Source organism: Benincasa hispida, chromosome 5, assembly GCF_027475165.1.
Source record: "Benincasa hispida cultivar pf3 chromosome 5, pf3_genome.v1.1, whole genome shotgun sequence".
In the NCBI taxonomy this organism is placed as follows: Eukaryota; Viridiplantae; Streptophyta; class Magnoliopsida; order Cucurbitales; family Cucurbitaceae; genus Benincasa; species Benincasa hispida.
The window spans coordinates 25,578,277-25,650,365 of record NC_143482.1 but is presented as its reverse complement, the minus strand read 5'-3'; the positions used below and the strand labels follow the sequence as shown (position 1 = coordinate 25,650,365).

The 72,089-nt window shown below is 34.5% G+C and overlaps 3 protein-coding genes and 1 non-coding gene across 9 annotated transcripts in view; 3 read left to right on the top strand and 1 right to left on the bottom strand.

Annotated features, from left to right (window-relative positions):
* The window catches only part of COP9 (COP9 signalosome, subunit CSN8), a 12,019-nt gene extending 5,515 nt beyond the window's left edge, over positions 1-6,504 (top strand). For 2 of the 5 annotated variants that reach the window (XM_039032646.2, XM_090314070.1), the window contains exon 5: positions 6,137-6,504. In XM_039032646.2, coding sequence (XP_038888574.2) covers positions 6,137-6,276 — 140 coding nt within the window. In that variant the 3' untranslated portion in view covers positions 6,277-6,504. Of the gene's footprint in view, positions 1-4,659; positions 5,573-6,136 lie in introns of those variants that run through there. The other 3 variants (XR_005481998.2, XR_005482000.2, XM_090314071.1) reach the window with 3 other exon arrangements.
* A 12,975-nt stretch (positions 6,505-19,479) lies between these two features.
* On the top strand, positions 19,480-19,586 carry LOC150035998 (small nucleolar RNA R71). Its single transcript, XR_016529935.1, has one exon. It is a non-coding gene; the product is annotated as a small nucleolar RNA R71 (small nucleolar RNA).
* Positions 19,587-32,956: 13,370 nt separating this feature from the next.
* On the top strand, positions 32,957-39,718 carry LOC120077742 (bZIP transcription factor 12-like). Of its 2 annotated transcripts, none has more exons than XM_039031724.2 (4): positions 32,957-34,028; positions 34,275-34,346; positions 36,618-36,647; positions 39,048-39,718. In XM_039031724.2, the coding sequence occupies exons 1-4, from the start codon at positions 33,396-33,398 to the stop codon at positions 39,120-39,122; spliced, it is 810 nt and encodes a 269-aa protein (XP_038887652.1). In that variant the 5' UTR covers positions 32,957-33,395; the 3' UTR covers positions 39,123-39,718. The 2 variants fall into 2 exon arrangements, 1 of the variants encoding a protein (XP_038887652.1); XR_005481833.2 differs by having other exon boundaries at positions 33,005-34,028; positions 36,547-36,647.
* A 5,008-nt stretch (positions 39,719-44,726) lies between these two features.
* Positions 44,727-51,463, bottom strand: LOC120077828 (ankyrin repeat-containing protein At5g02620-like). Its single transcript, XM_039031890.2, has 4 exons — positions 51,001-51,463; positions 50,112-50,877; positions 48,811-49,220; positions 44,727-46,176 (listed from the first exon to the last, which is right to left on the bottom strand). Exons 2-4 carry the CDS (start codon positions 50,560-50,562, stop codon positions 45,313-45,315), a joined length of 1,725 nt encoding a protein of 574 aa, XP_038887818.1. The 5' UTR covers positions 50,563-50,877; positions 51,001-51,463; the 3' UTR covers positions 44,727-45,312.
* Positions 51,464-72,089: the final 20,626 nt, after the last annotated feature.

Here is a 72,089-nt window from a genome sequence, read left to right as displayed (position 1 = left end):
CTTGCGCTTACAATTGATTCTTCATCGGAATCTTGCTGCCTCAACCTTGATTTGGGTGGAGAATGACTTGGAATACCTCGCACGGAAGATACATTGAAGAGATTGCGGCGCTCCTTTTCCGAGCCTAGTTCCCTTTGGCGTAAGATTATTGTTAGCAAATACGGTCCCATCCTTTTGAGTGGTTGTCTAAGGGGACTAAAGGTACTCCCCAAAATTTATGGAAGGATATCTTGAAAGAGCTCTCGTCTTTTGTGGATTTTAGTGCATTTTGTGGTGGGGGAGGGGAGGGATACTTACTTTTGGGAGGATCATTGGGTGGGTGAGAGACCTCTTTGTGCTTTATATCCTAGACTCTTGCATTTGTCGTGTTGCATATTTTCTTGTGTGGTTAGAGAGCTCTCGTTCTCTCTCTTGTGGGTTTTGTCGCCCCCTTTCCAATAGGTAGGCGATGGATGTGACGTCTCTTCTTCTTTTGCTTGAGAATTACTCTTTTAGGCGTAGGAGAAGGGATGTGAGGGTTTGGAGACCCAATCCTTTGGTGGGGTTCTCATGTAAGTCTAATGTAGTCTAAGTAGCCTCAAGGAGTAATCCTCCAAGAATCAAGATTGTGAATCTTTTATTAGAATGATGATATGTTTCATACAAGAGGGGAACGTTCTTATTTATAGAGTTTTATTACCGGTGGGGGCAAAAGGGGAGTTAAACCTAGAATGTTGCCTAGTTACCCAATTAACCCTATTCGTCTTACATCATTCTACCCCTCCAAAAAGAAAACTCGTCATTGAGTTTTAAAAAGAAAAAATGAAACAATCAAGAAGTAAAATAAACTCATTCAATGGCATGGCCAAACCAATATCCTATATTTTGAACAAAATTATTCCAATTAAAGAAGTAAATCCGAGACAAAAAATCCAATATTGCCACCAAAAGATGAACTTCTCCCTCAGCCATAAACCCGAAAAAGAAGTTTCCATCAAGCTCATTCAAACTGTAATCATAGGACTAATCACAAAAGAATTAGCTTCCGAAGAGAACCCTTCAAGAATCACATTTTCTTCATCTTTTGCTTCAAGTTTGACGTTGTGGTAAACGATTTCGAACGCAATCGGTGTGTCGTTCTTAGTTGATTTTTTAATTTCTGCTAAGACATTTAGAGTTTCGATGTCCTCTTTTCCATGTTCTTCGTTGGATTTTTCTTCTTCACTCAAGACTACTTCCAAATCAACATTTTCAAATTCTTCTTTTTTATCTTCTAAGTTCGTGTGATTTTTGCCCCAATCACCTTCGTCAACTACATGGATCTCAACAAGACTTCTCTCAAATTTATCTTCAAAATTTTCTAGTCGTGATTCTTTTGTTTTTTCTTCCGTATATGAAATAAATCCATTCTTGAACTCTTGCAAATGACTTGATAATTGATCAATATGTTGAGTTATTTTTCCCAATGAACGTTGGATTTTTTTTGTTGTTTTCTTTATTTTCTCCAATGCTACGAGATCAAAGAAGTCATTTTGTTGGATTCTTGGATGTTTCAATGTCATAGTGGGTTTAGGACTCATCCATTGGTTTTCTTGAATCAACCTTTCTTGATCTTATTTCATAACCAAAAAAGTAATTTCGAGTCTTGAATGTTCTTATTGGGCTTTAAACATCCCTTCTTGATGATTCTTTAATTCATTTAACTCCTAGTCTTTACATTAATTTCTTGAAAAATGGGTTTGATTGGATTGTTGAGCCCTTTTTCGATATTGTTGCCTTCTTATCCCATCCTAGACTACTTTAGAAACATCATCGAAATCACTAGAATCACTAAATTCAAATTTCCAATGTGGATAATGATAGGTTCTTTGAGAAAATCGAGCATGGACAAAAGTAGTATGTTGGAATTCTTCCTCTAAATCACTTGAGTCAGAATTCCAGCATTGTTTTTTGAAGTAAATTTGATTTTCTTGTTCATACCAACTACTGTATTTTTTTAGACATCTTTGATCGGCAATAGTCCATTCTTACAAAATCTTTGGGTTCTTCTTTCTTTCTTGGAATTTCAAGGGTTTCCCCTAATTAAATATGGGTTGTTCAGCAATGAGCACAACTCACAAGCTCCCTCTCGTGATCGACGACGTCATTAAGAGTTTTTCGATCTTCCACTAGCGGCAATCAACATTGGCTTAGACGGTTGCTCTAGTACCAAATTGATGTTGACTACAAATTTTGGAGAATTCTTGAAGGAAAATCTTATTCATTCATTGTCCATACAATGGGGGCTCCTATTTATACAGATCTATTGCAAGTGGGGGTAAAAAGGCAGTTAGCCTAGAATATTGCCTAATTACCCAAGTAACCCCCTATTCTTAGTACATCAAAGTCCTTCATAGTCTCGTGGACCATTCTCCCTTGGGTGATTCGATTTTTTCGGCCCTTTGGAGGATTAAGATTCCTAGAAAAGTGAGATTCTTCACTTGGCATGTTTTACATGGTTGTTTGAACATGATGGCGTCTCACCAAGAAGTTTCCCTGGCTCGTTGGGCCGTTGTGTTGTATCCTTTGTCGGAAGGAAAAGGAAGATCTAGATCATATTCTTTGGCACTGCGAGTTTTCTAGCTCGGTTTGGGAGTGTTTTTCTTTCCCCTAGATGTTTGGCTTTTCGTTTGCTCGTCAAAGGGGTGCTAGTGCTATGATTGAGGAGTTCCTCCTCAATCCTCCTCATGGGGAGAAGGGTCACTTTTTGTGGCATTGTGGGGGTGTTTGCGATTTTGTGGGTTTTGTGGGGTGAGCAGAATGGTAGGATTTGTGGGCTTCGGTTTCAAAGACCTTGTGTAATTATTCTATAGGTGTTATCATGCATGTATGCATAGTTGAAGTCCCTTCCTGCAGGGGGAGGTGTTTTTATGGACGAGATTTTTTTGTATGCCTATGTATTCTTTCATTTTTTCTCAATGAAAGCAGTTATTCTTATGAAGAAAAGGTCATTGAACCATGGATTGGTGTTTCAAATGAATCTAATCTGCATGGTCATCAACAACCTGTATTAAATTAGCAAGATTTTGAGAAGTCTTTTGAGTAGCCTGCCATTGTTGAAGACCATCCTTCTCATGTAGTGTCTCTTGAGATTTCTAAGGCTTCTTGACACATCCATTAAAGCTCTCAAGTTCTCAAAGTCATGAGTGTTAAAGAGGCCAAACTTTGTTTCATTGCATTCCTTATATTATTCTCGGAAAAGCGAGACTATTATTTCTTCTCGCTCACCCACCAAAATTAATACTATGGATCTTGATTTAATTGAAGAAAATTGTTCATGTCTCTTGGTCTCCTCTGTAAGGCAAGTGGGTTGTTGGAGCTTAATAGCAATAGCTCACCGAGACACCCTTGCTTTGGGGGAAGATGCTATATTTTAACTTATAGGCGTAGAAAAGGTAGATATAATGTTAGACAGAGTCTTTGGCCAATTTTACAACCATTTTTCAAACCATTGGTCCCCCTCTACACTTATCCCCCCGAACTATCCATCAAGTATCCAAGGTTTGGTTCGCAAAAAGGTGGCCTCTTTCGGCCATAATTTGGAAAATGATTTTTTCTTTAATAGCTGAGCCAAATTAGTGACCTATGTAGCACAGACACAAATACGGCTATACGATATGGATAGATCGGATACGGCGATTCGTCAATTTCTAAAAAACTAAGATACGGATATCTCTTAGAATGTATAATTTTTTTATATATATTTTTTAATATATATATTTCTAAAAAATGAGGACCCTGATTTGTTGAAGATACATTTTCTTTTTCTTTAACAAAAATCTAAGATATAGATAAATTTAGTATACAAGTTAATAACAATAGTATAAAATAGAATACAAACACTGAAATACAAAACAAAAAAGCAACATCTAAGATGTTGAAGTACAAAAGTTAATAAAATGCAATAGAAAGGTGACTCATATTGCAAAGAAGAAGAAGAAGAAGAAGATTAGAGGGAGAAGTATGAAGATAAACGAAGAACTTCTTCATTGAATTGTTGAAGATATCCAAATGATTTATATTTTGGTGAACTTTGTGGGGACTCAAATATAAAGATGGAGATTAGATGATTCTAGTCTAGGGTTTGGTTCGTTATTTATTTATTTTTTTTCTTTTAGTTTTGGACTCGAATAGTGAGCTTTAAATAAGTTGCCTAGTTTTAGATTGGGAAAAATTAGATGAGTTACTTGTCTTCTTTCTTTTAAAAAAAATACGCACAAAAATAGATACGTCAAATCGCGTGTCAGATACGTATTTGAGAAGTATCGGTATCCGATATGTATCTGATACTGATTCTTTGCCTCACATGAAGTATCTGTGCTTCATAGTTAGTGACTGCATTTAAACAAGTTGAAATTCTAGAATCCTACATGTCTCATTCAAGAAATTAAGTGAAGTAGCCTGATTTGTCATACTTCAAGAAATTAAGTGAAGTAGAAGCAGAGAGGGAATTTGAATCCATTTCTGCTCAAAACACTCCGTGCTTCCTGCTGCGAAAGGGGTGGGGTGAAGGAGATGTTTATATTTATAAAATGATGATAACTTTTGCTGTCAATGAGGTGATTTGAAGTGCATTCTCCATCACTATTCATATTATTTTGGTCGAAGAATCATTGTTTTGGCTTTTAAGAGGGTGTACAGTTCTTCCTTGGCAGATAGCAATTCGGGAAAGAGCTCGAGGACCATGGTGGTGATTTGTGGACTGGACCTTGGTGGTGATTTTATTGTTTGTAGACTGATTCATAAAAGATTGTTGGGTAGAACCAATACAAGAAGTTGAAGAAATTAAATGAAAAGTCATCTACAATCTGGCCATGGTGGGGACCTTTAATGAGAAACAACCTTTTACTTGGTCCAACATAAGATGTAATGCCGATTGATCCTTATTGATTTTTTAGTGTCAGAAAATTGGATGAACAAGTTTTCTGATGCCATTGAAAGAAGTTTTAGAAAATTTCATTGGTATGGAAATAGAGGCTGCAACACTTCACACCTCCTTCGATGACATATCCTTAGATGTCCTTCGGATGAGAGAGGTCTTGGCATCATTGACATCAGGCTTCATAACAAAGCTCTCTTGGCGAAGTGGATTTGGCATTTTAGACGAGAAAAAGGGGCACTTTGAAGAAAATTAATCAAGGATAAATCACCGGAGTTTTGCTAGAAGCCTAGCTATTGGTTGGAAAAAGATTTCATCAAGAAGACTAGCTGTTTCTCATTGAAAGGGCATCAGAGACATCCATCCACCTATTCAGTAATTGTTGCTCCTATGCTAGTCTTTTGGAACTTCGCCACTGCTGCTGCTTTTGGTTGGTTTGTGGTGCCGCCGAGAGACACCCTCTCACTCCTATCACTTACTTTCACTTGCCACCCTTTCAACAAGGAGAAAAGGATTATAGGCTCAATATAAATTGGGCTTTATTTTTGTTCTTTGTGGCTAGTGATAACCTCTCGTATCTTCTCTGGAAATGAGGCAAGGAGCAGAGCACCGCATCTCTTATTGGCTTTATGAATTTTTTACCTCTTCAATGGTGTAAATTGTCTCTACCTTTTTGTAAGTCTATTCTCACTTCTCTCATAGCACATTGGAAAAGGCTTCTGTAATATTCCCATGGATGGGATGTTCATTCTTTGTAATTTCATTTTACCAAATTCTTCTTTTTTTTTTTTTTTTAGTTCAACAATTGTGGGGTGGGGTCCAAATTATCCGCCTTTGGGATAGTAATTTGGTAATTCTAATTGTAAAGCATTACCTATTATTGTTTTTGTTGGCTTGTTTAAAAATTCTTGGAACATTCTATTAAATGACTTTGTGCATAGTTCATGAATTTTTTTATGAAGGGTTTCATGAATGTGTTTAAAAATGCTATATTAATTGGATGAAAAAAGTGTTTGGAAATCTTATATTTCGGAACAGTAGTCTCGTTTCATTATATCAATGAAACTTTTGTTTCCGTATATTTTATATATATATATATATATATTATTTGGATGACAAAAGTATTTCTTAGAGTGAGCTGGTTTTCAAATATCTATGTTATTTGGACCTACGTTAGGCGTTTTCCTCGACCCTTCTAGCTAGTTTACAAACAATAAGGGCATGTTTTATATTTTGCAGATGTAACACAGCAAGGATGGATTGTTGATGTTGCTTCTCAAATGTTTACCGTGAAGAAACAAGAAATCATGACGGAGCAGAAGTTAGATTCGAGTAAATTGCAGCGCTTGACCGAATACGTTTTCCATCTTGAACATTGACCATCAATGCTTTACTTCTTACTTTGTTCTGTCCTTTACAACTAGCCAATGCTTTGTGGATATTTTAATTATTTTCTTTGGAATTCTTAGGTTGTTTGGCTCCATTTGCCCTCAACCGTTAACTGCTATACTTAAGACTTTTTGGAGGTTAAACAATTGTTTCAGACCAGTTTTTTTGGGGCTTGATTTTACGTGTTTGAATGATATTTTTGAGGTTGTTTGGTTTAAGGTTTTGTAAATACTCTGGAATTAAAAATATTTAGAAATATGTCTAGAAATAATATTGCTAAAAATTAAATACTACTGGATTTGGTTGTTTTTCTAAAATAGGTAATGTATTATTAAAATTAATCAATTATATATTTTATGAAATTGATTTGTGGAATTTTGTATAATCATAATCATGGCGCATTAATTAGTAAAACAATTATAATTAATTTTGAAATATATATAATTTTCCTAAAAAAATATAATTAAAAATTATTTGATTATAATGAGTAATTAATTATAATTATTAAACATAATTTCATAATAATGATGGTGAATTAATTAGTTAATTATTTTATTAATTACTGAGATGGTTATTATTACAGTCCCGTTTAATCAACCTCAAGATAATGAAGAAAATTGAAAAACGGGAAAATAACGTTTCTGAAAACAACTTTTCTTCTAAAGCCTTTTTCAGGGTTTTTTTCCCTTAGAAATTTTAAATTTAATTTTCACACTTTAGTTTTTATACCGCTTCCTTTAAATGTTATTTTAATCAATGTTGGCAATTCATATTTTTTTTCTTTTCTCTATCTTGTTATGAACATTTTTTTTTTTTTTTTGATATTCGTAGTGTCCAAACTTGCTCATGCACATCTCAACCAATCTCACACAATAATATTAATAGTTAGTATTGTCATTATATATATATATAATTCATAGTTATTTATCTTAGTTTATATTTTATATTGGTTAAATTATAGATTTAGTATTATAAAGTTAGTAGTTTTCTAAAATTTATTGATCTATTAAAATACTAAAATTCATTTAAAATTTAGGTTTTCTTAGACATAAAATTTAAATTTATATTGAGCTTATAATCCTTTGAAACACCGGAAATATTGAGCATGAGGTCTTTTGAAATGTAATAAAAAAGTTCAAATTATTTACAATTAATAGCAAAATTGAAAAAGAAACCAAAACAGATGGAAGAAAGCCTAGTCCAACATGTGAAATACCGAAAATATCCCAACCTACAAAAAAAATCACGACTCACCTAACGACTAATCGGATTATCCAAAACCCACGCTCACACCCGATACCTGCGTCTTCCCACATCGTCTTCTTCCAACGACAACGAATCCTTAGATACTACACGATAACCATCTATCGCCTTCTATCTCGCCAGCTTCGCCTTCTTCTACTACTTCATTTTCTTCTCTCGCCGCTAGTGTTTCATTTTTGGCCTCTCCTTCTTCTTCCTCTGTCCTACTACTTCATCTTCTTCTCCCATTGCTGCTTTTGATTCTTCATGGTTACAATCTATCATCAAATTCTTCAAGGTTATAATCATTCTCTTTTCATTTCATTTCATTAATATTTCTATTTAATCAAACTTATTAAATCTTATCAAACCTAATTTTGTTTAACTAGATGGTAAGCAAAAAAGTGGTCAAAGTTGAATCATCAACCAACAAAGGAAGCAAAGGAAAAGGAAAGAAAATAATGAAGGTTGAATCAACAAGAAGCAAAGCAAAAGGAAATAGATTTAAAGAGAAAAAGAAGGTAAAACTAAAGTAGTTGATAACTTTAAATTCTCCATGTATTAATAGAACTTTAACATCAATACATACTTGTTGTGCATCATGCTTATCTAATAATGCTTATTTAATAATGTACTTGTATGTCAACTTATGAACTTTAGCAAATACTTTAACATCAATCCATCTATTATCGGTAAATTTAAATTAAGATAGACGAGATAGAGCACTATCTTTGTCTATCAAAGATAGATAGTGATAGAGTCTATCATTGTCTATCTGAGATAGACAGAGATAGAATACTATCTCTGTTTATCTAAGATTGATATTGATAGACTTTAATGATGAACACTAATATTTGTTTCTATAGTTCCTATATCGTTTGCACTCTATATTTCTATATTTGTTTAGTTGGGTGGATCTATTATTGATAACTTTCAATTGAGTTAGACAGAGATAGAGCACTAACTCTGTCTATCTGAGATAGATAGTGATAGAGTTCTATCACTGTCCATCTAATATAGATAGTGATAGACTTCAATGGTTTACACTAATATTTATTTTTGTAGTTTCTATATGGTTTGCACTCTATATTTGTTTAGTTGAGTAGATCTATTATTGATAACTTTGAATTTGAGATAGAGATAGACAGTGGAAGAGCTCTATCACTATCTATCTAAGATAGACAAAATATAGAATACTATCTCTATCTTTGATAGACAGTGATAAACTTCAATGGTAAACACTAATATCTGTTTCTATAGTTTCTATATGGCTTGTACTCTATATTTGTTTAGTTGAGTGGATCTATTATTGATAACTTTGAATTGAGATAGACAGTGGTAGTAATCTATCACTGTCTATCTCAGATAGACAGTGATAGACTTCAATGATAAACATTAATATATATTTCTGTTGTTTCTACATCGTTTACATTCTATATTTGTTTAGTTGAGTAGATATATTATTGATAACTTTAAATTGAAATAGACAGAGATATAACACTATCTCTGTCTATCTGAGATAGATAGTGATAGAATTCTATCACTGTCTATATCATTGTCTATCTGATATAGACATAGATAGAATACTATCTCTGTCTATCTCATTGGTAAACACTAATATATGTTTCTATAGTTTCTATATCGTTGACACTCTATATTTTTTTTTAGTTGAGTGGATCTATTATTGATAACTTTGAATTGAGATAGATAGAGATAGAGCACTATCTCTGTCCGTCTCAGATAGACAGTGATAGACTTCAGTGGTAAATACTAATATCTATTTCTATAGTTTCTATATGGTTTGCACTATATATTTGTCTTGTTGAGTGTTATTATTAATAACTTTGAATTGAGATAGACAGAGATAGAATACTATCTCGTAGGTGAAATGTAAGTCTTAAGTATCAACAACGTTATATAAAGAGACTAATCATCTCGTGGTCCGGTCTTATACAAACTCACTGAATAGTCCAGATCAGACCATTTGTAGTAGTTCATAACACTTGCAAACCTCTACAAAGCAGGCCGTATCCTTAGTGTTACCAGGATAAGGTACCCCTCCTTTATCCTTATACTACAGACCTTTTTAGGTTATCACTTAAGGCATGATCCACTTGTATATCTCATAAACATGCTTAAGTTTACATACAATAACCACGAATCTTTGTTTATTGGATATGAGTAAATTCAAAATAAAAATAACTCTTATTTTATTCATAACAATGTGTACAATGTTTACAAACTACGAGACTCTGGGAGAATTAGGACACCAATCCCAACAATCTCCCACTTGTCCTAACGCCTTAGGAGACTAATGTACAATATATGAAAATAACAAGTGCAATATACAATAAACTAGGGCATACTTTATACCCCAGTATCATCTCCCACTTGCTCTAGACAAGATGTCGCATGTCCCGTAGACCCAGACTCTCCAGATGATCCTCAAACACTTTAGCCGTGAGAGCCTTTGTAAACGGATCAGCAACATTGTGTTCTAATGCGATCTTCGTGACTATCACATCATCGCGATGCACAATCTCCCTAATCAAATGATATTTCCATTCGATATGATTGCCTCGATGATGACTATGAGGTTCCTTTCAATTTGCCACAGCCCCGCTATTATCACAATAGAGAGTGATCGGTAAAGACACATTTGGAACAACTTCTAAACTTGTAAGGAATTTCCTCAGCCAAATAGCCTCCTAAGCAGCTTCACAAGTGGTTACGTATTTAGTTTCCATAATGGAGTCCGCGATGCATCCTTGCTTGATGCTTCGCCACACTACAACCCCTCAATTATAAGGATTAAATCCTTATCTCCATACACGAGCATGTAGTCCCTCGTTCTCCGAAGATACTTAAGGATTGTCTTGACCGCCGACCAGTGATCTAATCCTGAATTTAACTGATAACGATTGACAATCTCTGCTGCATAGCAAATGTCAGGTCTGGTACATAACATTGCATACATTAAGCTTCCAATAGTTGAAGCATAGGGAATCCATCTCATCTCCTCAATTGCTTGAGGTGTCTTAGGACATTGATCCTTAGACAAAACGATTCCATGCTTGAAGGGTAACAAACCCATCTTGGAGTCCTGCATCTTGTACCTGATCAACATTTGATCTATGTACGATGCCTGAGACAAGGCTAACCTCTTCTTCTTATGATCCTAAATGATCTAGATCCCTAGAACATACTGTGCCTCTCCCAAATCTTTGATTTGGAGTTGGGTGGCTAGCCACTTTTAATGTCAGTTAGAAAACATACATCATTCCAATGAGTAGGATATCATCCACATAGAGTACCAGGAAAGCTACTAAATTGGTGATGATTTTCTTATGAACACAAGGCTCATCAACATTTTTATCAAAGCCAAACGATTTGACTGCACTATTAAATCTAATGTTCCATGATCTAAACGCTTGTTTCAGCCCATAAATGGACCTATTAAGCTTCCAAACTCTTTGCTCTTAATCTGGAACTATGAACCCCTCTGGTTGAGCCATGTAGATGGTCTCCTCAAGATTACCATTAAGAAAGGCAGTCTTGACGTCCATTTGCCATATCTTATAATCATAAAATGCTATAGACAGGAGTATCCTAATAGACTTCAACATGACAACAGGTGAGAAAGTTTCCTCATAGTCCACTCTCTCAACCTGGGTATAACCCTTTGCCATGAGTCTAGCCTTAAAGGTTTGCACCTTTCCATCTACACCTCATTTTCACTTGTAGATCCACGTACACCTTATAGGTTTTACCCCATCAGGCTGATCCACAAGTTCTCAGACATTATTGAAGTACATAGACTCTATTTCTTAGTTCATGGCATTAATCCACTCATCTTTGTCAACATCCTCCATTACTTGCTTAAAAGATAATGGATCCTCGAACCCATCATTAGAAATGATGTTCCGGGCTTCAGTCAAATCCATGTAGCATTTTGATGGATTCATAACCCTCGCACTACGCCGAGGCAGACTCAACTCTTGAGCTGGTTGACTAGATGTACCGACCTCAACAACTCTTGTTGATTTGTCAGTTTGCTCAACAACTCTTGTTGAACCCTCAGTAGTCTCACTAGAAGTCTCACGTAAAACAAGCTTACTTCGTGGTTTATGATCCTTAATGTGGTCTTCTTCCAAGAAGATAGCATTTGTCAACACAAACACTTTGTTCTCACTCAGATCATAGAAGTATCCACCCCTCATTTTCCTGGGGTAGCCTACAAAAAGGAAAACTTTTGAACGCAGTTCGAACTTCTTCGGGTTAGTCATAAGCACGTGGGCTGGACATCCCCAAATCCTGAAGTGGGGTAAACTACCTTTACAGCCTCTCCATAGCTCAAAAGGTGTTTCAGAAACACTTTTTGAGGGAATGTTATTCAGAATGTAACATGCAGTCTCCACTGCAAAACCCCAAAACGAATCTGGAAGATGAGCATAACTCATCATAGATCGAACCATGTCCAACAAGATTCTGTTTCTCCTTTCTGATGCACTATTCTACTAAGGTGTACCTGGGATTAAGAGTTGGGACGTCATTCCATGTTCTATCATATAGTTCTAGAATTTGAGGTGCATATACTCTCCACCACAATCAGATTGTAGTTTTTTTATCTTCTTACTAACAAGTTTTCAACTTTAGTCTTATACTCCTTAAAGTTGTCAAGGGCTTCAGACTTACGTTGCATTAGGTAGAGATACCCGTACCTTGAATAATCATCTATGAAAGAGATGAAATATTCATACCCAGAACCCTAACATTCATCGGACCACAGAGGTTAGAATGTATAAGCTTCAAGGTTTTCTTGGCTTTGTAACTTTTTCCAGTAAAAGATCGTTTGGTCATCTTGTCTTAAAGGCATGATTCACACACTGGCAAGGAGTTTTCTTCTAAACTCCTTAGAAGTCCACATTTCACCAACTGCTCAATCCTATTGAGGTTGATGTGACCTAACCTTATATGCCAAAGATGGGCATTTTCCTTAGGATAAACCTTTGGTCTTTTAGCTGTTGTCGCCGTACTGAACATTTCAGTATTTAGCAAGACTTTTATGACTAACAGCCTTAATACATACAAGTTATTTTCCATTGAACCAAAACTAATCTCCATACCATTCTTGAAAATAAACACTTTAATCTTAGAAAAGGAGATGATATAGCCTTGTTCAATGAGACAAGAAACTGAAATTAAGTTCCTCTTGATATGAGGAACTACGAAAATATTATCCAGTAAAAAATAACGTTTCTTGTCCAAAATTAACTTTAGCCTGCCTACAGCAATAGCTAAAATAACCTCATCAGTACCGACTCGAAGAGTCATCTCTCCCTGTGGCAACATTTTCTAGGAACTAAATCCTTGTAAGAGGAACTGACGTGATTAGTAGCACCCGAATCAAGGATCCAGGTAGAATCATCATTCTCTACCAAACACGTCTCCAAGACTAATAAATCATAGTTTCTGTCTTTAGACTTCCTCCTCTTTTGGAGAGTAGTGGAATTAGTATCAAAACCTAAATAAACTCCAAGTTCCATTGTAGAGAACACTTCTCGTCGATGAACTTTAACAGAGTCAGCAACACTTTCTTTCTCTTCCTAGAGGTTATCTTGGGAACTGACACTACTGGTTTTGTCATCTATCTCTTTGTCCTCCTTTTTTGGCCGCCTTTTTAAGAAACTTCTCACGATTGCATAATTTGCGATCACAATCTTCAAGCGCACTGACGCATTGTGCCTTTGAATCGAAATTCCACACATGCCATCGCATTGTACCTATACAAAATAAGTGAATAAACTGCTTTTTATGCGATGAGCATTTGCGATCGCAATTCCTTTCAGTTTAGCGCTTTTGGACATGATATTGCTTATTCTACCATCGCATTCTCTCATTGTTTTACTTACTTGAGCTGAAATAACTTGTATTTCTACCAGTTATCACACCTCCAAATTTAAAACAATGCTTATCCTCAAACATAAACTAAATATTTTCTTTTTTTAAAAAAAGTCGACCGCCTTTATCCTACCTTGACTTCTCAAGGTGCCTTATTCAAATTTCATGAACCAATGCCTTATTAATTTCTATTCTAATCTCTTCCTAAAACATTTCTAATCTTTAGGGACCGCAAGTTTACCCTTCAAAAAAACTTTACTTGTTTCCAGGACATCGCATGATTTATTTCAAACTTTCTCCAATCGAGTTATTCTTACGTGATTCAGATATTCTTTTTGTAATCTTGAGCTGATCCAAGTGCCTAGCCTTCGTTTTGGCTTGCCCCCACGGGTGTCATGTGGACATCCAACTATGGGCAAGGCGCTATTTCTCAGTCAAAACTCATGCCCATATTTTTTTTATTTGGCAACGGAGTTGCGATCACTTGGTTTATATGCTATCACGATTCCTACCTTCGTTTTGGCTTGCCCATACGGGTGTCATGCGGATATCCAACTACGAGTAGGATCCAATCTCAATGTTATATAATTTTTTTTTTATTCAAATGAATTTCTAAAGGTAACAAGGCTAACAATACTAGCACCCCCAAATTTACACACAACAATGTCCTTATTACTGAGAGACGAAATAACTCATGCGATGAACTTAGAAAATTTCGTAAAAATCGTTTTGAAGGAAAGTTGGTGGACCGCTAAATTTTAGAAATGTTTCATGAATTGATTGTTCTGAAATTAATTCGACTCTAGTACATGTGGTAAGAAATAAAGGCATGAATTTCATCATTGAAGTCATAATTGGTACGGGGCGAATGCAGTGACTAAATAAAGTAATAAAAAATTCAAGATTGAGTCAGACTAAAGAGGATGTGATAGTATAATTTAGCAATATTAAAATGAAACGCGAGAAGTGCAAAATTGAAATAAAATGAGTCAAGGAAAGACATAACCCCCAAAATTTGCTCTGCCGTCCGCATCATCTTTAATCGCATCCTTTCTTGCAGTGGGCTGATTCCTTGATTGTGATGGGCTGATCGAACCGGTCACATGTTTGAGATTATCGCTTTGCTCCATCGCAATCATTCACTACGATCAGTGCTAAGTATCAAGAGGAAAAAAAGTATGAAAGAAAGAGTTAGTAATTCTCAAGAGTAGAAGTTATGCAAAAAGTAAGATAAATTCATGAAAGAAAAATATCAAAAGGATACTCAAAAAAAAGGATTTGTCCCTGATGAGTTTGTGTTGCTTATCAACGTAGGGACTACAATTTTCTTCTTCATTCTAGATTCCTTAGGTCCACAGAGTTTTCTCGCATTGAAAATCTCCTCCATGATACATTTTGACTCTTTGTCCATTTACCTTAAATGCACTGGTCCCTTCTTTATTTGTTAATTTGATTGCACTATGCGAGAATACTTATTTAATCATGAATGGTCCGGACCAACGTGATTTCAATTTTTCCGGAAAGAGTTGTAGCCGAGAATTAAATAGTAAGACCTTCTGACCTACCTGGAGATTCTTTTCATACAGTCGCTTGTCATGCCAATGCTTTGTACGTTCTTTGTAGATCTTGGCATTTTCATACGCCTAAAGTCTCCATTCATCTAGCTCGAGTAACTGAAGTTTTCTCTTGTCCCCTGCGGCCTTTAGATCAAAGTTAAGCTTCTTCACTGCCCACAACGTCTTATGCTTTAATTCCAGCGACAGATGACATGCCTTCCCAAACACCAACGCATACGGGGACATGCCTATGGGTGTTTTATAGGCGGTCCTATATGCCCACAAGGCATCATCAAGTTTCATGGCCTAGTCCTTTCATGAGGGATTCACCACCTTTTCTAGAATCAGCTTGATTTCTCTATTACAAACCTCGTCTTGTCCGTTTGTCTGGGGGTGATATGCGGTGGCGATCTTATGATGGACATTGTATTTGAGCAGCAGTTTGTTAATGATGCGATTGAAAAAGTGGGATCCTTCATCATTTATTATGGCATGTGGGGTGCCAAAACGAGTGAAGATGTTTCTCTGTAAGAATTTGGAAACTGTTGCAGCATCGTTTGCGACGCATGATACCGCTTCAATCCACTTTGAAACATAATCGATAGCCAACAGAATGTATTTATGCCCCTTTGATGGTGGGAATGGTCCCATGAAATCTATGCCCCAGATGTCGAAAAGTTCCAATTCCAATATGATGTTCATCGGCATCGCATTTTTCTCTTAAATGTTTCCAGTGTGTTGGCACTTATCGCATTTCATAGAATAGTCTCATGCGTCCTTAAACAGAGTCGACCAGTAATACCTGCTTTGTAAAACTTTTGTTGTTGTACGTTGTCCCCGAAATGTCCGCCATAGGGTGAGTCATGACATTGAAAAAGTATGCGCTGAAAAGTAGTCTGTAGCACATAGAGTCTCAAGATCTGGTTTGGTTCCCTTCGGTAGAGATTCGGCTCGTCCCAATAATAGGATTTACATTCATGAATGAGCCGCTTCTTTTAGTGGAATGTGTAATTTTCCGAAAATTGTTCGCAGACCAAGAAATTGACAATATCTGCATACCAGGGTAGTTTCAATTTTAAGCAACTATTCGTCCGGGAAGGATGCGTTCACCTCCAACTGAATGCGGTTCACTTTAGGATTCTCTCATCTCGATAAGTGGTCAGCGACCTGGTTCTCTGTTCCCTTACGGTCGATTATCTCCATGTTAAATTCTTGAAGTAGGAGAACCCATCTGATTAGTCTCGACTTCGCATCTTTCTTGGTCATTAAATATCTTATTGCCGAGTGGTCGGTGTGAATTATAACTTTGGATCCCAATAAGTAAGGTCTGAATTTTTCAATCGCAAAGATTACTGCTAGAAGCTCCTTCTCTGTGATAGTGCAGTTTTCCTGTGCGGAGTTCAATGTTCTACTCGCATATGCGATGAGATGTAATATTGTCTTTTCCTTCTGTGCTAACACTGCCCCCATCGCATAACTACTGGCATCACACATCAGCTCGAATGGCTTTGTCCAGTCAGGTGCGATCAAAATAGGCATTGTAATCAATGCATCCTTCAGTGCTTTGAATGCATTGAGGCATTGTGAATCAAACTCAAAAGTTTTGTCAGCTTCTAGCAACGCATTCAACAGTCGAGCTATTTTAGAGAAGTCCTTCACAAATCGTCTGTAGAACCCTGCATGTCCTAAGAAACTCCTTAAAACCTATTCACATCTGCTGGAGGTGGAAGTTTTTCAATGGCCTCAATTTTTGCTTTATCCACCTCTAGCCCCTCCTTTGAAACCTTATGCCCAAGCACAATTCCTTCTTCAACCATGAAGTGGTATTTCTCCCAATTCAAAACCAGATTGGTTTCTTCGCATATTTTTAGTATCCTCTCCAAGTTTTTCAGATAGACTTCATACATTTGCCCATAAATTGAGAAATCGTCCATAAAGATTTCCACTGAGTCCTCAAGATACTCAGAGAAGATTGCAATCATGCACCTCTGAAACGTGCTCGGCGCATTGCATAATCCAAACGACATGCGGAGAAAATCGAACATTCCATATAGACAGGTGAATGTGGTCTTTTCTTGGTCTTTTGGTGCGATCATAATTTGGTTGTAGCCCGCATACCTATCAAGAAAACAGAAGTAGTCATTTCCTGCTAGTCGGTTTAGCATTTGATCAATGAAAGGTAAAGGGAAATGATCTTTCTTTGTCACCGCATTGAGCTTCTAGTAGTCCATACAAATCCGCCAGCTAGTGTGGTCCTCATGGGGATTAACTTGTTGTTTGCATTCGGGACTATCATCATTCTGCCCTTCTTGGGAACGCATTGCATGAGGCTGACCCACGTGCTATCGGCGATATCGTATATGATGCCGATGTCTAACCATTTAATGATCTCTTTTTTAACAACCTTCTTCATTGCAGGGTTCAGTCTACGTTAAGGTTCTATAGAGCCTTTCTGATTTTCTTCAAGCCGAATTCTGTGTATGCAATACGTCAGGCTAATACCTCTTATATCTGCTAGCGTCCATCTGATTGCTTTAATATACTTCTTCAGAATACTGAGCAGCGCGTTTTCTTTTTCTTCTAGTAGCGCCTAGGATATTATCACTGGCAAGGTTTCATTTTGGCGAAGGAAAACGTACTTCAAATGATTTGGCAGAGTTTTTCAGCTCTAGGGTAGGTAGTTGCTCTAAGGAAGGTTTCTGTATTTTTCTCTCTTCATTCAAATTCAACTTTTCTTCATTGTTCACTGTCTTTTTTATCACATGGAAGGTATCTAAGGATGCTGTCGCATCCTCTCTTTCTTCATCTTCTTCTTCAGACTCCAACTCTTCATCGCAACTGTGTTCATCGTCAGACTCTTATAGGCCTTCATCTTCTGGAAACTTCATCGCCTTGATGTTGTTAAACCTGAGCTTCTTTCCATTGATGCTCATCGTGATCTCTCCTTTATGCACATCTATTTGAGCACGACTAGTAGACAAGAATGGTCGTCCCAATATGATTGGCACATCTTTGTTCGCCTCATAATCTAGAATGATGAAGTCTGCAGATAGAATGAATTTATCGATTGTGACAAAGACATCCTTCAACTTTCCTTTAGGGTGTACTAAGGACCTGTCTGCAAGCTGGAGAGTCACTGTCGTGGGTGTCAGCTGTCCTACATTCAATTGTTTGAAGATTGAAAAGGGCATTAAATTTATGCTTGCCTCAAGATTGCATAATGCTTGACCGATATAGACCCTCCTATTGAGCAGGGTATCGTAAAGCTGCCTGAGTCGCGCATCTTCGGTGGCATTATAGTATTTGATTTTTGTGTTAATGCCACCATAGCGAATTTTCCTGTGCTTCTTTTCTTCGACACCATATCCTTAAAAAACTTGGCATATTTCGGCATCTGCTCTATCATTTCTGTAAACGGAATATTGATGTGTAGTTGTTTTAATATTTCCATGAAGTGATGATACTGACCTTCATCATTTTGCTTCTTTTTCAGTCTTTGTGGGAATGGTGGTGGCTGTACTTTCATTGTTCCATGGTCTAGAGGCTTAGAGGTGGTCGCAACTTCAGGTTCCATCATTTTGGGCTCTTCTGAATCATTTTGCGTCAACAGTTTCTTTAATTCCATCGCATTTGAATTGGTTCTGTTAGGCTCCTTCCTAACTTCTGTCGTTGTCTTTCCACTTCGCAGGGTGACTGCTTGGTAGTGTTCTTTCCCTGTGTTCCCCGGGTTGCATGGGAGCTTAGTTGAGCTTGGTAGTGTCCCCTGTGGTCTATTCTTCAGCTCTCCTACAATCTATCATATTTAGATTTCTAGATTGTGGATGGAAGTCGCCTGGTTCTGGAGAATCGTCTCATTCTTTTCAATGTATTGTTTGAACAGGTTCTCCAGAGAGGATGATGGCAGTGCTTGAGAGCTGCTGACTTGTTGTTGTTGTTGACCTTTAGTTCATTGGAAAATTCCTGGTGGACCTTTTTTTTTGCACCATAGGTTGGTAGCCTTGTTGTTGGTTATTTTTTCAAGCAAAATTAGAGTGGTTTCTCTACCCGGGGTTGTACATATTTGAAAAAGGGTTGTTCTTGACAAAGTAAATTGACTGCGGGTTCCATGGACACTCTTCAACTGAATGCGATTCTCCACATGTAGTACAATCAGTGCTTGTCTGTTCTATTGCGTTGACTTGTCCTCTTTTCATTCCAGGATTGTTGATTGCGATACGTTGTAACAAATTTATTTGTGTTTCAGGATTGTTGAGGCAAAGAACATTCATTTGATTTTGCAAAGATGCGATGGCACCATTATTTGTGTTACCTTCTCTGGGTTTTACTCGTTGATCGCTTTCTTACCAATCTTCATGGTTTTTAGATATGCGATCAAGAATATTCATTGCCTCATCATAAGTCTTGTCTGGCAGACCGTCTGCTTCTGCCGCATGGCAGCTGTTTGTGATGCAGGATTTAATCCATGATAAAATCTCCATCTGGAGGCAGTCTGGTAATCCATTGTGCGGGCAGTCGCGCACTAATCTCTTGAACCTCGCCCACGCGTCACTGAGCGATTCATCTTCTTCTTGTTCAAAATTTGTGATTAACTTCCTTCTTCTAGCATTCTCTGCAGGAGGGAAATACTTCTTCATAAACTTCTCCACAACCTATTCCCATGAAGTTATCTCTCATAGTTCGAAGGAATATGTACATTTTCTTGCTTTATCGTATAACGAAAATGGAAATAGCATGTGTCAAACTTCTTCAGCGGAGATATTAGGGAACACAAAAGTGGTACAAATTTCAATGAAGCTCTGGAGATGGGCATGCGGACCTTCGCCACGTCGTTCACCAAACTGTCCTACTGTCTGGATCATTTGTAACATCACTGGCTTCATTTTGAACCTCAATCCATCCAATGTTGGCCTCATGATTCCTGGGGAAAAATCATACAAGTTTGGTGACGCATAGTCCTAAATGGGTTTATTTCGATCATTTGCTAGTAGGATAGGATTTGCTATTATGTTGTTTGCATTCGCAGCTCGTTCTTTCGGTTGTTCAGCCATTCTATGAGTTTTTCCTTGTTGTTGTCGGCGGTTGTTTCTCTGTCTTCTTCGAAATGTTCTTTCGATCTCTAGGTCGTAATTGGGCTCATGAGCGTGTCCTTTGCTCATACGACGCTTGCTTCTTCCTTTACCAAAGAAATGGCACTGCACAGAGGTTGAAAGCTGTAAAGAAAATCAAAGAGGTTTGTTGTTAGCACAATATATACCGTAGTCCCCGACAACAACGCCAAAAACTTGATATGTGGAATTTATGATGTGTTATGGTGTGAATTTTCGGTGATCATGCAAGTTTTCCTAACAAGGCCCAAGTATAAACCTTCTTAGGTTTCCTGGTAAGTCCAGGGTCGAACACAGGGATTACTAAGTAGATATGCGACAAAAACTTTGATTCTATTACGGTGGTAAAAAAAAATGAAGTGGATAGTGTTTTGAATTAGATGTTTCCTATGCGACAGAGTTGATGAAAGCATAGAGTTACAATAAGTATGTGATTAAGGGGTTGAGAAGGGTTTTAGCTAACATTTCCTAAGATCGTGCACAAGTTATGCGATCATGCTATACACAAATATTAGTAGTACATTTCTCAATGCAAAATGCCATAATTCCTATTTCTAGGACATGTGATGTGTATACGAAACAATCGATAGGACTTATTCCTTAGCCTCTGCTCTTGCCTATGCGATGATGAATGATGTACACATAAAATAAGGTGACCACATACAATCATTCCTATTTCTAGGGCGCATACGATGTGTAAATAGCAATATAACTTATGTCTAAGTTTCTATTTCTTGCTTATGTGATTCTAATCCGACTCTCTTAAGCCTAGATTCTAATCTGACTCTCTCAAGTCTAGATTCTATCTTTAGACTACTCTCTCAAGTATGTCCAAAAGGTGAATGACGCATGCATAAGACAAGATGATCGCATAAAATGTAAATCTTAAGTCATGCTAGCTAAGTACTTCTCAACCCATTCAGAAATTTAGCTACTCATGAGTGGTATGGAGAGATTAAACATAGATTGAAATAAGGTTTCCATTTTATGCAAATAAAGTACTAAAAACAAAATAACAAATGGATTTGAGAAATGAGAAGCCCGATAAGTAATATCTTGCTTCCCGTGCCCTTTTACACTGCTCTTTGTCACTTCAACTCTATTCTCGTGTGTATTCTTGCTTTCGCAAGTGTTGGCCCTCTCTCCTTTGTGTTGCTTTCCAGCATTCTCTCGATCTGTCCGAGAGCGATTCTCTTGGCTTTTCCTCCTCTTCTTGCTCCCTCCGTTCTCTATGGATATATATAAGTATGTGCGTGAACATACTAACTAACTGACTAACTCTCTAACTCTCTTTTTCACTGGTGGCCTTCGGTATTTATAGATTTCAAGGTGAAGCAACTTTTCTTGCTAATGATTGCAATGATGGACGACATTCATTCCTCTACTCTGTTGCGCCGATTAATGGTCACCGAAAGTTGAGTGTACTTGCTACAGTGTGGCTTTCAATGGCTTGTCAACTAAATTCAAAATCGACCGTTATCAGCTTTTCGTCCCATCATGATTTATTATGTTGTCACCTTGATGCGAGGTCTTTATGCGGCCGCCTTTTTAAGAAACTTCTCACGATCGCATAACTTACAATCACAATCTTCAAGCGCATTGACGCATTGTGCCTTTGGATCGCAATTTCATACACACCATCACATTGTACGTGCACAAAATAAGTGAATAAACTGCTTTTATGCGATGAGCGTTTGCGATCGCAATTCCTTTCAGTTTAGCGCTTTCGAACATGATATTGCCTATTTTACCATCGCATTCTCTCATTGTTTTACTTACTTGAGCTGAAATAACTTGTGTTTCTACCAGTTATTAATAAGACCGAATGAATAGCTAGGGACATAGCCTTGCAAGATAGAATTCACTCGTACCCGATTTAGGGTTAGCAGATAAGTTGTTCTCTTAAGTACTAATTCCAGGTCTTGAACAATTGGGGCCCTACCTTCTCATGGTGTTATGAATCAGAATTGTTCATTAGAGGGTCAATGGGAACTTAAGGAGCAAGATGTATTCACAAGGGTCAAACGGTTATATTGACCCAGCTGTGATTACGAACAACCTCTGAAGGATACTTACTGATTATGGTTATATAAAGTAGATATAATATATCTACAGTGATGGGAGTTCAACTATGAGCTATAGTGGAGTGTCCCATTAGTTAACAAATGGGGGTTAGATTGGTCTAATGAGTTTAGCCGATTAATCTCGAATCGTTAGAGCCCATGATCTGTAGGTTCGCAAGGTCCCCCTACTAACTCGTAAATGGTTAAGCTTTAGAATAGCTTGAGAAATTAATTTGAAACGTTCAAATTAAAATTAAACAGAATAGGATAATATATATTTAAATATGATTTAAATATATGCAGATGGATTTGTACAAAAATTAATTTAATATTTGATACTAAATTAATTAATATTATTTAAAAATTAATTTATGAAATTAATTTTATAAAATTAAAATTTTCAATTTTAAAATCAAAATGGATTTTAAAATCAAAATTTGATTTTGAGATAAATTGGAATTTTGAAATACATGCATAAAAAGAAATTTCAAAGTTTTCCATTATCATCTTCTTCATGCTCGCACAAAACCCATTTTCTCTTCTTCATTAACTCCAAGCATGAGCTGAAAACCACGCAGAATTCTTCTTTGCATGTTCACCTGCAATAAATAAAGAAGAATGGAGTGCTTTTGAAGCATGCATTCTATAGAAATTTGAGAGAAAATTTCAGCTGAAGAAGTGTTCTTCGAGTGAGTGTTGTTGTGAGCTTCTCCTTGCGTTTACATTGCTTCAAGTTGTTCTTGAGTCCCATAACTCGGTCTAAAGTTCTAAGAGGATAGTGAGGAAGATGTTAAGATGGTTCATGGTGATCTTTGGAGAAGATTGTGTAGGAATGTATCAGCAACAACGAAAGCAACAAGGATCATTTAAGCAATCTAATTCATTAATTTTGAAAAAATATAAAGCATGCTCTTGCAGAAAACAAGTGAGTTTCATGACACACCTTTGTAAAACCTCTTCAAAGCACGATCTCCAGCTGCAATCTTCTCCGAATCATGTTGCAGACCACCTTAAGATCTTCCTCACTATTCACTTGATGCTCTAGATTTAGCTGTGGGACTCAAAACAAGCTTGAATCAAGGGATGATGGAGAATTGCTCACAGCAGCAATCTTGTTGAAGGACACTTTCTTCAGCACGAATTTTCCCTAAAATTCTCTCTTGTTTGCATGCCTCAAAATCACTCTAAACTCTTCAATATATTGCAAATCATCATGCAAGGAAGAGAGTTGCATGAGTTGCAGCTCATACTTGCATTTAATGAAGAGAAAATGGAAAAATGTGTGAGCATGAAGAAGATGGATAATGGAAAAACTTGTTTTTCCATTTGTGTATTATTTTTTCCAATTTTCCAATTTTATCTCAATATCAAAACTTGATTTTTTAAAATTCATTTTGATTTTAAAACGAAAAATTTTAATTTTATAAAACTAATTTCATAAATTGTTTTTTAAATAAAACTTAATTAATTTAATATCAAATATTTAATTAATTTTTACACACATCTATCTTTATATATTTAAATCATATTTAAATATAAATTCTCCTGTTCCATTTAATTCTCAAATTAAACATGTAATTATATCTCATATAATTACTAATTCCCTTAATTCTAATTTGAACGTTTCAAATTACGAGCTAGTAGGGGGACCTCGCGGACCTATAGATCATGGGCTCCAACGATCTGAGATTAATTAGCTAAACTCATTAGACCAAATTAATCCCCATTCGTTAACTAATGGGTCACTCCACTAAAGCTCATAGTTGCACTCCCCTCACTGTAGATATATTATGTCCACATAATTTAACCATAATCAGCAAGTCGACCCTTCACAGGTTGTTCATAATAATAGTTGGGTCAAATATCTGTTTTACCTTCGAGATTACGTCTTATTCCTCAAGTTCCTACTAATCCTCTAATGAATAACTGGTTTGTGATCCAATCACTAAACCAAACTCTCTCAGCCTAGTGAGAGAGTGGGGCCCCTTGTTCAAGACCTGGATTCAATACTTGAGAGAACAACCTTTCTTCTATCCCTAAATTGGATAGGCATGAACTCCGTCTTGCACCCTATGTCCCCAGCTATCTATTAGGTCTTACCCCTGAAATGGGAGGCTTATTGAGCCAGCACTGTTGAGCCAACCCTCACCTATGCAAATCTAAGGATAATCTCGAATAAACAGGAGTTCATACTTACCTCAAGATTAAGATCGAGTTACCTAGGTCATCTAGATGAAATAGTCAGTCTTATATAGTAAACAACGTTATAAAGAAAGAGTGACTTATTTCTTGGTCCGATCTTATGCAAACTCATTGCATAGAACGCCACCACTCCTCATGTCATAACATGTACGAATAGGATCACTTCGTATGTAGCACTTTAAAACTCTTTGTAACAACTACAGACTAGGCCACATCCAATAGTGTTATCAGAATAAGGTACCCAACCTTATTCATGTACTATAGATCATTTTGACTATTTACTCGAACCTGATCCACTCTTATGTCTCCACATAAAGTTCAAGTACTCATGTAATAGTCATGGGTCTTAGTTTATTGGATTTAGATTTTCATACAATTTATAAAATTAATAATAAGTTTATTGATTATAGAAAATGTTTATCATTTTACAAACTGCGAGTTTTAGGACATAAAATTCAATAGACTGCTGCTGATTGATCGAGATCTTGAAGAGTTCTACAAAGGTATGATCTAAAACCCACTTATTTAGATGAGCATGCTTTAGTTTCTGCCAAAATTAGTGAATTTGAATGTTTATTGATCCTTGTTACTTCCGCTGCATGTTAATACACTCTTACACTTAAATATCAATTTGGTTTTCTACACAACAAACTTTTCCATACTAGTTCCACTTATTGTGTTCACGCCAATATGCTTTTTAAAAATAGGGTGTAACCACTGACGTTAACATGGGGTCCACAAATATTTATGAAGATAAATTTATAATGTGAACAAAATAATGAAGGAAGCTTGTTAGGGTTCTTAAGCAAAAGTAGATCGTCCCAATTTTTCCCAAATTTCACAGAATGAAAAATTTACAGTAAAACAACAAAAGATATGCATTTAACAAAAATACAGCATGCTTTAACAAATAACAGAAGAATTAAAATATGTTCGAAACCCTTACCTTTGAAGAACGATTCTTCAACTGAATCCCTCCAACTGAAGAACACCACCACGAAAGACTACCTCGGTGTTTTCTAGATGAGAATCTAGGAAGAGTGGGGCTCTGGTTATTTTGAATTTTAAGAGGGATAGGATTAATTGAGAGAGAGGAGAGGAGAGGAAGAGGAAGAGTTTTAAGATCACATAAATCTCTCTGTGTTTTTTCTTTCAAGAAGAAGAAGAGTGAAGTCATTCTCCCACTCCTGCACGTTGTGGAGAGAAAAAGGGGAAGGGTGTTACAACTCCCTCCCTAAAATTGTTTTTTCAAAAATTAAAATTAATTTTAATAATAAATCTTTTTATATATATATATATAGTTATCATATTATATATATTAAACTATATGTTATATCAAATATAACATATAACCTATAGTTTAATATTGTATCCAATACAATATAACCTATTCTCTCAACAACGATATTTAATATAAATCTCATCTATATTAAATTTAATTATATGAATCCAATTCACATAATTAATATTTGAATCATATTCCAATATTTAATTTCTTTCAAATAAATACTTAATATTATAATGTATCAAATACATTATAGTAATTATATCATATATATAATTAAAATTTAATTAATTATATTGATATAATTAAAATTTAATTAATTATATCATATATAATTAATTCTCTCAATTAATATGAACAATTCAAATTAATCCAAAAATTGATTCTCATAAAATCTCGTTGAGCTACCGAGGGGACCTCATGAACCTATAGCTTGATCGACGGTACGTGAATAATTAATTAAACTCTTTAATTAAATTATTCATCATTTGTTAATTGTCGGGCATTCCACTAAAGACCGATAGCTGCACTCTTCATACTACACATATATTTTTGTGTCCATTGAATATAACCAATTAACAGTACAATGACTCTTCACTAATTGCTAGTAAGTACAGTTAGGCCAAAATTACTGTTTTGTCCCTATAGTTACATATAACTCCTTAAATACCACAGATCCCTCTAATGAACAATAAGTCATAGTCCAACTATGACCAAACTCCCCTCGAACCAAGAGAAGGTGTGATGCCACATTGTCCAAGCCTGGAATCATCTCTTAAGAGAGCAATTTATCTACTTGGCCCGACGTTAAGGAAGGAGTGAATTCCTTCTTTTGTAGTTGTGTTCCCAATTTCCCAATTAGATGAATCCCCAAATTGGTAGGTTTGTTGAGTCAGTGATTTGGTTACTTTCACCCATACAAATCAAATGACCGCCTTTATAGGCAGGAGTTCACAACTCACTCAGGATTCAAGTCATGTTACCTATGATCATCCTGGTGAAATGTAAGTCTCTATTATGAATGATGTTATATAATGAAACTAAAAATTTCATGGCCCGGTCTTATACAAACTCCTTTGTATAGAATATCCCACTCACATGCCTTCACATGAATGATCAGGATCAGATCATTTGTAGCACTTTACAACAATTGTAACATCTACAAAATGGACTATACTCGTAGTGTCACAAGGATAAGGTATCCAACTTTATTCATCTACTACAGACCATTTAGGTTATCACTTAAACATGATCCATCCATATGTCTTTACATACATGTTTAAGCTATAAGATAACCTTGGATGTTAGTTTATTGGTTTGTGGTTAAAACAACTAATTTTGAAATAAAACATCATATATTTTATTACATAAATAAAATGTTTGTACAATACAATTACAGACTATAGAACCCCACGAGATTTAGGACATCAACCCCAACAAATAAGTATGGTACTCCCGTAATACTAAAAAAAACTGTCCATTTAAATCATAAATATGAAATAACATTTGCGATCCAAACAATTAACTATATTAAAAAATTAAGATGATAAATTTTAACTAATTTAAAAGAATTGTAGGATTGGCAAAATAGATTAGGGCTGATAAGAGAAATAGCAAATTTTAAAGTTTCATTTGGAAAAATGGCAAAAAGGTTTCAAAATTATAAAAATAGCAAAACGAATTTATATAATAGAAAATACTAATTAGTAAATGACAAAACTACCCTAAAACAATAAAATTAAGTACAAAAGAGAATGCAAACACTAAGAAGAAATTAAAAATTAACTCAAATACCACAAATACACTGTACCTAAACATGCTAGAACCACAAATACGCAGTATCTAAACATTCCAGAAGCAAAAATTAAAAATCACCCAAAATGGTCCTTAACGCTTCCAACTGCCTATAGAACGCGTGTATGTGAAGGAAGATAATGATCAAGCGGTGGGGATCATTAAAAAATTATAGATGTGTACATCGATGGACTTCCCAGGTAAGAAAGAGCAAAGTTGATTGTACCAGTGAAGTTGTTGTTGGCACGTGACTATTTGAAGGAATTGCAACTTCAGAACAATGTAACTATTGAAAATATAATTGTGTTTGACATCGAACTAGTTGTAGGGAGTTTCATCTCTTTCATTCCATGTGACCATTTTGTTCATACGATCTTGAAAGACAACTTTAAACACTATCAATCCTGGAATGTCAATATTGAAAAAGATGTTCAAAATAGAAAAAAAAAAAAAAAAAAAGCAGGAAACATGTGTGTGAGTGAAAAAGATCGACGACCTGGCGAGGGTGGTCGTCAAAAGCTAGCCAAGACGATGAAATTCAAGAAACGGTTGTTGAACCTGAAGGAACTATGAAAGTCCTTGAGTCAAAGCGTGGAGATCGGTCCAAGTTTTATTTTCACATAATCAAAATTACGGAATACAAACATTATACAAAGTCACAAATTTACAGCATGCAAACATAAATAGAAAGAAGTGAATTAGGGTGAGAAAAGACTTACCCTTGAAGAACCTTTCTTCTCAAAAACCAATCCACTTGTCCGATTTTGTCACGAACAATCACGAATGGAAAAGTGATCCAAATGAACCACAATAAGAACCTCCTATATTCTCTTTTGGGATGAGAATCACTAAGGAGTTGTGGGCTCTTAGATTTTTGGAAGATAGGAAGAGATTTAGAGGAAAATTGTGTTTTTCCAAAGAAAAACTTTTGTCTTTTTGGAATAACTTTTGTCTTTTTGGAATTGGAAGAGCACACATTCCACACCACCACACACACGCGTTAATAGAGAGAAATAGGGGGAGGGAGTTCCCTCCCAAAAGACATTTTCAAAATAAATTAAAATAATTTATTTTAATAAACCATTTAATATATATTTATATAATAACCACCTTATCATATAGTATATATTAAACTATATGTTATATCAAATATAACATATAACCTATAGTTTAATATTCTATCAAAAACAATATAACCTATAGTTTTCATTCTCTCATTAAGACATGGTATTTAACATAAATCTCATTTATACTAACTTTATTTATATTAATCCAGTTCACATAATTAATATTTGAATCATATTCAAACATTTATTTCTCTCAAATAATGTATTATATACATTATAATAATTATATTATATATATAATTAAGTAAAATTAATTATATCACATATAATTAATTCTGTCAATTAATTTGAACAATTCAAATTAATCCAAAATTGTCATTTAATCCCTGTTGAGCTACAGATTGGACCTCATAGATCTGTAGATTGAAGCTTCAATGGTACATGAATAATTAATTAAACTCCGTTAATTAGATTATTCAACCTTCATTCATTGTCGGGCATTCCACTAAAGACCGACAGCTGCACTCTTCGCACTATAGATATATTTCTGTGTCCATTGGATATAACCAGTCAACAATACGATGACCCTTCACAAATTGCTCATAAGTACAGTTGGGGCAAAATTATCGTTTTACCCCTATAGTTACATCTAACTCCTTAAGTACTACTTATTCCTCTAATGAACAATAAGTCATAGTCCAACTATGACCAAACCCCTCTCAAACCAAGAGAGGGTGTGGAGTCATATTGTTCAAGCCTCAAAATTAGCCCTTAAGAGAGCAATTTATCTACTTATCCTGACGTGGGGAAGAAGTGAACTCCATCTTGGTAGTTGTGTTCTTAACTCTCCAATCAGATGAATCCCCAAAATGGTAAGCTTATTGAGTCGGTGATTTGGCCACTCTCACTCATACAAATCAAAGGATCGCCTTCATAGGCAGGAGTTCATAACTCACTCAAGATTTAGGTCATGTCATCTTTGATCATCCTGGTGAAATGTAAGTCTCTATTATGAATGGCGTTATATAATGAGACTAGTCATTTCGTGGTCCGATCTTATACAAACTCCTTTGTATAGAATACTCTTGCTTACATGTCTCCACATGAATGATCAGGATCAGATCATTTGAACTTTACAATAATTGTAACATCTACAAGTGGGTCGTATTCGTAGTGTCACCAGAATAAAGTATCTAACCTTATGCATCTACTATAGACCATTTAAGTTATTATTTAAACATGATTCACCCATATGTCTCTACATGTTTAAATTACATAAAATAACATAGGATCTTAGTTTATTGGATTGAGTATATGATCATAAAATAACAATTATTTTATTAATAACAATTTGTTTATACAATGTTTACAAACTACAAGAATACAAGAGAGATTTAAGACACCAATCCCAACAGAACTAACGATCAGAAGGAGAAAAAGAGATTTTGGGGCGTAGCTAAGTGAAAAAGATGATGAAGGTGAGATTTAGGGTTTTTTGTTATCTTATTTTAATAATAATGATGATGATGATGATGATGATATTAATATTAATATTAATAACAAACTGAACAATATATATATATATATACACACGCACATGTTTCAAACATTTAAAGTTTAATTCTCATTAATATACACACACATGTTTCAAACATTTAAAGATTATAACAATTAGCCCATGGCCCAAAAGTTTAACCTTTGCAAAAAAATGTTGCTTTCAGCTAGCCCAAATTAAAATTGTATTACCTTGTGCCTTTTAGAATGCACACTACCATGCTTGATGAAATAAGGAATTCTCTTGCCTTTCATACTACCGCACTAAAATGAAAGAATGTGAATTTTTCTATGAATTTTTCTCTCGGATCCCTTTCACTTGTCTAGGGTTGGCAACGGGGCAGGGCGGGGTCGGGGAAGCACTCCCCGTTCCCATGGGGATTTATAATCCTTGTCCCTCCCTATTCCCCGTTTTGGGGAGTCGGGGTCGGGAATCCCCTCGGGGAAAAAATCCTCGTTTATATTTTTATTTTTAATTATTTATTCATTTAAAATCAATTAATTTTTTGTATTTATATTCAAATTTTAAATATTTAATATAACAAAGTATTATTATTATTATTTTAATTATTTAGATTAATAATTAAAAACATTTTAGATTTAATAAAAAGTTTAATATAATTATATTATGAAATAAATTAAAAAAAATAAAAAATGGATAAAATAAAACTAGCTACTGTTATATATATATATATATATATATATACGTTATTATTATTAAAAATATTATAAAAATATTCGGGGCGGGGTCGAGGATGGGGACAGGATACCGTCCCCGGTCGGGGACCCATTTTTTATCCCCGATCAAACTGGGGATTCGGGGCATGGACCTGACTCGCAGGGATTTTTGCCAACCCTACACTTGTCAATGAGAAATGCAAGAAATTAAAAAATAAATAAAGTTATTATTATAAACAAAAGAACATAGCACTATGTTAACACCGGACTTGAAAGTTGATAGATTTAATATAATGCTGATACATTCATTAATATGTGATATATTTGTGAAATACTATTCATACAAGTAAAGTTGATTGATATGTGATATACAACTGATACACTACTAATAGTCTTGAAAATTGTTTGATATGTGATATATTGTTGATATACTTTTGATAGACTTGAAAGTTGTTTGATATCTGATATACGATCGATATTCTTGAAAGTATAATTATATTAGTTGATATACATAGATGATATACTATCGATATACTTCATTTTAATTATATTAGTTAATCAAGCATTTACTGATTGGTGTCTAATACTCCCATGTATTATATTTGATATGCTACTTATATGCATGAAATATCATGCTTATAAAATGAAACACACATGTTTTATTTCAAAATAAGTTACTTATTGAATGTTGAATATTAGATGTATAATTAATACATTCAAGTCTTTAATTATTTACTGACTGATGTCTGATACACTCATATCTTATATATGATATACTTTTGATACAATAGAAATATCATATTATAAGTCATTAAAAGTTGATTGACATCTGATATATTGTCAACATATTATTGATAGACTTGAAAGTTGTTTGCTTGTTTGATATCGAAAATTGATCAATTATGATATATACTTAATACACTATTCATATTCTCGAATGTTGTTTGATATGTACTAATATATTGTTGAATATACACTTAATATCTTATATGTTAGTAAACTTGATATACTTGCCTTATAAATTTGATAATGATCCACTCTTTTATAATGTTGACACTTAATTGATATACTGCTAATAAACTTGATTGTTATCTAATTGAGGTACACTATTTGACATCGATTGTCAATGATATTGATTATGTCTGATTACTATTTGATGTTGATTCTTAATTACACTAATTACTATTTTCAAAAAGTTAACATCTCACTCAAGGAGCAAATTAAAAACAAATTCTAACAATTTTTTTTTTTAAAAAAAACAAACAAATAATAAGACATATATTTAGAGGAAAAAATCAAGAGACGAGATAATTTCAGAAATCAGTTGATGAAGATATGAATAGAGAATGGTGAAGACACCCAAAAAGAGGATGGTATGGACCATTAACCTTGTCGTTAGTGGTAAAGCTTCTGAATTTAACTATGCCAAAAATTTTTAGTAGAAAAATAAACAAAATAGCAAAATTTAAAAGAAAATTGTCATATTTGCAAAATCACAAATATGAAAGATACACATACAAAATATTATTTTAAAATCGACATCCATTGCAATTTTTCAATTTAAAATCTAATCACTTTCTACTCCAAATACAAATTTCTTAAATCCAGACTTTCAGAACTTGTTGCATACAGTTCTCTTAAATTTAGACTACTCACTAGGGGTGTTCAAATAACCCGAGAACCCCAATAACCCGGACTACCCAACCCAAAATGTAAGGGTTGGGTTGGATTGGATTGAATTTTTCTATTTTTATTGGGTTGGGTTCGGTTGTGGGTTGGCTAAAAAAATTTTGGGTTGACCCAACCCAACCCATGTATGCATTTCTTTTTGTTAAAGTTTGATTATTTTGTAATGATTAATTTGTGAATTTTTAATATTTTTCTCTTAAAATTATTATCATATTTTTGTCTTTGTTTAAAGTTTGTAATAAATATCATAGATATTCTGTATTTAGCATTTGAATTTTATGAGATTTTAATTAATAGTCATATGTTGTATAGTAAATTTACATATTTTTCATTTAAAATAAAAAAAAAATTATAACCCGACAACCCAAACCAACCCAAATTTTAAGGGTTGGGTTGGAAACTTTATTTGGATCATTTGGTCGTCAATCCAACCAATCCGAATTTTCGAATTTGCCCAAAAAAAAATACCTTCAACCCAACTCAACTAATATACTCACGCTAAATATTTCCAAATTAAAGATTCAAGACAGGCCCACAAAGGAGATGGAAATTGAATATAATATAGTAGTAAAAATGAAAAGTGGATTCATAGAAGTGGAGGAAAAGATCTGCAACCAGTTGCAAGCGGTTGATATATAATTATGTGTGTATGTATTAATTGTATAGTCTTTACTCTTTAGTCTCTCATCTTCATCTCTCCTTGCTCACTTTTTTCAAACCCACAACCAATTTTCCTCTGTTTCCCTTCAATTTCAACACTCCTTTTCAAAATTCACAATTCCAAATTACCATTTCGATCACTTTAGCCTTCAAAAGCCTTTGTTAGCTGCAGAGATTCATACCTCTTTCTTCTTCCTCCTCCTTCAACAACCTTCCACAATTTTCACCTCCAATTTCCTCAATTTGACTTACTGGGTTGATCAAGAACAAGGGGAAACCCTAGAATTTCGGCACGGCTTCCTCCAATGTGGAGATGGCATCCACGTCCAAGACCAATCCGGATCTCCCGCGTGAGTCCTCTGTTTGTTCTATCTCCACAATTATCGCTGATCTACACCATACTGATCCCTCCAGGAATTTGGCTTCCATGAGCATGGATGACCTGCTTAAGAACATCTATTCCGATGCTCAAACTCACAATCAAGTGCAGGATGAAAACCCCATTATTGGGTCGTCGATCTCGCCTCAAGAGAACTTTCCGCTACCTAAGGAATTGAGCACCAGGACTGTGGAGGAGGTTTGGAAGGAGATCGTTGCTGGGGGTGATCAGAGGCGGGAGCCTACTACGGATCAGGAAATAACTCTTGAAGATTTTCTGTCTAAGGCTGGGGCTGTTTGTGATGAGGACGTGAGGGTTCCTGTCATCTCTGAACCTGGGGGTTATGGTGTGGACTCCACGCTTAATAATCAGATTCAGATTCCGTCGCAGCAGTTGGAAGGTCCCATCGTGGGAGGATATGCGAGTGGAATCGATGGGAGAATCGTTGGAGTTGGAAGAGGAAAAAGAAGGGCTATTGAGGAGCCGGTTGACAAAGCCACTCAGCAAAAACAGAGACGGATGATCAAGAATAGGGAATCCGCTGCTCGTTCTCGGGAACGCAAGCAGGTTACTGATTTCATCTTATATCGAAAATCCTCCTTTAATCTTATTGTTTTCCCGTCTTTCTGAGAGGAATAGAGTAACTGGGTTTCGCAATCCGAGCTGCTTCAAAATCCTCTTTTATTTGTTTCAATGCATCACTCATTCTGCAAAAGAGTGTCGTTATTTTGGTTGTCTTGGAAAGTGAGATGGATTTTCTATTTTTTATTTGAACATTCCGACGAGATTTAATTTAATGCGTTTATGTTTTAGGCATATACGCTAGAGCTAGAGTCTCTCGTGACCCAACTGGAGCAGGAAAATGCAAGGCTATTGAGAGAAGAGGTACCTCTGAATGAAATTTGTGTTATTCTTTCTTTCAGTGGATATTTGGTAGTTGTTTTCCACATTTAATCAACTATACTATCACTACATTTGTCACCCCTTCCTTTCATGCTCTGCCACCATAATACCTATCGATTGGTTAACCAGTTGGACTGTGTGCTCTAATGCCCGTTTGTGCCACACAAGGAGATGACTCTCAAGTGATACTTGCGATTTTTCTTTTCTTAAATCAGTAATATTCAGTTGGTTCTATTGTATTTTCTTTCTGAAACTGATGCTGAAGGAAAAACCACACTGACCCTGTTGACTCTAAAGGTGGAGAGGATCTTGATCTTGACCATCCTTTTCCTGAAAGGTTTTGGAAGTCTCAGAACATAAGCAGTCGGAGGGAGAGTATCCAGGGTTTCCTCTTAAAAGGGGTTATTACCCGTTTTAATCATTATCAGGGGGGGCAACTAGAGGCTTACCCAGTCATTTCTTCAGGGTTCTGTAAGTTAATTCAGATGCCTGAATTGGCTAAAACATGGTAAATATAAGAAAATTTCTCCATGTATTGTGGATATAAGAAAGTTGCATGTAAGTAGCATGAGCTGGACTTGAACATCAATCATAGCCTCCAGCCCTACTGTGACTGAGTTTTTTTTTTTTTTTTTGGGGGGGGATAAAGAAACCGTGTCATTGAAGAGTGAAATAAAGGAGTAAAAATTCCAAATACCTGCAGGTGGATTACAAAAGAAAAACTCTCCAATTGGAGATTAAATAAGAAAAGCTATAATAGTTGCTTGTTCTTGTACCAAAAGAAAAAACCAGATGAGAGTACAAGGTCTAGAAAATGATCAAAGGAGTAGGAAACCTCTCAGAAGAGACTGAATATTCCTAGCACTCCAAAGAATCCAGAGGAAAGCACGACTGGAAACAAGTCAAAGATCCTTTGTAATACCATGAAAAGGATGGCCAACCAAATACTTGCCAGGAGGTGCAAAATGCTGTTCGGAAAAGGTAAAGACATCCAAGAGCCTCCAAAATAATGGCCTAAAATCGAGAAGCAAAAGGATAGTGCATAGAGAGATGGCATGGAGTCTCTGCATTAGATACTGAACTTAGAAGGAGATAAAGCAATATAAGGCATGCGACTTTGTAAATGGTCAACCAAATTAATAGCCCTAAGCTCCCAATTTTTTTTTTATTTTTTAATTTTCTTAGGATAAGTGCCCTTCCAGATCACAGTATAAAGGCCGTGTTGTAATAGGGGATTGACAGTACCCACTTAATTCTCCATAAGAGATCATAGAACATTCAAAAGACCAAGTCCATGTGTCAGGAGAACTGTGAAGTCTAAAAGTAGACAAGATTCAAGAGGCCAAATCCATGTGGAGAGCTGTGAAATCTAAAAGTAGACAAAAGGTGTGATTGATTGGCCCATTCAGTTGTTTGCATTCCAATAAGATTTTGACGAAGGCTCAAGTCCCATTCTTCAGTTGCCACAACCCACCCATCTGCCACCGTAACAGTTGAATTAGAAATAAGACTAAACAAGCAGGGGCACACAATCTCAAAAACACCACTACTTTACCAAGAATCCTTCCAGAATAAAGTAGAACGACCATCTCCAAGTTTACGTTGTGCACGACTAGCAATCAAGCCCACGTGTGACAAATATATCTTCAGGGATGTTGATGGTATCACCAGTTTCATCGTTGGAGTTGCTGGCTCTTTGGAGTCCAGCAATGCCCTTATTTTCTTTTTCAAGAGGAAGAGAAAGCCATGGCTGAAAATTGGTTCTATTTCCATCCAAGTTCCAGAAGCATACCAAAGGCTCTAACTCTCCTGAACTTTTGTGTCTATTCATTCTCCGTGAGAACAAACACAGACATTCTTCTACTCAAAAGAAATATGCGGAAGTCCCCAGTAAATGTGATCTGTAACAGTAATTTTGGGACATTATGGTCAGCTGTTAATTCAGTAAAGTTAATCACAATTCACAAATTATTGTTTTCCTTTATTCTGCTAACCCCAACTTCAATATATATTTCTCTGTAGCTAGTTACATTATTTGCACTATTAATCCATAAAAAATGTCATTCCATGGCCATAACTTTTGGAACTAGGTCACGATATGCCAATGAGTTCTGCTCATTTTACTAGATTGTTCTTGACTTGTTTGATGACTTTGGTCCGCTGCATGCTGGATTCATCTTAGGATTTCTGTATGTGTCGAGTCTAAATCATCATCCATTCAGAAGTTCTGAGGAATCAAATTCTAAAATGCAGGCTGAGCACATCAAGGAACGGTCTAAGCAGGTATGTATTTATTGTTTGACATTTGTTTTCTTTTTTCTGTCCAGTAGTTGATGATGCATGATTGAGAGTGTTAAAGGAGAGCATTATTTGGGATTTAATATTTGTAGATTTATACCCTTTTAATATTCTTGTCTATGTTCTTAATTCAGGAGCTGTATTATTTTTTATTTATTTATTCCTTCATGTTTCTTTTTTTTTTTTTTTTTTTTTTTTTTTTTTTTTTTTTTTTTTTTTTTTTTTTTTTTTTTGAGGTGGACTTCTTGGGAAGTGTATAGTATATATGATGAGTTCTCGACATATTAACACTTCACATTCAAGAGTTGAACCAAAAGCTTATCTTAAACAGTACTTAAATGCCAAATCACATGATACATAACCATGTTTATATGGTATCTATGAACTAGTCTCATGCTAGTTTAATTGCGTTTATAACTCAGATGTTTGGTAGCAGTACTATCATATACAATGATTCAGGTCCCAGTTTTTGGTTTAGAATTTGTAGGATTGAACTGTTTGTTCAATGGCAATAATCAAGGCATGTACAAGACAGCTTAGACTATTGATGGTTATTAAATAAATGCATCTAAGAAATTAAATATGATGGATAAGTATATCGAGCTTTTTTCTCCTTTTTCCTGCCAAAGAAATCTTAATCAAGACGAAAACTAATCTAGAAATGTGATCATATTTTGTATCAATAAATTTCAAACTTCTTTAAGTAATCACATGAATATTTAATCTTATCTCAACAAGCAATATGATTGTTGGAGAATAAATAAGCACAAGCACGAAGATAAAACTTGATATTTAAGAAAATAAGATTGAGCATTCATGTAGCTTCATGGGTTTTTATCCCTTTTTATGTTGTGTCCAAGTCTTGTTCTTGTTTATCCTCATTGCTTTCTCTTTTTCGAAGTCTACTCTTTGTAGGCTTCTATTCTCTTTTCTTTTTTGCCTTGTCTATTATTAATGGAAAAAAGAAAAAAAGAAAAGAAAAATGTTAAAGCAACTTGTCTTCTTAATTTATATGTTCTGTAAATTCTTCATTTGAAACCCTGTTGTCAACGGGATGTTGAGAAAATTGGGAATGAAAGAGACATTTTTCAAAAAGTAGCTATAATCGTTTTGTGGATTGCAATAAGTTATTAATGTCCAGCTCATCTTTGAACTACTCTAGTATAAGAAACGGTTTCTATGTACTAGGATTTTTTTATTTTAGTTATGCTGGGTTATTTAGTCTTGTGACAACCATATGAAAAGACAACTCTCTTTCTTCGAGCATTGTCCTCTAATTGCATTCTTTATGAAATAGAACCAAATTCTAGAGCTTTAAACTAATTTATATGGAAACAACCACTAAGAAATTTCTTGTTAAGAAGTCTGAAAAAACAATTTAATGCTCATACAGGTGCTTTGGTGATATTTGCATTAGTTTCTTTTTCTATGTATACTGTTTTTATAAAACCCAGAATAATATATTAATCAGTAAAACCCGGAGTAATGGATTCATTAGCATGTGATCCCAGAAGAAGAATTCTCATTGGAAAATCAAACTGCAAAATAGTTTGATATTTATTCATCATCTTGACTTGAATAACTCTTTGTCCCTATCAGCTATTAGGTGCTCTAAGATTCTTTAGATATCCTAAACTGCCTATTAGTTACCAACCCTCTCGAATTCTTTCTTCTCTTCAAACAGAATTTCACTTGGTAGTTGGTACATAAAAATTTGTCATGTGTTTACATCATACTTGTCAGTTTAAATTTGTAACATGATAAGACTTTTTTGTATGCTGAGTTTTCTTTTTTATACATGTCATTTATTGTTGATACTATATTTTTTTATCACAAAAGACATGACTATTTCGTACATCACAGTTTTCATTGAAGTTACTGATTTTCTTAATTTATTATCGATCTTTTCTTCAAAATGAGGAATGAAAAACTTCATGCCTGGTTTATTTTTCTTTAACCATTCTGAAATTTGTTCATTGAGCCCCGGATTGACCCAAATGCAGCATACAAGTTATAATCCAAATAGGACCTGCCTGAAATTACATTCACTTACATGTATTGGCTGCAGTCTTTTCACAAGAATAGAATAATCAAGAATTCCAAGCTTATTGCTTGATTTCTTCGATGGCCTTTTGTTTTTCCCACAAGTTCTTGAGCTTCGTGGTAATTGAGATTTGAATTGACTGTTAACGTTTCCTCAGCATAAGATGCACTTAGGTAGAATTTGCTTGATCAAAACTCCACTAGCATCCTATGGTTGTTTTGTTTGCTTTCATCCAAATGCAATATATGGCAAGCCACTCTACCTATTACTCTTTGCTCCTGGATTGATTTGATTCTCTTTACGGCTAGTCTTACTGACGAACTGATCTATTTTTATTGAAGCTCAAGAAGAAACTCATTCCAATCATCGAGAAGCGACGACCACAGCGCATTCTTAGAAGAGTGAATTCTTTATAGTGGTGGTAGTGTATTATTCTCTGGAGGGGGGGTAAGGGATGAGCGTTTTTACTTACAGTTGTTAATAATATAAAACTGGGTTGCCTGCCTGCTAATAAAGGTATATAACCAAGTTAGTCATGTCATAGAGAGATATTTGGGGAATAAAGACACAAAAACTGCCCACCAAGTAAATACAGAAAGTAGTTGACAACGTGCCAAGTATGAACTCGTCATTTACAGTTACTGAAACTTTTGAACCTGATGTCGAAAATAGGTGGTCGATGATGCTGAAGATTTGAGCGTCACTGCATTGCACTCCACTTGTGGCTCTACTAACTGTTCGTGTTGCGTCTGGTTTTATCATCGTGTGTTGAAGAAAAGGAAAAAAAAGGATAAGTATAGATAGAAGAAGTTATCTCATAATATATGGCTTTGGTTTTCCTTTCTGGTGACAAGAGGGGTTGGGGTGGTGGTGATTAATCTGAATTTCTTTTACTAATATAATTTGTTTTTATGTATGTTACTGCATCCAAGAGCTTTCCATATTTGCTCTATTTGTGAATGCCTTACAAATTCCTTTCCTTATAAATAATGAGGATCAAATTTTATTTTTACTTTTTGGTTAAATTTATTTAGTTCTTCAAGTATTTTCTCTAATTTTCATATTTTCAATGTTTCTTCAATTGAGTGGATTTTTTCTTTTAAACGGATGAAAGGGGAAGTGTTTTATGATAATAATTCAAGTTGGGTAGTGTTTGGTGGATTCAGTTTTTGAAAATCAAATAGCAATGTTTGGATATAAGTTTACAAAAAAAAAATGTCACTTAGGGATAACCTTTATAAATACTAATGACAATCAATTTTAAGGTCTCTAAAGTCGGCTTAGTTCAATGCTAATTGATATGTTTTTATTTTTTGAGATTAGAGGTTCATCCTTTATCCGTACGATAACTTTTATGAAAGTAGTAATATCTTGATTAGTCGTATTTCACTCATTTTGATGACATAATTTATGCTAAATATTAAAAAATAAAAAGTAGTATAATATGTAAAATCATGGTTGGATTTACAAATATTTATTTGTATGAGAACTATGATTACTACAAATCCAAATTACCTTATTATTATATAGTGACGATAGATGTCTAGCTATAATACGTGAAAAACATGTGAGACTAGTAGAAGTTTTTGATCAACTACTATCAGTTGAACCTCACGAACAACTTAGTGGAAAAATAAAGATGAAATAATGAGTTAAGAGAAAATCTAATAAGTGGTAAACTTAATTCAAAAGAAAAAGTAATTTTGAGGAGAATTCTTTTCAGTCTAATAAAAACTCAAGTTTTGTAACACAATATAAATCATCCAGGATGATTTAAACGATCAAGAGATCTGTAAAATAATTCTTAAAATGAAACATGTAATCATAGGCTAGTAAAATTCCTTGCCAAATTTGTATTCGAGTCTTGGCCATATACTCATATTACATATGTGGTTTCAATAGGCACAACAAAGCAATCTCTGGTTATTGTATGTATCAAGTAATTTTAAAAGACATAATAAAGCAAATCTGGTCATACTACATATCGAGTAGTCTCAAGACATATATCTAAGCAATATAATCTTACACGCATGTAGAGCAATCTCTATCATTTGTAATATTTCATATCTATGACTTGGATAGAATTTAGAATTTGCATCTAACATCCAATGGACCCGACATTCCCTTACATCTCCTATAACTTAGCTAAGCTAGTATAATATGGAAATACATCCAAGAATATAGGTAATCATCATGAACATATAAATCTAGTAGTTTAAAAGACGCTTTCAATTTAATATTCATAAATCTTATCATTCTTTAAAATTTAATTTATAGTAATTCCAAAAATTTTGATTTCCCATCATTTTTAAATCATTAAAAGTAAAACTTTCTTATCATTAATGGTGCAGTCTTAATTGTCAACATGAGCATATTAAGTCATTAGATATCTTTTTCAGAGTTAAATATTCTTATTCTGTCACATTTACTAAATTAAAAAAAAATAATGAAATAAATAAAAACTATGCAATAATCAAACTTTTTTTAAAGACCATACCATAGTAGTTTGAGTTTATTTTCAAACAATTTATTTTAAAAACAATTTATTTTAAAAGTATCTTATAACATCACCTCAACTAAAACATTATTTTCGTCCATGTATAATTTATTTTCATTTTAGTCTAAATATTTCTCTAGTCAAAATTAGTTCCAATACTTTTAACAAATCTTAAAATTAAGTTTATCATAATTGATTAAATAATATTAACAATTTTCATGAAAGAAAAGATACTACAGAAATATATTTTCAAAATTTTTACAAAGAAAATGCTAATAGAGACTTTTTTTACTATTATAGAAAGCACCCATGAAGCATGAATTTTGCACTTTGCTTCAAAAATATCTTTTTAAAAATTTCAGAAGTATTCTTACACTTTTAAAAAAATTCTTTTAACCGTTAGTACTTTATTTCAAAAATACCTTTGAACTACCAAAAGTTTTAATAATACATTTAAATTTTTCAAAAAGTGTCAAAACAATATAATTATCATTAGTATACAGGCAGATATCGTTAGTATCCAGTTTAAAAAGTACACATGAACTTTCAAAAGTTGCATTATTACCCATCTTAAAAAGAAGTTTAAAAAAAATTCCTTATCGTTAATATATAAGTGAACGACTCTAACTACCCAACTTTTTGAAGCCTCTAACTAGCATCATTATAACTACATACTTGCGATTTCAAAACCAAAACCATTTGGTCATTTAACTTAAGATAAAACTTCTCAAATAAAGAAATTAATAATAAAGTTTAAAAATATCAATAAAATAATTTAAATACAAGGAGAAATAGTTTTTGGTTCGAGATTCCTAAAAATTGTTAATAGAAAGAAAATCAACCTAAGCCAAAACTACCAACTCAGAGATTTACATTAAAACACTGAAAAACTCGAAGACGTGAATATGCACAGAAGTGACAATACTAGGTCCAATACATTTGTTAATAGATCACCTCGTCAAACACCTAGAACAGTCTTGTCCTTACTTAAAAAGAGTGTAAAGAAAAGGACAACTACTTAAAATACTTAGTAATCAAATATTGAATCCAAATGGTTCCAAAATCATAATACTTATCAAAATCTTACTAAAATACCATCGAAAATGTTGAATAGGAAGCTAACATCCTCCAAATCTCAAATCTAGCTAAGACCCCAAATGTTATGGGTAAACATATTTTTAGGCCAAAACTCAACAAGTATTCGAGATTCATTCAAGAAAAATCCACAAAGACACCAAAAACTAACCTTAACTACAACCACAAATTTAGGCGACGAAGATGGGATTCAATTGGTGGCGACAACGGAGGTAACGGCAATGGTGTTGTGGGTTGCAATACGGTGGCCGGAGAAGCAAACATAGAGATGGGTTATATGCACCCCAACACATCCCTCTTCCATTTTCTCTCTTTCTCTACTCCACCTAATATTTTCCTATTTTACATGTTCTTTCTCTCTCTTCAATAATCTCTTACGTCTCTTCAATCAAGGTATATTAGACTAGCAAGAAGAAAAGAAAATAATGAAACCGCCACAACTTTAGGACTTAACTGATATAAGAAAGTTTTACGGTAGTAATTGAGTGCGTTTTAATACATCGTTTGAGTTTAATACACAAAAAGAGACTGGTTGAGAATTTGAGTCATAATTTTGAGAACAAAGAGTATCTACATTTGTTGCAATGAAGATTTTATTGATCCTTTTTTGCGGTACAAATTAGTCTATTTGTTGTGATCAGTTAAGAATGTTCACCATGGTCGGAGTGATATTCATTTTATAACCCCTTTTCGTACTTGGCAATATATTGTTTTGTTGGCTTTTGAGAGAAGATTTTGATTTTGAGATTCTATAAGATTTTATTGGATTTTACACTATGACTTGAAATTTTGAGCATTGTATGATTGTTGAGAAAATTGGTAAAAGAATTAGACAAATAGAGAGAAAACAAGAGTGTGTATGTGTATATATATAGTGTGAGAGTATCTATCCATATTAGGCTAGGTTTATGTACTAGTAGTCGTAATCATTCAATGGGAATAAGAAAATTTATTACGATTGTTGGTATATATCAAACTTTATAATTAGAACCAAAGTGTGGGCACTATTCCTAAATCCACAATCCCAATCCATAATCTCATCCCCCTCCTCCTCTAAGTATCTGTAATTATTATTGGTAATCTATATCAATAATCAGCATCGGTAATCTATACTAACAATCAACATTGATAATCTATATCAATAATCTATATTCATATCGATTTTCATATCCATAACTAAAAAGTTAGCATTTCTTCCTCTTATCCTCATGATATCTAGATTTATATTCATATCCACGTCAATAATCTATATCAATAATGATATCGATATCCATAATTCAAAAAGTAGCATTTTTTCTTTTGGCTTTTATCAATTTTCTTTTCGGCCATATGTACATGAATGATAATGGGTTAGCCTTTTTGTTGTTTTGTGTCATTTTTTGCCATTTTCTTGACAAATTTGTGTGATTTTTTTTTTCCTCTTATATGTGATTATTGAATTAGTTTGCTACAAAAAATGTAATCTAAAAAATAAATTAAATAATATCATCTTACTATATCAAATTACGGTAGATTTTGTTTGCAAACTATTATCATTTTTTTAATATATTTATACAAGATCGTGTTTTCATAAATTGAAATTTGAATTAAAACTGCTTTATTTTTAAAAATAATACATTTTTTAGTTTTAATTTAGGTACTAATTTTTTAAAACGATTGAACCTATCTTTAGAACCTACCTTTGAAAACTGTTTTATTAATTATAACGAGATGGGAAAAACCGACATACTTTTAAGATCTACCTTTAACGAGGAAAACGATGGGAGCTCGTACTGATAACGTGTTGTGAATTTGAGACACACAACAACGCACAACAAGAACACGAATATGGAGTAAATATAATATTATAATAATATATAATAAAATAAATATAATATAACATACAAATATATAAAATAAACAAAATAACAAAAAATGATTTTCTCTACTTTCTCCTATCTTTTTGGACCAATCATCAATATGTGTTTCTTTCAAAACCCACCAATTACTATTAGAAGATGGACTATATGAATACTAATAATGTGTAATCTTGAGTCACATGAGCAACAAATGGAGTAATAGATAAGTGACAAATGACCAATGGGCACTAATAATGGACATCTAAATTACACATAATTTAACATATTTATAATATTTTGAACTTTTTTTTCAAAGGATAAAAAGTGTTTTTTTATTTTTAAAAAAAAAAGTGTGAAAAGATGGTCGTTCATAGGATGTGATATTACATAAGTTGGTGCAAGAAAGATTACAAAAAACATGAAGACAAAATACTCTCTTTCGGTTATTCTAAATGCTTGAAGAATTTAAACCCAAACAAAATTGTGATTAACAGGATAAATGAAAATTTCTCTTTCCACCATCCATCACCATCACCAGCCTGATTGAAACTATTTTAAGTGAGACTGAGATGAAAGCCTTATTGAGAAACTGATCAAAAACACCAAGTGAAAAGTAATATTCAGGCAATCAAATTCCCATATGATGAGATATACAGGAAAATTGATAGCAGAGGCTATCAATAATATATAGGCAGCATCTATAAACCCAGTATGTGATGGTATGAAGATTCAATGGAATATCTACAAACCCAGTACGTGACGGTATCGATCACTGACAGCACCCAATACCTCTATAAACCCAGTGTTGATGGTGCCATCGTCGTGTGGCAATGGTAGATATGCATATACATATACATAACTGATTTGTTACCATACTCTAATATCTGGATATCATCTGGCATTGAACTTCTAGCATTTATTATCCTCATAGCTATGCTTTTTTTAGCGTCATGCAAAAAGATAACAGACCGACATGGACCAACCTTACCGGTGTTTCTTACCATCGAGTAATCCATGTTCCCAGTTGCATGTCTATGGCTTCATAGCTGTTGACGACGGGCACCATATCACTGAGTTGATGAGTGGCAGAAACCGGTTACTACGACCTAAGATAAACCATCACCTGGTAATAGTTACGTGCTTTTTTCTTCTATCTCTATATCAATCACCTTAAACTTAAAGTGCATACATCCTTTTGTATTCGTTATTCAACAACTCCGATTCTGATGCTACGACAGACATGGAATAAGAACGTGATCTGCTCTCGCCTCGCTTAATACTTCTCATTTTCGACTCCTCCATCCTGTGTTGAATGACACAATAGCACATGGAGCCAATTGTTGTAAGCATTATTGTGCTACCGATCACAGTTGCACAGATGGCAAGCCACTTGTGCTTTGAGCCAACAACCACATATGTGATTGAAATGAAGGCTACTGAAATGAAGAGGCAAGCCAACCACATGAGCTTGTTAATCACAAAAACCAGCTGTCTCTTTGCCTTCTGTTCGATCACAACCACAGAAGTTTGGACAACCACAACTGCCAGGGAAATGAACAACGCCATACTGTCAGTGACCATGAAAATGATGAAAGCTGCATTTGTAGCGATATGTGCCTGTCCCAGAGTAGCATCACCCGTTTTCTGCTCAACAAACTGACCGGGTACTGTGAATATGGCCGCAAAAGCAACAGTAGCAATGAGAACAGCCACAACAGTTGCAGAGTTTATGGCGTTGTTGAGACCACTAATGTGAAGTTTCTTTAACCTTTTCGCGATTCTCTGAACCCTAAAACCAGTTTGGCGGGTCTGCTGTAGTTGGGATTCAACATCATGCTTTATGTCACTAACCGTCTGCTTAAGTTGCTTGGCTGCACTTGGGGGTTTACCCTGGTCTTTGGAATTGACTGCCCCAGCTTCCTTCAAGATGTTTACAAGTTCTGAAGATCCAAATTTTTCCGCAATGTCAAGTGGGGTCTCTCCATTCTTGTTGATGGCATTGATGTTGATACCATTTACAGATATTAGGCAACGGACATTCTGCAATGATATAAAGATCTAAAAATAAGTCCAACATCCAGTATGGGAATTAAAAATTGAAAGTGAACTTTTTCTTCAATTTAGACATACAAAATGCATATCAGCATTAAACTTGATAGAAAATAGAGAATGCTTAAGAGGAGTTAAAAAAGAAAAAACAACTCACAAGTTATTTCTCTTCTTCGCATGTTCTAGCCAAGTCTTTTCTAAGATAATCTTTCATCACAGTCAATTGAGAGATATAAGGAGTAGCTTATTCAGTAGACCAAATTAGAAGGGTTGTCTAAAGTCCTGGTCCTGATGATCTTGGATTTGCCTTTTATCAGAGTAATTGGGAGAGGATTCAGAGTCATTCAAAATTTTTTGGGGGAGGTTTTTCAGTCATCATCTAATAAGACTTTTATAGTCTTCTGAGGTAAAGCAATTAAAGTGAAGAATTTCAGCCCGTTAGTCTCGGGACCTCTTGCAGCAGGGAGACATCCACGAACAAGTTCTCATGTGCTAAAATGACTGTTGAGGATTTATCAATCATGTTAGCAAAAGGAAGTTATTTCTTTTCACCTTGATTGTGGATGCTCCCAAAAGAATGCTTTTAAAGAAAGAGAATGGGCCACGCCTGAGTATTTAGGATCAATCAGATCAGGTACAAAGTGCAACTTGCAATTTATTGATAATACAATCTTCAATCCTTGACGGAAAATTGAGTCATATAGGTGCCTTAATGTAGTCCTTGACAACTTTGGGAGGGCCCTCACGTATTATAGTAGTTTTAGATACAAATGTTCCTAAGTCAGTGTCAAAGTTGAAGCTGATAAGATAAGGTTGACAGCCCAGCAAATAAGATTTAATGTGCAATTGACAAGCTCCCAGTGTATATGGGTTGCACTTGGTTAAAATCCCGGGAGCCTATGTTTGAACTAATGCCAAAAAAGTTGTAGGAAGCATCTTTTTTCCAAAAAATAATGCCTTCTTTTCTACAAAAGGTAGGTTAACTCTTCTTTAGCTTTGAGTGGAATTCTCACTATTTCATGTCAACGTTTATGACCCCTTTGTTCTAGAAGGATTGGAAACTGATAAACAATTTTTTTAGGGAGTGTCTGAAAAAGGTTGGCCTCATGTGGTCAATGGTGAAAAGAAAATGAACAAGGGCCATCTGGATATTTGGAACTTGCTAAGAAAGAACATCTCTTTGACTAATTGGGTTTTGCATCTCTCTTTAGTTTGCAGGTGGGATGGAACTCATGATGTTGATTCTAGAAGGATCATGGGATAACAATGCTCCTCTATCCAGTTCTGTTACTCATCTTTATTCTCTACCAGGCATTATTTCTCTATTGATATTCTTATCTTTTCTGTTGGGCTACTTTGATTTTAGGTTTTGATGATGTGCTTTCTAATGACAATCTTTGTGCATTTCCTTCTCCTATAACCTATCATTTGAAGTTGGAGGTCTGAAAGACAATTCGGTTGTTTTTTCCTTGGCTGGTAGTTCGTGGGAGAATCAACACTGCGGATCCAGAAATTTTGTCGACGGGAGGCTTTATATTAAAAAGTAAAAAATAAAAGATAAAAAATGTAAAGGAGTGAGATTTGAACATGAGTCTAGAGAGGGCTAGAAGATAAATTTACCACTAGGCTAACTAATAATTTTAATATTATATAGAGAGCATAAAGTTGAGGGGGCTCGAGCCGCCCTAGGCCTTAACTAAATCCACCCCTGATCAACACTGTTGATGTCATCAAAGGTTTTTAACTATCAGGTTGAGTCCAAACTGGGAAGTGTTGTGCAAAACGTTTTGGAGGATATGAATCATCTGTTGTGGCTTTGTCCTTTTCTGACTTCAATGTGGGTGGCTCTTTTACAAGGCCCCTCGGTGTCATTATGCATGTGGGTTGGTTCATTTAGTTAGAAAGGAATAGGAGGGTTTAAAGTTTTGCACACTCAAATCTTTAGGTGTTGGTGCTTCCTATGGATTCTTGTAATGAGCAAGCGCACCTAAGATCCCAGCACCCGCCCCCCCCCCCCCCCCCCCAAAAAAAAAAAAATATATATATATATATATATATATATATAGATTTTTAAAAATAGAAAAATAAATTTCTAAAAACAAAAGGAAAGTGTTTGAAAACTACTTTTTTTTAGTTTTAAAATTTTGGCTTTGATTTTGAAAATGCTCCTACAATATAGACAACAAACCATAGAAACTGATAGATGAAAGTGGTGCTTATAAGCTTAATTTTCAAAAAGCAAAACCAAAATGATTACCCAACGGGGTCCAAATGATAACAAAATTATACCCATGGGCTACACCATATACCAAAGTACATTTGAAGTTAATCAAGATTCAACCTGCATCCACCCAAGTAATGGGATTTTCAAGATTAAAAAACATTTACAAGACACTGAACACAATTATTACCCATCGCTAAACATAATCTCAGGGAACCCGATTATGTTGACAATAGAAGGTAGGCTAGTATCATTTTGACAAGTCATGGAAAACAATCAGAGAAAAAAATGACTCATTAAATCATGGTCCTTCGTAAGTATCCATGCGATATCAAACAAATAAAGAAACTTGCATCAGTTGAACAATTTTGCAGTCCATGAAATAAACAAAATAGATTGTTTACCTCAGTACGTCTCTTCAAAACTGCAATGTGTAATGCTGTATAACCCTTGTTATCTTCCAAAGTCAAAACTGAAGGATCAGGTCTTAGTAACTCCATCACAATCCTATCGTTCTGCCCTTTTACAGCCATGTGCAGTGGGGTTTGGCCCTTCTTGTCCGTTCGGAAACCGAGGGTTGGGTCCTTGCTTACTAATAATTTTACTACTTCAACATGACCCATTCTGGCAGCTGAATGAAGGACAGTCTTACCATTGTTTCGAGCTATCTTAGTTAGTTCTGAGTCTGTTTCAAGTAGGAGATTTACCACATCGATGTGCCCCTGCATAGCAGCTGTGTGCAAAGCAGTTGAGTTGACCGAGTCTGTGGTCATGGCCAAGTTGGGGAATACATCAAGAAGTTCCTGCAACACCTCTGAAATATTTGTTCAATCAGAAGGACATCAAGAAGAGATAACTATAAAGAAAACAACAAAAGGTTGATATCACAGTGTAATATCCTGAGGAAGAAGATATCTGCTGATTCTCCTCGTATTATTTCAGCTCTTTTTTGTTGATAAATTTGAAAAGGTGATAAAACCTTGTGAAAAGTAAAAAAAGTAAAACAGGAAAGAAAAAGGGCCAGCAGACTATTAGAAGTAAAACGTTGATAAAAAAAAAATCTTATGCAGTCAAAAAATAAAAACCAGAAAATAAAAGGTATAGGTAATTATTTTCAAAAATCCAATAGCTGAATATAGTTCTGACACAGAGGAAAGGGCTTTCTATGATGACCCAAAAACAACGATAAACCTTAAGGTGAAAAACTCTATCAGATATGCTTTTTGCCCTATATTTCTTGCATGACAATTCTTTTTTTAAAAGTAAATAAATAAATAAATAAAAGATTGAAAACTCTAGTTGTGTATCCAACAAGGGTTTGACATCTGTTCATGAGACGAGTCGAACACTAGTCTATTATGTTTAAACACAAACAATAAGTTACCCAAACTAAAGCGTTTGTACTTCTTAGATCTCTTCGTAAACCATTATTGAGATGCAAGACTAATAAAGACACCTCACTGCTTACATAATCAACAAAAAGAATAAATATACTTTTTCAATTTGAGAAGGAAAAAAAAGGAGTAAAGGGCTATTTGATGAATCATAAACCCAAAGACTATTTGACAGTTGATAAAAGGTCAGCAACATAGACACACATTTATCAAGCAATTGGCATATCCCTATGGTCATTGACATTAAGACATGTTATTATGATCGAATGTGATATCTGTTCGCAATAGTTTAATCTAATAGAGGTTCTTACTGAGATGGCCATGCTTTGCTGCAACGTGGAAAGCATCAAATCCATTTCTGGCAGCCATAAATGCAGTCTCAAGGTCCAAATATTTCAACATCTCTGCAACGACGAAGTCATGCCCATTTTCAGCTGCTACATAAAGAGGAGTCTCACCTTCGAGATTTTGCTTTGACAATAAAGCATTTGACTCATTTTTATCATTGCTATTCTGAAGGATCTCTTTGACTCTTGCTATATTTCCAGCTCGTGCTGCCAAGTGAAGTGGTGAATCCCCACGTTTCCCAGGCGATTCCTTCGTCTTCTTCCTCTCGCCGCCCATGAAACTAAGTTGCCTCTCCATCACCATCCGAAAGCTCATCTGCTTCTCCATGAATCCTCTAAAGCTTTTCTGCTTCTCCATGACCACGCGAGAGCTTGGCTGCTTCTCTAACGATATCTCTTTCAAACTATTCTCCATGATCGTATTCAGAAGAACATCGAGCAAATCAGTTTACAAGTAAATCTGAACTAAACCAGCTCTCTCTTCGGTTGAAACCGATTATTCGATTTCACAGCCTCAAAACCTAACGCTAATTGCCCATGGTGGGCGGAGAAAACCCAACACTAGAGATCAATCAACGATCGATTCTCAAAAGTTAAAATCTCAGATCGCTTAATTTAGTAACTAATTGAAGAAAAACTTCAAAATCAATCGATTTGGTACTTTCCTGAACAACCCTTGTTAAGCTTCAGAATTCCAAATTTCAAATTATTCCAGTTCAAAATCTCCTTCCTGCAATAAAACCCATTTTCAACTTCAAAAATTACAGCAACCCATGAAAGCAAAACAGCTCAAAACAAGAAATAAAAAAACCCACAATCAGAGTATCAGAGAGTAGAATCGAACACCCAATACCTCGACTTGGAGCTTCCAACAGCCAAAAATCATAAACCCAGATTGAAAAAACGAAGAAAAATCAGATAAGACAGAAAGAAGAAGAGGAAACACGTTTTGAGGTCGCAGCAGATGATGAGAAATGGAAGATGAAGGGGTTTCGTTCTTGGTTTTTTGTTTAATTTATGGAACCAATCAAATACATCCAAAGAAGGAGTAAAAAGAGAGACGAAAAAGGGGAAGAAAGATGATAGATACTGTCAGTAATAAGAAATGAAGAATATCCAAATACAGAGTGAGAAGCACCATCATCATCCACAGACCAAAACCACCATTTCCACATGAATCGCACGCATCACTCTGTTACTGTAGCTTTCAACTTTTTCAGCCAAACACGCCTTCTCAAGGGATTTCAATTTATGGGATTTTGGGTTTCTTTCTACCATCCATGTCTTTCTCTCTGTCTTTGTGTTTAGCTATCATTATGTTCATAACCATGTTTTACTAATTAATCTTACTATTTTTTTACTTTTATTTTCGCATGTGGGTTGGTTCTTTAACTACTATTAAACACTATTAAAGTGAGTATAAGTCAACTAACACAACATCGTAAAGATACTAGATAGACTTCTAAGATTGTTACTAAAGTATTCAAATCATTGTACAATGTTCTGATCAAATGTCAAATTGTTTTGTTTGAGTTTGGTTTTTCAATTGTATTCAGTATTGATTTTTTTTTCTTTTTTTTCTTTTTTTTTTTTTTTGTAAGAGTCGAGAAAGTTAGGTAAATGATTATAGAAGCTATGAATGGAGAGATTTAAAGTTTATGTGTGAGTATATATATACGGTTCAATGCAACATTTGATGTGAGGGTATTTGAACATTTGACCTCTTAGTCAAGGTCATATGTTTCCTTTAATAAGTTGAGCTATTCTCATATCGGTATAATTTACTCTTTTTAATATTGACTTATTAATAGAATAGTAAAATATGACAAGGAGCACGAGTACACCTACAATACTAGTATAATTAAGTTAAATAAATACAATACTCTCTCGTTCTAATCAATAACACATGACCATAATTTTTTAGTAAAGATTTAGGACTTGTTTGATTATTGGTTTGTTAAGTACTTTAGAAGAGTATTTTTAAAGTGAAAAATATATTTACAAGCACTTCAAAAATCAATTCAAATACGGTCTTGATGTTAGTGTTGCACATTTTTGTTTGTGGTTAAAGTTCACTTTCTTCAAGAAGTGAGTTACTAAAAAAAAACAAAGAAAAGGAAGAGAGATGATTGGATATGAATCCAACTATTTCAATGGTCAACAAACAAAGGACCAAACATACAAATTAGACAAGTTTGGTCAAACTTGTATCACTTTTCACCATTGATTGAGACAAATTAAATAGGACTTCAATTAATGAACTCAAGCTTCAAAGCCTCCATTATATATTAAAGCTTTGTCTGACTTCAATATTATCAACAATAATACTTATTGGGTTTATTAAAATACAAACAATCTTACTATTTTACTCTTTTGATTCAACCAACTATTTTGATTTTTAATTTTTAAAAATTAGGTATATTTTCTCACCATTTTTTTAAACTAAAATTTATCTTTCTCTAAGGTTGAATTCTTAACTAAATTTCAAACTTTTAAAAATAAATTTTACTTTTTAGTTTTCAAAACTTAGATTAATTTTTTAAGATTGTAGAAAAGAGATGTCCACGGGAAGGGTCGGAGCCGGGGATGTCATTTCCCATCTCTGCTCCCCATTTCATTCCCTATTCTCGTGAAATTCCTCATGGGGATCGAGCGGAATTCCTGTAGTGAATTTGCGGGGATTGAGTTTCCCACGGAAATTTTTCTCCATTATTTTTTTTACAATTTGAATTTAGAGATAAATTATTCAAAATTTGGCCTAAAAAACTAATTAAAATTTTTTAGTAAAAAGAAATAAATATAAATCAAATTATTCACATATATAATCTAAATTTAAATATTCAGTTTAAACATATTTATTATCTTTCGCAATGATTAATCAAATTTGAAATTTAAATGTAATATTCATATAATAATAATAACAACATAACTATACTAAATAAATATGTAGAAACTAATCGGCAGGAACGAGGCGAGGACGGAGAATTCATTCCCCGCCTAATTGGGGAATCCCGCAGGACCGTTCCATAGAAAAATTAGACATCTCTAAAAGACAACAAGACAAGAAATTTAAAGGTGGAATACTTAATTTTTTTTTTTATTAAAAACCTCATATTTACATCCATGTATACTTTTTAGTTGTGGATAATTATGGCATAAAGTTTATAGGTTAACCTTCTCGGTATTTCTTTATTTATTATGGAGAACATAATCTTTTGACTTCAATATGTATAATACAAATACTATATCAATTGAAATATATTCGTTTCGACAAAAAATTCATTTAGTCTAAACCTTCTTCGTTCATTTTGTATTTAGATTTTAAATAATAAAAGAAACTGATGAACAGTAAAGTCAAACCAAATAAAAAAAACAATAAATTATATCCTTATTAACATGGCTGAGATTTGATTTTCTTGAAATTAATAAATTCTAGAAGGTTTTTCCTTGAGTAGGTGAAGTCAAACGGAAGGTACAACGTTTCTCTTATTTTAAAATTCTATTTGATGAAATTAATTGTTTGAGGTAAAGCGAAACTATTTTTCAGTAACTAATTCAATTATACTTAAAAAAGTTTATTTTTTTTCGAGTAAACATAACATAGCAGAAATTGATATTTGTTGTAATAATAAATAATAAATTATATCTTTAGCATGCTTAAAAAAAATTATACCTTTACCAATTATCAAAAAGAATTTATTGCATATTGGAACATATTAATATAAATATTATAAATAAAATGGTTAACATGTGAAATTGTTTAAATATTACGTCAATTTAATTATTGCTATAGTATTTTTAAACGAAAAATATATATTTAAAGAGAAACATGAATACAGAATGTGCGATATAATTATTCAATCTCATATGATTGAACCTCATAATTTTAAGAAGAGAAAATAACATTTTTGGTGAGTTTTCAATGATAGTTTCATATTTTCTGACTTATCAAATGAACTATTTTCATCTCCAAATTTTGAGAAATAGATTTAAATGGTTCCTCACTTTATTTTTTAACTTGACTTAGTTGGAATGCATTTTTTTTTTTTTAGTATTTTTAATGTTGATGTGACATTTAGAATAAAAAATGGATATATCAACTTTTCATCTTTCCATTCTCTCTCCTCTCTCCTCCCTCTCTCCTTCTTGACCCGTTATACCGATATATAAAAAGAAATTTGGGTGAGGTTGCACTCATCTATTGTGCAGCCCATACAATACTCAATAAAAATCTATCATGTGTTATTTTTTTTAATAGATTTTTTAAGATATTTTTCTACTACATATAGAAAAGATTATACATGGGATTAAATAAAAATTGTTTTCTATCTCCATTTTGAGTGGTGGCAACCCATCGCTCTAACATACACAACCAACTCTTGGGAGGAGATGATGTCAATAGAAAAATCTTAGAGATCATCCCACAATAGTAGAAATGTCGTTCACTAACAGACATCGTCGTTGATCTAACACACACAACCAACTCATTGTTTTGTTTTACAGATTTGTTTCATTTAATTTAACTTCTTTGACGGAAATGGTGATATGGGAATTGAAAATTTCCCCCTTTTTTATTTTTATAAAATTGATTTGTTTATTTTTACTATGAAGGTTCATGCGTGAAGTTTAATATCTTAATGAAGATAGTGTCAAATGAAAAGATAATGAGGGACCATTTAAGTCTATTTCCCCTTTAAAAAATGGGCAACTACTTATATATAAATAAATAAATAAATAAATAAATATACATACACACGCAATTGTTTTATGTTTTTTCCTATTTGTTACATACTTTTCAACTACATAAATACTTTTTCAAATATTATTAACACTCATTTAATATGTGAATTATATAGATATTGTACTTAATGTAGAAAAAATACTATTATTTATATAATCAACAATCCTACAATATGCTTTAAGAGTCAGTAGTCTTATAATAGTCGGAGGTAGTTGTCGAAGTTGATTATCAAAGATGATTTTCATCGAAGTTTGTAGTCAGAGGTGGTTGTTTGAATCCCGAAGTTGGTCGTATTGGAGTTGGTCGTTGGAGTTTGTCATTGGAGGTTGTTGTTGGAGCCTGGAGGTGGTTGTTGGAACCCGAAGTGTGAGGAATAGATGAAGGTCCTTGTGCAAAAATGTGGAGACATACAAGTGGATCATGCCTTAAGTGATAACCTAAATGGTCTGTACTATATGGATATAAGAGGAAAAACTTATCATGGTGACACTATGGATACGACCCGCTTTGTAGATAGTTATAAGTGTTGTGACGTACTACAGATGATCTGATCCTGATCATTTATGTGGAGACATGCGAGGGGAGGTGTTCTATACAAAGGAGTTTGTATAAGACTGGACCATGAAGTGTTTAGTCTCATTATATAACGTCGTTCATGACAGACACTTTCATTTTACTAGGGTGACCATAGATAACATGACCTTAATCTTGGTAACATGACCTTAATCTTGGTAACATGGCCTTAATCCTAAGTGAGTTGGGAACTCTTGCCTATAAGGGCAGTCCTATGGTTTGCATGGGTGCGAGTGGCCAGATTGCCGACTCAAACCTACCACTTTGGGGATTCGTCTGATTGGGGAGCTAGGAACTCAGCTATACAAGATGGAATTCACTCTTTCCCCGAAGCAGCGGTAAGTAGATAGATTGTTCCCTTAAGGGTTGATTCCGGAGCTTGAACGATGTGGCGCCACATACCTTTTTATTGCCTAAGAGGTGTCCACTCATAGTAGGACTATGATGTATTGTTCATTAGAGGAATCAGTGGTACTTAAGAAGTTAGATGTAATTACAGGGGCAAAATGGTAAATTAACCCAGCTGTACTTATGAGTGATCTGTGAAAGGTTATCGTACTGTTGATTGGTAATATTTGATGAACATAGAAATATATTTGTAGTGAGAATAGTGCAGTTGTCGGTCTTTAATGGGGTGTCCGACAGTTAATGAATGGTGGATCTCGCGATTAAAGAGTTTAGTCAGCTATTCACGTACCATTGGAGCTTCGAGCTACAGGTCCATAAGGTCCCCTTGGTAACTCAATGGATTCAAGTTGAGAATCAATTTTCGGGTCAGTTTGAAGTGTTCAAATTGACAAGAGGGAGTTTGATTATATATGATATAATTAAACTGGTTCAATTATATATGATATAATTGATATGATGTATGAGATACATTAATTGGAGGAATTTGATATAAATATGATTTATATTAAGTAAAGGAGAAAAGGACTATGGTTTAAATGTTACATATGATGTGATATTAAAACTATGGGCTATAAATATAATATGATAAATTAGTTATTATATTTATTTATAATTAAAACAATTATATGATAATTGTGGGTGGTTTCTCCTTTAACCGTGCGTGAAAGTGGGAGGTTATGATCAGTTTTCATAACTGAAGGATAAAATGAAAAACGTTTTTATTTTGTAGGGATTGCTTCATTAAGAGTATTACCAATCATTTAGCTAATTAGAGACTATATGATAGCCTTCTAAGCGAGAGTCTAAATGATCGTGTAACGTGCCTTTCTCTAAACGATCGTGTGCCTAGCAAGATTCTCTAAACGATCGTGTAAATGATCAAGCCTGTTTTTTCTAAACGATTGTGTACCTGCTGAGTTTTACTAAACGATCAAGCACACAAAGTCTATGTGATAGATAATATACTCTCCCACTTGCTTGGCCATATAGTTTGACCGTTGTTTCCTCCATCCCTTTATCAAATCCAATAGAGCCACACCTCATGGATTCTCACTACGAGAATACCAAGGTCACCTAGTGGTGGTGTCTAAGAGGGTGTTTGTTCGTGATCTAGGCGACAATGAAAGATTGACCAGACGACTGGGTAGGCGATTTGGGCGAGAGCGAGATATTATTGTCCAAGTTTTTCACGAGAGCGAGAGATCAGTAGAAGAAAAGTTCTTCAAAGATATGTCTTTCGTTCCTTTTGTATTTAATTTCTAAAGCATGTCATAATTTGTTCTAAGATGCATAACTAGTTTGTATGTTTGTGAATGCCTTTAATTCTGTCACATTGGATTTGGATCGATCATGCTTCTGCTCATAGGTTCTCTTTGATAAGAGTTCCTTCAGTCACAATTGAGGGTGACAGGCAGGTGCATATTAGGAACTACTTCTAGGTCAATCAGGAACTTTCTGAACCATACAACTTCTTTTGCTACTTCACTTGCAGCGACATACTTAGCCTCCATTGTGAAGTCAGCAATACAACTTTGCTTGATGCTTCTCTACACAACTGCTCCTCCATTGAGAGTGAATACTGACCCCGAATTTGATTTCCTTGAATCAATATCGGTTTGGAAGTTAGAATCAGTGTATCCAGTAAGGATCAGATCCTCAGCACCATACACGAGCATATAATCTCTCATTCTCTGAAGATACTTGAGAATGTTTTTAACGGCAGTCCAATGATCATTTCTAGGATTGGACTGAAACCTGCTGACTATTCCAACTGTATAGCATATATCGGGATGAATACACAACATTGCATATATTAAACTCCCTACTGTTGATGCCTATAGAATTCGTTTCATACCCTCAACCTCTTGAGGTGTCTTAGGACTTTGTTCCTTAGACAAATGAATTCCATGTCTGAAAGACAAAGTTCCATTCTTAGAATTTTGCATTTTATATCTAGACAACATTTTGTCTATATAAGATGCTTGAGATAGTGCTAAAGTTCTATTCTTGTAGTTCCGAACTATTTGGATCCCGAAGAATATATTGTGTTTCTCCCAAATCTTTCAATTGGAATTGCGTAGCCAACCATCTCTTAATGTCACCTAGAAATTCTACTTCATTTCTAATGAGTACAATATGATTAACATACGACACCAGAAAAGCGACAGTTTTGTTAATGACTTTTTTTTAAACACGAGGTTCATCAACATTTTGTTCAAAGCCATAAGATTTGATCGCAGTGTCAAATCTCATATTCCAAGATCTAGATGCCTGTTTCAACCCATAAATGGATCGATTAAGTTTGCAAATCTTTTGCTCCTGACCCTGTTCAATAAATCCTTCTGGTTGAGACATATAGATACTCTCTTCAAGATATTTATTCAGAAAGGTTGTCTTGACATCCATTTTTCATATTTCATAATCATAAAATGCAGCTATGGACAAGAGTATTCTAATTGACTTTATCATGACAACTGGATAGAAGGTTTCTTCATAGTCTACCACTCTCTTTGGGTAAACCCTTTTGCCACAAGTCTAGCTTTGTAGGTCTGTACCTTACCTGCTTGGTCTCATTTTCTCTTGTAGTTCCATTTGCAACCAATGGATTTTATCCCTTCAGGTTGTTCTACAAGATCCCAGACAGAATTGAAATACATAGATTCCATTTCAAGGTCCATGACTTTAATCTGGTCTTCATCCACATCATTCATTACTTGTTTGAAGGTCATTGGATCCTTTAATCCGTCATCTGGTATGATGACTTGAGTTTCAATTAAACATATGTACCAGTCAGGCAGTTGCACAACCTTCCCACTACGACGAGGCATTCTCAACTCTTGAGAAGGATGTGAAGTACCAATTTCATCAACAACTCTTGTTGATGGATTTGTCATTTCTCTGGACATTTCTTCTAGTACTAGCTTACTGCGAGGTTAATGATTCTTCATGTGTTCTTCCTCTGGGAAGGTTGTATTTCTCGATACAAATACCTTGTCTTCCTGAGGATCGTATAAGAAACCACCTTCCATTCATTTTGGGTAGCCTACAAATAGGCATACTTTTGAACGACATTCCAACTTTTTAGGATTCTGCACCAATACATGTGTTGGGCAACCCCAAATTTTGAAGTGATGTAAACTTCCTTTACGCTCTCTCCAGAGCTCGTAAGGTGTTTAGAAACACTTTTTGAGGGAACCATGTTCAAAATACACACTGCAGTTTCAACTATGTGTCCACAGAAAGAATTTGGTAACTGAGCATAACTCATCATGGAACGAACCATGTCCAACAAGGTTTTGTTTCTTCTTTCTGCCACACCATTTTGTTGAGGTGTGCTAGGGGTTATGAGTTGAGACTAGATTCCATGTTCTATTAAATAGTTCTAGAAGTCCATATAATCACCACCTCGATCTGATCAAATTGCTTTAATCTTTTTACCTAATTGGGTTTCAACCTCAATCTTATATTCTTTAAACTTTTCAAATGTTTCAGACTTTTGGTGTATTAGGTAAATATGTTCATACCTAAAATAGTCATCATCGAAGCTGATGAAATATTCATACCCTTCTCTAGCTCTAACATTCATAGGACCACAAAGATCTGAATTTACCAGCTCCTAAGGGTTCTATGACTCTAAGACCTTTTCCAGAAAAAGATCTTTTAGTCATTTTACCCTCAAGACATGATTCACACAACGGTAATTAACTGTCTTCTAACTGTTTTAGATGACCGTTCTTAACCAATCTCTCAATCCTGTTGTGATTTATGTGACCAAGTCTTAAGTGCCAAAAATAGGCATTTGGAGAAACTTTCCTTTTCTTATTATGAGTTTCAACTGTTTTAAACATCTCTATGTTCAAAATGACTCTAACCGTTTCTCCTTTTCTTATTATGAGTTTCAGCTGTTTTAAATATCTCTATATTCAAAACGACTCTAACCTCAGTCAGTTTTAACAAATACAAGTTATTTTCTAATTTCTCAGAACATATTTGGTTATTTCTTGAATCGATGAACATCTCATCATTTTCAAAAGAAACTTTATAATTTTGTTCTAACAAACAAGAGATAGATATTACATTCCTTTTCATAAAAGGAATAAAATAAACATTTTTTAAATAATTGTATTTATCTCCTATAAATAACTTCATATCTCCCACTGCTTTAGCTGAAACAACCTCCCCGGTCCCTACCTTAAAGATTGTTTCGCCTTCTGTTAACTGTCTCCAGGAACTTGTTTCCTATGAGAAAATACAGATATGATTAGCGGTACCTGAATCAATTATCCAGATTTTATCATTTTCCACTAAACGTTCTTCAATAACAAGTAAATCATATTTATTTTGTTGTTCGAATTTTGCATTCTCATCTATATTGTTACCTTTCGCCTATCGAAGTTCTGTTCAAAAACCTCGTCCGAGAACTTGTATAGAGAAGGATTTCCCGCGGCGCAGCGGTTCTTCCATACCAACTTAGCTGCCCGGCGCTGCTATTGGCATAACAACCGGTACACCATAGGTTGGCTCAACCCAGTCCTCTCGTACTAGGGTTGGCTCCTAGGTAGGTACCATCATATGAGCAGGCCCGGCAAAATCCTTGTATAGCCTCTTCGATTTCTCGATAAAGAGAAATATGACCAGTTCGAATGTATATACAAAGAATTTCTTTTTTTATAACTTTAGGTGAGATGGAAGATAGAAGACAATCCTCTGATAAAACTCTTTTAGAACTATTAACCACTAGTAATTTGTACGTTGATTCAATTTTGCTGTTAGTTAATTTGGAAGCAAGTATTCTAGAAGAATTCGACATGCTGAAAAATTTTAAACAAATTATAATTAGCAAATTGCAACTAAATCCAAAGTCAAGTTTTAGAAAAACAAGTAATAATATACCCATAACCATTATTTACTTACAACGATACTATAGTGAGTCAGAATATGTGCTACTGAGGGGTAGTCAAATACTTCTTCACTAAAGCAAAACAATTTTGACCAAACACTATCTCCAAAATAACTCATATTCCTATAGTTGTTTTAGTTACCCTTTTTGGTCAGAAATTACTAACACTTTAGTAATTCTGTTAGTGTAACCCTCTGTTTTCCGATGTTAGAGGTCGGCCCCAACTATGCTACCAAAATAGAGAATCAAGATTGGGAATGGACCTAAGAAATCTTATCCATTTCTGGAGTTTAAGTTGTTTCGAATCTATGTTATAATCCGGATAGTCATCGTTAAACAATTAGCAAGGGCCGCCTAAAGTAAACCAGCAGGTGCAACATAGGAATCTCACGGTCCAAACTAACAGAAGAGACCGCAGGATACGTTGACACATATCCTTCACCCACTTACTATGAACTACTTCCCCCATTCACCTTGTTATTAACTCAACAAACACTTTTCGAATGGAGGTCACTCCCAGGGTGACACGGAGCGTCATATGAATCTCACGGTGTGAACTATATGGAGATGTGGAAGTGAAATCTATTTATCATATATTTGATTTAGCTTTGAATGAATTTCCTTTTTCATCGAAATCTGGATTTACGCAAATACTTTCCGAATGAAGGTCACTCCCAGGGTGACACGAAGTATCGCTTAAGTCTCGTTTGTGGACTCTTAAGAATGTGAGAGCTAAAAATAACATATTGTATATGTTACTAATCTCCCACTGAAGTGTTCTAATAACTTTAGCATATAACTTATTAAACTCCAACTGAAGTGTTCTATTATTTGGGTAAAATTATACTTAGGTTCATTTTGGCTAATTAAAACATCCCTAAGTCTATGTGGTTTATCCAAGTATAACGTTTATAAATGGATTTTAAATCTACGATGTCTAGGTGATAAACTGTTTTATTACCTCACAACGCTCACATATGCTTATAAAACCGGTTAACAACACTAAATTATTTGGCCATAATCTCCAGGTAGGAGGTGTTACGTAGACTGTCAACTTAAGTACCTCCAGCCTTAGACAAGATTATATACCAGTTGAGTTTGTAACCATGTTTTATGGGTGATTAACTTACGTGAGCATGCAACTTATCTTCGTTATGAATTTTAATGTCTAATTAAATTTTATAACAACTTATAAAAATTAGACATGCTATTACATCCACAACATACATCAAGGCATTCAATATTTAATAGAACAGTTATATTAGCTAACTGAAACCCTAAACATGCATACTATATATTATAACATTTTATAACATATTTTTAATGCATGTAACATGCTTCCTATGGTACGATTTTAAATCTACATGACATACTTTATGCACATACATGTTTAAATTTAAATACAATATACATCACATGCATAATTATTTAAATAATACTGATATGGTTCAACTTTGGCATCCTAAGCAAGCATAATAACTAAATTATTACAAAACCGGTCCAGAAACAACTTCAAATTAGTGTAGAACTGCTTGAACTGACAAACCAGACCCAAATCGCTCGAACCGAACCTCCAAGGTATCAAAATGGGTGGAACCGGTCCAAAGATGGTTGAATCGGACCAGATTGGGGCTGAATTAGACTGGAACTGAAGAAAACTGGTCGAACCAACCCTCCTCGATTATCCTCGCTCTGTCAAACCGGCTCTAAAACACGTATGGATCGCTCGAACCATCTTAAATCGGATCCCCAATGCTCAAAACTGTGTTAAACCAGGTAAAGAACTGTCGAGTATCAAATTGCATCGAGTACCATAAAGTATGGCATCGAGGATTGAGTATTTCACAAAATACCATCGAGTTGCATCGAGTACTATTGAGTATTTCATGAAATCATTAAATAAAAGCATCAAGTACCATCGAGTATGACATCATGCATTGAGTTTTGGAGCATTGAGCATCGAGTTTTAGGCAGATGCTGAAAATCTGGTTCCTGCTGCTCGACCTTCTTCACTTCTTTCTTCAATTACAACTTAATTTCAACTCTAATGACTTCAAATAAATTTCAGACTCTTGAGCATATATATAAGCTCATCAAACAAGAGCCAATTACAAATTTAACTTGGAAATCAAAGAGGAATCTAATGCCAAAGCTGGAAAACCATCCATATTAGTACAAAACATGCAATATTAGAAATTCACCCAGCAAAACTCAAATTAACGTTAATTGAGTGCTTAAATCACGCTCTGATACCAATTGATGGAATACACAAGCATGCAATGTAAGCAAACAAAATCAATAAGCACTCTAATTACATTTAATTTAAGTTCTAAAAGCATGCTTTTGCAAGAAAACACACAAGAGGGTTTCTATTCACATACCTTTGATGAAATCTTCCAATTCCAAGCTACTCTTCAATCTAATTCAGCTCAAAATCGACAGTGAACTACCAAGAGATCTTCTCTACTATTCTCAGCCTTGAATTTGAGTGGTGGAACTCGAATTTGAGTGAATTTGGTGAAGGAAATTGAGAGAGTTTGTGAGGAAGAAGATGAAGTAGTTGAAAACTAATTTTTCCAACTGAACCTCTTCTTGGCTCCTTCAATTCAGGAAATTGTGAGAGTTTTTCTATTTCTTCAGCATGCAAGCACTCCTTAGCCATCAAAATCGCCAGCACCTCCTTCAATTAAAGGTGGGATTTGTGTATGCTTGTAGGAAGAACACCTCCTACTTGAGGTGCTTGTGGGCAAAACCCACTCAATCCATTTTCTCTAATTTTTCATTTAAAAAATCAATTAATTCAAAAATTAATTAAAAAATGATTTAATTAATTCATAATTAATCAAATCCAAAATATAAAAATCCAATTTCTTAAATTGAATTTAAAAAAGGAATTTAATTTGATTTTTAATTAATTAAACATATTTAATTAATTAATTAATTAATTTAATATCAAATTAATCACACACTTAATTTAAAACATGAATCCTATTCATGTAATTAATATTTAAATCAATATTTAAATATTATAAACTCTCCAATTTCGTTTAATTTCAATAAATTAAAAGTTAATTATACCGAATATAATTAAACAAACCCTAATTTGATTTTGAATTTATTCAAATTCAAACCCTAATTCAATTTGAATAATTCAAATTGATATCATTCCAAATTTACTCAATTTATTAATTCAAAGTGTTCATGTTTTACGAGCTAGTAGAGGGACCTTATAGACCTATAGATCATGAGCTCCAACGATTAAGATTAATTGGCTAAAAACTCTTTAGTCTGAATTAATCAGTATTCGTTAACTATTGAGTCACGCCACTATAGCTCGATAGTTCCACTCTCCTCACTGTAGATATATTTGTATCCATATGATTTAACCATAATCAATAAGTCAACCCTTCACAGTTTGTTCGTAATAACAGCTGTGTCAATATGTTGTTTTACCCCGGATATTACGTCTTGTTCCTTAAGTTCCTACTGATCCTCTAATGAACAATTGGTTTATGATCTAACCACTAAATTGGATCCCTCTCGGTTGAACAAGAGGGTGGGGTCCTTTGTTCAAGACCTGGATACAGTACTTAAGAGAACAACCTTTCTCCTATCCCTAAATTGGGTAGGCGTGAATTCCGTCTTGCACCCTATGTCCCCAACTATCTACCTGGTCTTACCCCTGAAATGGGAGGCTTATTGAGCCGGTGCTATTGAGTCAACCCTCACCCATGCAAATCTAAGGATAATCCCGAATAGACAGGAGTTCATAGTTAGCTCAGGATTAAGATCGAGTTACCTAGGTCATCTAAGCAAAATAGTTAGTCTTAAACAGTAAACGACGTTATAAAGTAAGAGTGACTTATTTATTGGTCCGATCTTATGCAAACTCATTGCATAGGCCGCCTCCACTCCTCATGTCAATACATGAACAAATCTGGATCACTTCATTTATAGTATCTTTACAACAACTTGTAACAGCTACAGAGTAGACTGCATCCAATAGTGTTACCAGAATAAGGTACCCAACCTTAATCATGTACTATAGACCATTTTGGCTATTTACTTGAACTTTGATCCATCTTTATGTCTCTACATAAAGTTCAAGTATTCATGTAATAGTCATGGATCTTAGTTTATTGGATTTATACTTTATGAATGCAATTAATAGATTCAATAATAATTTTATTAAAGCAATGTTGAATTATATCTTTATTGATAATAGAATATATTTAATTTTACAAACTGCGAGTTTTAGAACATAAAACCCAACAAAACTCAACATTGTATATATTTATATATATTGATCTATTGGAGTTTTAGTCTAAGTGGGAGTATTGTTGGGTTTTATGTCCTAAAACTCGCAGTTTGTAAAATTAAATATATTATATTATCAATAAAGATGTTATTCAACATTTCTTCAATAAAGTTATTATTGAATCTATTAATTGCAAGTCTAAATCCAATAAACTAAGATCTATGGCTATTATATGAATACTTGAATTCGAGTTAACATTTCAGCTACTTCATCTTCTTCCTCACAAACTCTCTCAATTTCCTTCACCAAATTCACTCAAATTTGAGTTCCACAACTCAAATTTAAGGCTGAGAATAGTAGAGAAGATCTCTTGGTGGTTCACTATTGATTTGGAGCTAAATGGAGTGAAGAGCAACTTGGAATTGGAAGATTTCATCAAAGGTATGTGAATAGAAACCCTCTTGTGTTTTTCTTGCAAAAGCATGCTTTTAAAACTCAAATTAAATGTAATTAGAGTGTTTATTGATTCTGTTTGCTTCCGTTGCATGTTCCATCACTAGTAATGTCAACTCCTTAGATAAATTCAGTCTACATTAAATGTCAATGGATAAATAGAGAAAGCAATTATTGCTAAATGTAATGAAGTTATCAACGAGGATCATCCTCTAAGATGAAACTTGGAATTTATGATATGACTTGTGGAGCTGTCCCACTACTTTCCAGAAAAGGAAGAACTCCGAAGAAAAGAAATCTGATTTATTTTCCTTGGAGACGTGCTTAGTAGAGAATGATGATTCTGCCTAGATAGTTGATTCTGGAGCTACTAATCTCGTATGTTCTTCTTATCAAGGATTTAATTCCTGGAGGCAGTTGGTAGCCGAAGTGATGACTCTTCACAAATTGCTCGTAACTACAGTTCTACCAAATTACCGTTTTGTCCTTATAGTTACATCTAACTCCTTAAGTACCATTGATTCCTCTAAATGAACAATAAGTCATAGTCCAACTATGACCGTCTCTCTCGGGCCAAGAGAGGGTGTGGCCACATTGTTCAAGACTCGAAATCATCTCTTAAGGAAACAATTTATCAACTTACCCCGACATCATGGAAGGAGTGAATTTTGTCTTGTGTAGTTGTGTTCCCAGCTCTCCAATAAGAAGAATCCCCAAAATGGTAGGCTTATTGAGTTAGCAATTTGGCCACTCTCATCCATACAAGTCAAAGGACCACCTTCATGATCAGGAGTTCACAACTCACTCAAGATTCAGGTCATGTCACCGATGTGTTGGGTTGTATGTCCTTAAAACTTGCAGCTTGTAATGGTAAACATATGAACTCCTATTTATTCGGGATTATTCTTAGATTTTCATAGGTGAGGGTTGGCTCAATAGCGCCGGCTCAAGAAGCCTACCACTTTAGGGGTAAGATTAGGTAGATAGCTTGGAATATGGGTGCAAGACAGAATTCACTCCTACTTGCTTTTAGGGATAGTAAAGAGGTTGTTCCCTTAAGTGCTGACTTCAGGTTCTGAACAAGGAGCCTTACTCTATCATTGGTTCGAGAGGGACTTGGTTTAGTGATTTGATCACAAACCAATTGTTCATTAGAGGATTAGTAGGACTTAAAGAGCAAGATGTAATCTCGGGGGTAAAACAACTTTTGACCCAACCGTTATTACGAACAACCTGTGAAGAGTTGACTTACTAATCATGGTTATATCGAGTGGACATAATATATCTACAGTGAAGGGAGTGCAACTACTGGGCTTTAGTGGAGTGACCTAGTGGTTAATGAATGGTAGTTAATTAGGTTAAAGAGTTTAGCCGGTTAATCTCGGATCGTTAGAGCCCATGATTTGTAGGTCCATGAGGTCCCCCTACTAGCTCATATTAGACTAAACTTTAGAATAGTGCGATGAACGAATTTGAAGTGTTCAAAATCGGTTTTTGGATCAAAGTAGTAAATATATATGATATATTTAACCTAATGTCTTAATTGTTAATTAAACATAAAGAGAGTGAAATTATGAGATATTTAAATAAAATTTAAATATCAAGAGTATGATAGGGATTCATATTGATTGGGATTAGTGTTGGATTTAATATTAAATAAAATTAATTAAACTGTTTAATTAATTATTTGATATTAATTTAATTTTAAAATTAATTATTAGAATTAATTATGAAATTAAATAGAATTGGTCAAAATTGCAATATAAGTCAAATTTGTTGACTAAGTAAAAAATGCAATGAAAGTCAAATTAATACTTTTGACTTTGAAAGTCAAAAATTCAAAATTGTTGACTTTGGACTTTAAGAGTCAAACTTTGACCATTGACCAAGTTAATAGAAAGATCCAACAATTGTGAGTGAGAAATGCCAACTTTTGCATTGCTAAGTGTTGTCTTCAATTTGAAGACACTCCCCTCACTAATCCCACTTTGAGTTAGTGGATTTTTTAGTGTCAAATTCTCATCAAACTCAAAGTTGCATGTTTTGCATGAAATAGTCTTTAAAAAGAAGAGTTTATTGAATTTTAATTCTCTTGGTCAAAGTGAAAATTTATGAGATTATGTGATAATCTCATAATTTTTTTCTCCCAAATACTTAACCTTTTCCTCTCCAATTTAGTCATTCACCAGATCCCATCATCCCATTCTAAGGCTAGAGAATAGTCGGGAAGACTCTCGTGGTAGTCTACGAACCGTTTGTGAGGATATTAGAGTTACTTTGGAGAAGATTCAAGTGTACAAAGGTTGTATTTTTTCTATCCTTATTTACTTGTTTTAATTGCATGATTATTCTTTGAAATTAACATAACTAGAGTACTTTAGATCCGTGTTGTGCATGTGTTCGTTCCATCACTATCATCATCCTGGTGAAATGTAAGTCTCTACTATTAATGGTGTTATATAATGAGATTAATCATTTCATGGTTCGGTCTTATATAAACTCTTTGTATAGGACACCCCTGCTCACATGTCTCAATGAATGATCAGAATCAGATAATTTGTAGCACTTTACAACACTTGTAATATCTACAAAGCGGGTTGTATCCGTAGTGTCACCAGGACAAGGTATCCAGCCTTATTCATCTACTATAAACCGTTTAGGTTATTATTTAAACAAGATCTACCTGTATGTCTTTACATACTTGTTTAAATTACATAAAATAACCTAGGATCTTAGTTTATTGGATTGAGTGTATGCTCATAAAATAACAATTATTTTATTAATAACAATTTTTTTATACAATGTTTACAAACTATGAGAATACAAGAGATTTAGGACACCAATCCCAAATAACTCCTTCACCAGTCTAATGAAATAACTCCCGAGGGAGTTATTCCTTAATTTAATTTACTTTAAAACTTAATTTTAATGTAATTAAATTAAATAACTTTATATTAACATAATATTTTATATTATATCATACATATATAAATGCCACATGTTTTGAATCATATTCAAACTTTACTCTCTCGGATAACCTAGTTTTTATATGAATCTCATGCATATAATAAATATTTGAATTATATTCAAATATTTATCTCTCTCATTAAAATTTATAATATATTGTATCCACATACATTACATTAATTGTATCTCATACTCGACATGACCAACACTTGGTCCTCTTCTTCGCTGAGAACCACATCTCCATGCTTCGAAACTTCATCACGAACGACTCGACTAACTCAAACACTTTGAATTATAAACTCGATTGCATGTTAATTACACCAAAAAACACAGGGGCCCTTACAAATTAAAACTTTGTAATTTAAAGAAAGATTTAAACAGAGGCAATTAAACCCGTAAACATTCATTAACGCCATCCACAAACGCATTTAACAATTAAACGCAATGCAGAAAACCCACCACGACTGTAAAGGAAGTTCAAAACATAAGTGAAATTTGGAATACCAGAACAACCTTGCTTTGATACCAATTGAAGAAAATCAGACATGAGGATTTCTATGAACAGTGGAACGATCGTTCCAAATTTCATCCGTATTTGAACATACACAATTACAATCAAGAAACGAAACATACTGGTCATGCAACATACGAAATTACAGCATGCTTTTCTAAAGATCAAGGGATAGAATTACACATACCTTTGAAGACTCATCTTCAATCTCTCTTGATCACGAATGCTCGATTGATCAGTAAGACTGCAACTACGAACGCTCAAACACTTCAATCGCTACACTGCACGATCAACGTGACCACAAACATAGCGATCTCCAAGATCATGAACACAACGAACGACCTCCAAAAACCTCGACAATGTCGAATTGAGTACGACACCACCACAATGACTACCTTGGTATTCTCAGTGTGAGAATCCAGAAGTGTGGGCTCTGTGTGGACTTGGTTAGAGGACGTGACCGGAGGAAGAACAATTGTGTAACGATTGAGCAAGTGGGAGATGACAAGGTTTATCGTATAGATGATGCCCAATCGTTTAGAAGCAGCTCCGCGATCATTTAGCTAAAGGCCAGCTGAGTGAACTATTGTATAGAATCACTCCACGATCGTCTAGTCTCTCTTCAACCGTCGTTTAGTATATCGTATTTACTTGACAACATTTGCGTGAGATCTTTTCTAGAGTAGAAATCTCAATACAATAACTTCTAAATTTAGGAAAACATTTTTCCTTTTATCTCACAGTTACCATGAAACGACCAATAACCTTCCACTCAATTGGTTATTAGAAAAAAAGAGATAATTGTCCAATAATTAATATTATTATAAATATATATGATAACCAACTTACCATACTATATTTATAACCTATAGTTTTAATAGTTCATCTCATGAAACATATAAACCACAATTCTTTTTCTATTTCATTGTACTTAATGTAAATCTCATTTACATTAATTCTCCACATGATGTATCTCATACATCACACCGATCATATCACATATAATCGAATTACCTCTTGTCAATTTGAACATTTCAAATCAACACCAAGAACTGTTTCTCAACTTGAATCTATTGAGCTACCAAGGGGACCTTATGGACCTGTAGCTCAAAGCTCCAACGGTACGTGAATAACTGACTAAACTCTTTAATCATAGGATCCACATCTGTTAACTGCCAGGCACTCCACTAAAGACCGACAGCTGAACTCTCTTTACTATAGATATATTATGTGTCCATATCAACCAATCAACAATGCGATAATCCTTCATAGATCGCTTGTAAGTACAGCTGGGCCAATAACCGTTATGCCCCTATAGTTACATCTAACTCCTTAAGTACTACTGATCCCTTTAATGAACATAAGTCATAGTCCTACTATAACTGAGTCCTCTCTTCAAAAGAGAAGCTATTGCCACTATGTTCAAGCCCTGGAATTAGCCCTTAAGGGAGCAATCTATCTACTTACCCCTACTTCGGGGAAGGAGTGAATTTCATCTTGTGTAATTGAGTTTTCAGCTCCCAAATCAGACAAGTCCCCAAAAAGGTAGGCATGTTGAGTTGGCAATCTAGGCACTCTCACCTATACTAATCAAAGTACCACCTTAAAAAGCAGAAGTTTCTAAAACACTCAAGATTGAGGTCATGTCACCTATGATCGTTTAGGTGAGATGTAAGTCTCCAGTATCAACGACGTTATATACAAAGACGAATCATCTCGTGGTCCGATCTTATACAAACTCTTTGTATAGGACACCGTCGCTCGCATGTCTCCACATGAATGGTCTGGATCTACCATCTGTAGTAGTCCAGAACACTTGCAAACCTCTACAAAACGGGTCGTATCCGTAGTGTCACCAGGGTCAGGTATCCCTTCTTAATCCTTATACTACAGACCTATTTAGGTAATCACTTAAGGCATGATCCACTTGTATATCTCATATACATGCTTAAGTTTACATACAATAACCATGGAGCTTTGTTTATTGGATATGAGTAAATGCTAGATAAAATAACTCTTATTTTCTTCATAATAATGTGTATAAATTACAGACTACGAGACTCCAGGAGAATTAGGACACCAATCCCAACACTAGACTTTCTAGATGACTCTCAAACACTTAAGTTGTGAGAGCCACGAATCAGCGATGTTGTGCTCTGAAGCTATCTTCATGACTATCACGTCACCTCGTTGCACAATCTCCTAGATCAAGTGATATTTCCTCTCGATGTGTTTGCCTCTTTTATGACTCTAAGTTCCTTTGAGTTTTCCACAACACCATTATTATCACAATAAAATGTGATTGGCAAAGACATATTTGGAACGACTTCCAAATCAGTAAGGAACTTCCTCAGCCAAATAGTTTCCTTAGCAACTTCACAAGCAACTATGTATTTAACTTCTATTTGGAGTTTGTGATGCATTCTTGCTTGATGCTTCATCATACTATAACTCCTCCATTAAGAATGACCATTGATCATGATGTGGATTTCCTAGAATCCCTATTAGTCTAAAATCAGAGTCCGTGTATCCTGTAAGGATAAAATTCTTAGCTCCATACACAACAAATAGTTCCTCGTTCTCCGTAAATACTTGAGGATTGTTTGGACTGTTGTCCAGTGATTTAATCCTAGATCGGATTAATATCTATTGACAATACTTACTGCATAGCAAATGTCAGGTCTAGTACGTAACATTGCATACATAAGGTTGCCAACAACCGGTACATAGGGAATTCGCCTCATTTTCTCAACCACTTGAGAAGTCTTAGGACACTGTTCTTTAGACAAGATAATTCTATGCCTGAAAGGTAATAAACCCTTCTTGGAATTATGCATCAAATATTTGACAAGCATCTTATCAAATGCTTGAGACAAGGCCAATATTTTCCTAATGATCTGGATCTCTGAAACAAATTGTGTTTTACCCAAATCTTTCATTTGGAACTGGGTGGCTAGCCATTTCTTTATACCTATCAGTAACCTACATCATTCCCAATGAGTAGGATATCATCCACATACAACACAAGAAAAACTACTAAACTATTGATGATTTTCTTGTATACACAAGGTTCATCAACATTCTGATCAAAGCCATAAGATTTGATTGCAATATTAAATCTTATATTCCAA

Bases quoted from the DNA above. Each gene is read 5' to 3' on its own strand.
- LOC120077742 (XM_039031724.2), top strand. From the start codon at position 33,396: ATGGCATCCACGTCCAAGACCAATCCGGATCTCCCGCGTGAGTCCTCT. The intron at 34,029-34,274 runs GTTACTGATTTC...TTTATGTTTTAG, and splicing joins GTTCTCGGGAACGCAAGCAG to GCATATACGCTAGAGCTAGA. The intron at 36,648-39,047 runs GTATGTATTTAT...TTTTTATTGAAG, and splicing joins TCAAGGAACGGTCTAAGCAG to CTCAAGAAGAAACTCATTCC.
- LOC120077828 (XM_039031890.2), bottom strand. From the start codon at position 50,562: ATGGAGAATAGTTTGAAAGAGATATCGTTAGAGAAGCAGCCAAGCTCT. The intron at 49,221-50,111 runs GTAAGAACCTCT...CAAATATTTCAG, and splicing joins AGCAAAGCATGGCCATCTCA to AGGTGTTGCAGGAACTTCTT. The intron at 46,177-48,810 runs GTAAACAATCTA...ATATCATTGCAG, and splicing joins TTTTGAAGAGACGTACTGAG to AATGTCCGTTGCCTAATATC.